This window comes from Heterodontus francisci, chromosome 20 (genome assembly GCF_036365525.1).
Source record: "Heterodontus francisci isolate sHetFra1 chromosome 20, sHetFra1.hap1, whole genome shotgun sequence".
Classification (NCBI taxonomy): domain Eukaryota; kingdom Metazoa; phylum Chordata; class Chondrichthyes; order Heterodontiformes; family Heterodontidae; genus Heterodontus; species Heterodontus francisci.
This window is the reverse complement of record NC_090390.1, coordinates 84,083,365-84,154,082: the sequence shown is the minus strand read 5'-3', so window position 1 is coordinate 84,154,082 and position 70,718 is coordinate 84,083,365. Positions and strand designations below refer to the sequence as shown.

Genomic DNA, 70,718 nt, shown 5'->3' with positions numbered 1-70,718 from the left:
GATGTCCTGAGGTGGTGGTGAAAGGTGTTATAGAAATGCAAGTTCTTTTTCACAAATCAACTGCTGTAATCTCATCCACCACCAGAGACTTAAAGACGGGGATCAGCATTCAAGGAAATACAGAGTGACGATGGTACTCACCCAAAATGTGGAGCCACAATACTCATCCAGCACTGATGACATGACTCGCTGTCTCTCAACAGTGCGCTTGGAATGCCGCTTCACAGCGTGACTCTCCAAGAAAAATGTCTCAGCATCAGAAACAAGAGCAACCTAGACGGTGACTTGACAAAATCGAATGGGTGGGGTTGGGAGGGGGGGAGCAATGAAGAGGACAACAACAATAAACTTCCCACCTAAGTAGCGCTGCCCTCTGTCTGGTCAGCGGATTCCAGTCCAGTCCAAAACCACCTCTGTTAATATTTAATTCCAGCCTCTTAGTTTAATACATGTTATTTATCATTTTTTGGGAGTGTAGTTGGTGGGACGGAGAGAACAATTACATTTTAGTTTGGCTACCAACGCACAGCAAAAAAACTGGAGTGAATCGATTTCCTTTATTTCGAAATGGGTGGTCGATGGAGTTTGTGGATCCATTTCACTTTAGATTGATATCTTTTAGTTCAATGTCTATGCCAGCAGTGTTGAAAACAGCAATCTAAGGTTAATTATTAGAAGTATTATCTGTTTCTTCTCGATTTGGTTTCTCTGATGTAATCTGCCATGATTTGCACTTTCAACTGGACTTTAAAACAGTCAGTCAGAGTTGCAACATCTGACCAGGTAAACTTTCTGCCTTATAACCCAATTCGCAATTTAGCTTTCAACCTCCTCCTTAACCTTTAGGAGAAGGTGGTGTTTAGCATCTTGTTACCTTTCGTGAAGTCTGCATGGAGTTAGATGAAGAAAGGTGGGAGGCTTGTGTGACAGGCAGAGGTCTGGGACAGGGTTACCTGCTCTGATTCTACATAGTGTAAACAGCAGACAGGCAGAAGAGAGGAAGCAAAAATAGTGAGATCAATGGAGCAGAAAAATAAACCAACTGGAAAATGAAGAGTAAAATGTGATTCAGAAACATTGATTGAGCATGCACATTTCGTTTCCTGCATTTTACTGTAAGACAAGGGTGCCAAACTGCAGTTCATGGGTCATAAGCAAGACCTAATCCCTGGCATGCCCCAACATGCTCAGGAAAAAGAAATACAAACAGATTCTGAAAATCTTCACTCACTGAGTTGCCTTATTTTGAATTGTAAGTGGTCCTTGGAGGATTGGGAAGGGCATTTGTCTCATTTGTGGATAGATTCTAGCTGAGAACACCAGGGTGGGTTACCTCCGGGTGCTCCGGTTTCCTCCCACAGCCAAAAAAGACTTGCAGGTTAATAGGTAAATTGGCCATTATAAATTGCCCCTAGTATAGGTAGGTGGAAGGGGAATATAAAGACAGGTGAGGATGTGGTAGGAATATAGGATTAGTATAATTAGAATGTAGGATTAGTATAAATGGGTGGTTAATAGTCGGCACAGACTCAGTGGGCCGAAGGGCCTGTTTCAGTGCTGTATCTCTAAATCTAAAAAAAAATCTAAAACTCTGCTCGGGTCCTTGCTGGACAGATTGAAGAGAACAAAGCACAGATTCCATCCGGATCCATGATAGAGGATCCGTCATCGGCCAGCGGCTCGACGAGCTGTTTATGGACCCCCCGCCATTTTTCCAGCGAGTAGAAGAAGGGTGAGGCGCGGTCCAAATCTTCCAGGATCTGGATCCACGTCCTCACGTACGCACCTCGGGACCCTATGAGTTGCAGGTCCATCAGCACGCCCTTCTTCTCTTTGTACGCCTGCCACAGGGCCGGGTCCGCGACGGCATGACCGAGGCGGGAATCCAAGTCAAGCACCTCCCTCTCTAGGGACCCGATCTCGGCTTCCCACCTCTTGGTCGACCCCTTCGCGTACTCCTGACAGAAGACACGGATGTGAGTCTTGCCCACATCCCACCATAGACTCAAAGAGGGGAAGCCCCCCTGCTTCCTTCTCCAGTCGGCCCAGAATCGACGGAACGAGTCCCGGAATCGCACGTCCTCCAACAGCCAGTTGTTGAAGTGCCTGTAAGCGGAACCCGCCTGTGTGGTGATCCGAGCACCATCAGGTGGTGGTCCAAGCACGGCACCAGCCGCATGGAGGCTGCCGAGACGCAAGGAGACGTACGCCTGCGAAATGTAGAGGCGGTCAATTCGGAACCCTCCTCCTCCAGACCTCCACGTGAAGGCGCTGGAGTTGGGATGGAGATTCCGCCAGACGTCCACCCAGTTGAAGGAGCTGATCAGTTCCCTCAACTTCTCCACCGATGTGGCCTAGCACGGGCTCCTTGGCCCCCAAGATTTCCGGCTGAAAAGTCGGGGCCAACAAGATAGCCACTCCACTAGAAATAGGGGTGAGGTGACTCATGTAGACCCCAACCTGCCACTCCAGGAGCCAGGTGGCTTCGTCTCCCGGAACGGTGTAGGTTTCCTGCAGAAAGCTCATCGCGTATCTCCCTTCCCTGAGGACTGAGAGATTGTGAAATCTGCGGAGAGACCCCCTGCTGCCGTTGATGCTGAAGCTGGCTATGGTTATCTCCATGTCAAATGTACTTAAAATCCAACACCAACACCTCACTGTGAGGAGGGAGCGGAAGCGCACCTCGACTTCCACTCCCCCAGCAACCCATTGAAGAACGCGTTAAATCGCCGCCTCTCAACCAGTTTCACGCCCGCACCCTTCCTCACTTTCTTGAGGGTGGCACAGACGGATCAGGTGATCAGCGCCAGAGTCGACCAATGGCCGAGGGCCAGCTGAACATTATTGCGGCAACCCCTGCATGCCGCAAGGAAGTCCCAGTGTTCCGCTGTGGGGATGAGAGGATACTTGGTGCAAGGCACGAGGGACTCCACCACCTCACTGGCGATGGAATCAAGATTGTCCTCCGTGCCCCACACCGGGTCCCCATCCTGCTCCAGGACGTCACCGCCAGGGGTCGACACTCCCACCACACACTGTGGGGCAGACATCCCGGCTGCGCCAGCTGGTCCCGCCTCCATCACGATCCCACCCCCAGGATCGATGGCGGAGGAGTCCTCTCAGGGTTCTCCTGTGGAACTGGAGCCTGTGGGCGCCAGCAGTTCAGGACCCCCCTCCACCTCCATCCCCAGGCCAATGAGTGGTCCAGGCGAGACAAAAATTCCCGACTCTGGAAATTCAACCAGAACCGAGACCGGAGGCGGAGAGGAGGCCATCTCCCGCCCCACCAGTGCCCACAGGCCCAACTGACGGGGCAGCATTTTCTGTTATAACTGGGTCGGGTACATCCTGGTCCAGAGTGGATTTTAGCTGGGAGGGCCGACCCTTTAGGGCCTCGGTCTCCCCTCCACTCAGGGCACCCTACCTAGTGGCAGACTGGGATGCTTCTTCAGGAGCGTCCCCAGACTCCCCCACCACAAGCAGGGCTCCACTTGCTTCCCCAGGAGGGGCCACATGTACAGGGGTCTCCCCCTCCCCTCCATCCTGAGGGGTAGGGAGCTCCTGCAAAGGCTTTACAGACGCGATAGTGGTGGTGGCAGGGGACCCGAAACAGGAGACAGCTCCCTTCCAACAGATGGGCCCTGCATCTCAGGGCCCTGTGTTACCTCTATGGAGGGGTGCCTTCTCCTCTTTTTCCCGCTAGGGCGTGGAGGCTCTGAGACCTCCATGTCATCAGAGGCCTCTGCCTCCGGACCCTCCTTTTTTTTTAGTTACTCTGGGCATGAGCCCAGCCCTGGAGCAGGTGTGTTCCCTGGGAGCGGACCTTGGGCTGAGCTCAGGCTCGGGTTGTGTCATGGTGTCCAGGGGACGCGCCTCTCAGTTTTTATTTTTGCTCCACGCCTTCCTTCCACTCAGACGGGCACTCCCCTCCCCGCTGGAGGCCGTGAAAACCACAGCCTCCGGAACTGACTGAGCGGCGTCTGTAGGTGTAGGGAGAGAGAGAGGAGATGCAGTGGCGCCACCCTGGGCTGCCAATGTGGAGTTGGCAGCCAGGAAGTTGGGGGAGTTCTTATGAACATGCCCCACCCCCTTGCAGACATGGCACCGTGCCCCATTCGAGGTCCAGAAGACATGGTAGGCCATCCCCTGGAACTCAACATTATAATTGGCCCTCCGGGACCGCCTCCCTCACTAGCTGCATAAATAGCTGGCGGCGGAAGGAGTACACATGCCGGAGGCTGTGATCCCGAAGACCGAGCGTGACTGGGGTGATCCCCCACCTCAACTCCCCCAGATGGTGCAGGAGGGGGAGGAGGAGCTCACTGCGAATGAAGGGCGGGACGTTAGACAACATTATCCGCTGCACAGTGGCCCCCAGAAGGTCCACCGGCAGGAAGGTCCCCCCCACAGTGAACCCCTTACTCAGGGCCAGGGACACCGCCCGTTCGGTCTTCAGGAAGAACACAGCCTTCCCATACATCTTTGAGGCTGCAACAATGGCCAAGGGGCCGACAACCTCGGCCATCGCCTTTACGCAAGCCTCAATGGACATGTTGGGGTGGGGATAGCTCTTCATCCCATGACTAGAAGTGATCAGCTTGAATGGTGACGGGGCCGCAGAGGCTGCTGCCACATAGGTGTTAGAAGGCCCCGGCACAGATGGACTTGCCATGGGTCAAGAGCTAAACCCCACCCCAATTGTAGGCCGACAGATTTCAAATAAAGCAAGCAAATTAGTAAATAAATATATAATAAGTTAGGGGAGAGGCAGAGGGATACTGAAGAGGAAAAGGGAGGTTGGTGGTGATGACTTGCTTCACCGAGGTGATATGACGGACAACAGTTCAGTCAAGCAGTCCTTCACAAGCTAGATTAGATTAGATTAGAGATACAGCACTGAAACAGGCCCTTCGGCCCACCGAGTCTGTGCCGAACATCAACCACCCATTTATACTAATCCTACACTAATCCCATATTCCTACCAAACATCCCCACCTGTTTTTATATTTCCCTACCACCTACCTATACTAGTGACAATTTATAATGGCCAATTTACCTATCAACCTGCAAGTCTTTTGGCTTGTGGGAGGAAACCAGAGCACCCTGCGGAAACCCACGCAGACACAGGGAGAACTTGCAAACTCCACACAGGCAGTACCCGGAATTGAACCCGGGTCCCTGGAGCTGTGAGGCTGCAGTGCTAACCACTGCGCCACTGTGCTGCCCTTCTGGTCTTCCGGTTGGGGAGAGGTGTCTTCACCTGGGTCAGCTGAAAGTTGCCTCAGCACCATCTGTCTTCTGCTTTCTTCTTAGCCAGGCAGCTTCAGCTGACCCAGGCTGGGCAATTGGGGTGGGGAGGGAGCTTCCTTGTATATTTAGTGCCACTGCACAGCTCCCTGCAGAATTGTGCAGCCCCCACCCCTTGTTCTTCCGGTCTCTCCCACCTCTCCAAACAGTCCAAATTAATACAAGTCTGGTGCTCGTCACCCACCTCGAAATACAGCCTTATTCCAGTCTTTTCCTCCTCTGCAGTAAAATTGTTCAAAAGTCCTGCAACTCTCTCTTCAGCTCTCCCTCTCCAGCAGCACCTCGTTGACGCACTCAGGGTTCACAATCAGAGAGCAGCCAACCCCCGGTTTTTTTTCTTTTTAGTGTAGAGGGAGCTTTACTCTGTATCTAACCCTGTTTTCTTTTTAAGGTGGCCTTTACACCCCAGGCCCATTTTATATTCTTCATGTGGAGGGGGCCTTTATTGCTCAGGCCCCCTTTATATACATACCTATATTTTTAAAATAACTTTATTAAAAACAGAAATAAACAAAAAACTCAAATTAAAATGCCATTCTCGGCGTCGACAATGCACTCCAGTCCCTGCGGTGCCCACTGGTCACGGAAGGCCTCAAGCGCACCGGCGGACACCGCATGCTCCTTCTCCAGGGACACCCGGGCACGAACGTAACCGCGGAAGAGGGGCAGGTAATCGGGGAGGACAGACCCCCCGATGGCCCGCAACCTGGACCTGTGAATTGCCACCTTGGCCAGGCCCAGGAGCAGACCGACGAGGAGATCCTCATCCCGGCCCATGCCCCTCCGCTACGGGTGCCCAAAGATCAGGAGCGTGGGACTGAAGTGCAGCCAGAATTTGAGGAGCAGCCCCTTCAGATACTCAAATAGGGGCTGCAACCTCACACACTCCGTATAAATGTGGAACATGGACTCGTCCAGGCCGCAGAAAGTACAGGCGGCCTGGGAGTCCGTGAACCTACTTAAAAGCCCACTACAGCACCCTCCACCCCAGGTCCCGATGTAAAGGGGGAAGACTCCCGCGTAGAGAGACCTCCATCGGGGTTTCCTCTCACCGCCAGATGGCAACGTGGACCGCCAGGGCGTGTCCGGCCGGCTGTCGAGGCCGAGGAAGCGGAGAGTGTGCAGGAGCAGCCCGTACAGGAAACCCCTCCGCGCCAATTAGAATGGCACGGAGGGCATTTCCAAGAAGCGGCTCGGGTTGTGCGGGACCGGCTCCTGAGGAGGGTTTCGGGGCCTAGTTCTGATGAGCAGCTCCGGCCGAGCGGGAGTCAGCTCAGCCGGGATTGCACCGCACTCCCGAGCCCCCTCGCCACCCGCAGTGAGGGGCGTCCCGGGGGTTTCGGCTACTCCTCCGCCCGCCGGACCGTCCCCGGAGTCGGCCGCCCGGACAGCTGAGGCGCTCTCCTCCGCCGGCGGGGGAGCGCCCTGACTGGAGGCGACCATGTTCCAGACTCGGAATAGATCCTGGTAGAAGACAGGCAACTCCCTCAGAGAGGCGCGGCTAACGGACTCCACCGGGAGCTGTGTGTCGTCTTGAAGGCAGTGACACTGGCGGAAAAAGTACGTCGCCAGCGCACACCATCTGGGAGGACGCTCGACGTACAGGTATCTCTGCAGGGTCCGAAGGCGGAGAGTCGCAGCCTGGGTGCAGATGCACACCAGCGACTGGCCGCCCTCCTCAATCGGGAGACTCAGGACCGCGGCAGAGACCCAGTGTTTCCTCTTGCCCCAGAAGAAATCGACGAGTTTCTTCTGGATCTTGGTGGCAAATACAGGGGGCGGGCCCAAAGTGACCAACCGGTACCACAGCATGGAGGCCACCAGTTGGTTTATGACCAGCGCTCGGCCCCTGTAGGAAAGCACTCGAAGCAGTCCTGTCCAGCGCCCCAGCCGAGCGGTGACTTTCGCCTCCAACTCCTGCCAGTTTGCCGGCCAGGCTTCCTCAGCGGGGCTAAGGTGGACTCCCAGATAGAGGAGGTGCGTGGTGCTCCACGCAAAAGGTGTCATCTCCTCCGGCAGGGAGTCCACCCGCCACTGACCCACCAGGAGTCCGGAACATTTCTCCCAATTGATCCTCGCGGAGGACGCGGCAGAAAAGGTCTGCTGGCAGTCGCGCATCCTCCGCAAGTCAACGGGATCTGTGATTGCGAGGTGCACGTCGTCGGCGTAAGCCGAGAGGACGACCCGCATGGCCGGCTCGCGCAGAGCCAATCCCGTCAACCTCCTGCGAAGCAGGCACAAGAAGGGCTCCACGCAGATGGTATGCAATTGGCCGGACATGGGGCATCCCTGACGCACTCCTCTCCCAAAGCGAAGGGGTGCCGTCAAGGACCCATTAACTTTGACTAGACACTCTGCGGCGGCGTATAAAAGTCGGACCCGGGCCACGAAATGCGGCCCAAGTCCGAAAGCGCGCAGAGTCCCGAAAAGATATTCGTGATCCACCCTGTCGAACGCCTTCTCCTGATCGAGGGAGAGAAAGGTGACCGACTGACCAGTCCTCTGGGAAAGATGGACCAGGTCCCGGACCAGGTGGATGTTGTCCTGGATGGACCGGCCTGGGACCGTGTAGGACTAGTCGGGGTGGATCATGTGGGCCAGCACGGAGCCCAGGCGGGAAGACATAGCCCGGGCAAAGATCTTATAATCCGTGCTGAGGAGGGAGACCGGACGCCAGTTTTTAAGCAGGCAGAGATCGCCCCTCTTCGGCAGCAGGACGATGACCGCCCTGCGCCACGAGAGGGGCATCTCCCCGGTCGCCAGGCTTTCCCCCAGGACCTGCGCGTAATCGTCCCCCAGGACGTCCCAGAACGGCCTGAGGAACTCCACGGTCAACCCATCCAGCCCTGGGGATTTGCCCCTTGAGAGCTGGTGGAGGGCGCCAGTCAGACATGGCACTGCGCCCCGTCCGAGGTCCAGAAGACGCGGTAGGCCGTCCCCTGGAACTGCACATCAAACTGGCCTTCCGAGTCCTCCTCCCGCGCCAGCTGCATAAATAACTGGCGGCGGAAGGAGTAGACATGTTGGAGACTGTGCTCCCGAGGACCAAGCCGGACTGGGGTGATCCCCGACCTCACCTCCCCCATGTGGTGCAGGTGGGGAAGGAGGAGCTCACTGGGAATAAAGGGCGGGACGTTTGATAACATTATCCGCTGCGCAGTGGCCCCTAGAGGGTCCACCGGCAGGAAAGTCCCACCCACAGTGAGCCCTTTATTCAGGGCCAGGGACACGGCCCGCTCGGTCTTCAGGAAGAACACAGACTTCCTGTACATTTTTGAGGCAGCCACAATGGCCGAGGGGCCGACAACCTCGCCCATTGCCTTTACACAGGCTTCTATAGACATATTGGGGTGGGGATAGCTCTTTACCCCATGGCTTGAAGTAATTAATTTAAAAGGTGACGGGGTCACACGGGCGGCCACAGAGGCTACAGCCGCATAGGTATGAGAAGGCCCCACCACCGGTGATGATGGGCATGCCATGGCTCAAGAGCCAAACCCACCCCCAAATTGCAGGCAAGCAAACAAAGAAACCAACTAGGAGGTTTGGGGAGAGGCTGAGGGTATACAGGAAATGGGAAAGACAGGCTGCAAGCGATGACTTTGCTTTTGTTTTCCTCCTTAAAGGGTGGTACTCTGAGCACTGTAAATACTCCTGGTCTTCTGGTTGGGGGAGGCGTCTTCACCCGGGTCAGCTGAAGCTGCCCAGGCACTATTTATCCCCTTCTGTATATTAGCCAGGCAGCTTCAGCTGACTCAGGCTGGGCACTTGGGGTGGGGAGGGACCTTTCCTGCAACTTTAGTGCAACTGCACAGCTCCCTGCAGAATTGTATAGTCCCCACCCCTTGTTCTTCTGGCCTCTTCCACCTCCCACAACAGTCCAAATAAAGTAAGAGTCTGGTGCTCAACACCCACCTCGAAATACAGGCTTAATCCAAAAGTCTTTCCTCCTCTGCAGCAAAAGCTGTTGAAAAGTTTTTGCAGTGTCTCCTCAGCACACCTTCTCCAGCAACTGACTGCAGCACTGTCAGCTGCACCTCGTTGAGGCACTCAGTATCCCCAATCACAGAGGAGCCAATCCCCGTTTTTTTTTCTTTTGTCGAGGGGGCCTTTATTCCTCAGGCCCCCTTTATACATTTTTTATGTCGAGGGGGCCTTTATTCCTCAGGCCCCTTTTATATACACACTTATATTTTTAAAATAACTTTATTAAAACCAGATAAATAAACAAAAAACTCAAATTAAAATGCCATTCTCGGCGTCGACGATGCACTCCAGTCCCTGCGGTGCCCACCGGTCGCGGAAGGCCTCAAGCGTACCGGCAGACACCGCATGCTCCTTTTCCAGGGACACCCGGGCGTGAACGTAACCGCGGAAGAGGGGCAGGCAATCGGGGAGGACGGACCCCCCGACGGCCCGCAACCTGGACCTGTGAATTGCCACCTTGGCCAGGCCCAGGAGCAGACCGACGAGGAGATCCTCCTCCCGGCCCGAGCCCCTCCGCACCGGGTGCCCAAAGATCAGGAGCGTGGGACTGAAGTGCAGCCAGAATTTGAGGAGCAGCCCCTTCAGATACTCAAATAGGGGCTGCAACCTCGCACACTCCATATAAATGTGGAACACGGACTCGTCCAGGCCGCAGAAAGTACAGCTGGCCTGGGAGTCCGTGAACCTACTTAAAAGCCTATTGCACGGGACTGCTCTGTGCAGCACCCTCCACCCCAGGTCCCCGATGTAAAGGGGGAAGACTCCCGCGTAGAGAGACCTCCATCGGGGTTTCCCCTCGCCGCCAGATGGCAACGCGGACCGCCAGGGCGTGTCCGGCCGGCTGACGAGGGCGAGCAAGTGGAGAGTGTGCAGGAACAGCCCGTACAGGAAACCCCTCCGCGCCGATTGGAATGGCACGGAGGGCATTTCCGAGAGGCGGCTCGGGTTGTGCGGGACCGGCTCCCGAGGAGGGTTTCGGGGCCTGGGTCCGATGAGCAGTTCCGGCCGAGCGGGGGTCAGCTCGGCCGGGATCGCTCCGCACTCCCGAGCCCCCTCGAACCCGCAGTGAGGGGCGTCCCGGGGGTTTCGGCTACTCCTCCGCCCGCCGGACCGTCCCCGGAGTCGGCCGCCCGGACAGCCGAGGCGCTCTCCTCCGCCGGCGGGGGAGCGCCCTGACTGGAGGCGACCATGTTCCAGACTCGGAAAAGATCCCGGTAAAAGACAGGCAACTCCCTCAGAGAGGCGCGGCTAACGGACTCCACCGGGAGCTGCGTGTCGTCTTGAAGGCAGTGACACTGGCGGAAAAAATACGTCGCCAGCGCACACCATCTGGGAGGACGCTCGACGTACAGGTATCTCTGCAGGGTCCGAAGGCGGAGAGTCGCAGCCTGGGTGCGGACGCACACCAGCGACTGACCGCCCTCCTCGATCGGAAGACTCAGGACCGCGGCAGAGACCCAGTGTTTCCTCTTGCCCCAGAAGAAATCGACGAGTTTCTTCTGGATCTTGGTGGCAAATACAGGGGGCGGGGCCAAAGTGACCAACCGGTACCACAGCATGGAGGCCACCAGTTGGTTTATGACCAACGCTCGGCCCCTGTAGGAAAGCACTCGGAGCAGTCCTGTCCAGCGCCCCAGCCGAGCGGTGACTTTCGCCTCCAACTCCTGCCAGTTTGCCGGCCAGGCTTCCTCAGCGGGGCTAAGGTGGACTCCCAGATAGAGGAGGTGCGTGGTGCTCCACGCAAAAGGTGTCATCTCCTCCGGCAGGGAGTCCACCCGCCACTGACCCACCAGGAGTCCGGAACATTTCTCCCAATTGATCCTCGCGGAGGACGCGGCAGAAAAGGTCTGCTGGCAGTCGCGCATCCTCCGCGAGTCAACGGGATCTGTGATTGCGAGGAGCACGTCGTCGGCGTAAGCCGAGAGGACGACCCGCATGGCCGGCTCGCGCAGAGCCAATCCCGTCAACCTCCTGCGAAGCAGGCACAGCAAGGGCTCCACGCAGATGGTATACAATTGGCCGGACATGGGGCACCCCTGACGCACTCCTCTCCCAAATCGAAGGGGCGCCGTCAAGGACCCGTTAACTTTGACTAGACACTCTGCGGCGGCGTATAAAAGTCGGACCCGGGCCACGAAATGCGGCCCGAGTCCGAAAGCGCGCAGAGTCCCGAAAAGGTAATCGTGATCCACCCTGTCGAACGCCTTCTCCTGATCGAGGGAGAGAAAGGCGACCGACTGACCAGTCCTCTGGGAAAGATGGATCAGGTCCCGGACCAGGTGGATGTTGTCCTGGATGGACCGGCCCGGGACCGTGTAGGACTGGTCGGGGTGGATCATGTGGGCCAGCACGGAGCCCAGGCGGGTAGACATAGCCCGGGCAAAGATCTTATAATCCGTGCTGAGGAGGGAGACCGGACGCCAGTTTTTAAGCAGGCGGAGATCGCCCCTCTTCGGCAGCAGGACGATGACCGCCCTGCGCCACGAGAGGGGCATCTCCCCGGTCGCCAGGCTTTCCCCCAGGACCCGCGCGTAATCGTCCCCCAGGACGTCCCAGAACGCCCTGAGGAACTCCACGGTCAACCCATCCAGCCCTGGGGATTTGCCCCTCGAGAGCTGGTGGAGGGCGCCAGTCAGCTCCGCCAACGTGAGCGGAGCCTCCAATCCTTCGGCGCCCTCCGGGCTGACCTGCGGCAGGTCCTCCCACAAAACTCTGCGCGCATCCTCGCTGGACGGATCCGGAGAGAACAACGCACTGTAATAAGTCCGGACCAGGAGGCCCATTCCCTCCGAATCCGTGATGGAGGATCCGTCGTCGGCCAGCAGCTCGACGAGCTGCTTACGGACCCCCCGCCATTTTTCCAGCGAGTAGAAGAAGGGAGAGGCACGGTCCAAATCTTCCAGGATCTGGATCCGCGACCTCACGTACGCGCCTCGGGACGCTATGAGCTGCAGGTCCCTCAGCGCGCCCTTCTTCTCTTTGTACGCCTGCCACAGAGCCGGGTCCGCGACGGCATGACCGAGGCGGGATTCCAAGTCGAGCACCTCCCTCTCAAGGCGCCCGATCTCGGCTTCCCGCCTCTTGGTCGACCCCTTCGCGTACCCCTGACAGAAGACGCGGATGTGAGTCTTGCCCACATCCCACCATAGCCTCAAGGAGGGGAAGCCCCCCTGCTTCCTTCTCCAGTCGGCCCAGAATCGACAGAACGTGTCCCGAAATCGCACGTCCTCCAGCAGCCGGTTGTTAAAGTGCCAGTACGCGGACCCCGCCCGCGTGCGGAGCGGAGTGAACTCCGCCCACACCAGGCGGTGGTCCGAGCACGGCACCAGCCGCATGGAGGCCGCCGAAACGCGGGAGACGTACGCCTGCGAAATGTAGAGGCGGTCGATTCGCGACCCTCCTCCTCCAGACCTCCACGTGAAGGCGCTGGAGTCGGGATGGAGATTCCGCCAGACGTCCACCAAGTTAAGGGAGCTGATCAGTCCCCTCAACTTCTCCACCGACGCTTGGCCGCGCTGGGGACCGGAGCGATCCCCCACCTCGAGGGTGCAGTGAAAATCCCCCCCGAGGATGATACACTCGCCACTATCGATGGAGCTCAAGAGAGCGGACACTTCTTCAAAGAAGCGCGCTTGCAACGCGCCGGGCCTGGGCGCGTACACGTTCACAAAGTGGAGCGGCACACTACCCAGGCGAACGGCGAGGTGGAGCAAGCGGCCCGGCACTAGCTCCTTGACCCCCAAGATCTCCGGCTGAAAAGTCGGGGCCAACAAGATAGCCACCCCACTAGAAATAGGGGTGAGGTGACTCATGTAGACCCCACCCTGCCACTCCAGGAGCCAGGTGGCTTCGTCTCCCGGAACGGTGTGGGTTTCCTGCAGAAAGCTCACCGCGTATCTCCCTTCCCTCAGGACTGAGAGATTGTGAAATCTGCGGTGAGCCCCTCTGCTGCCGTTGATGTTGAGGCTGGCTATGGTTATCTTCATGTCAAAGGTACTTAAAACCCGTCACCAACAGCTCACTGTGAGGAGGGAGTGGAAGTGCACCTGGCCCTCCACTCCCCCAGCAACCCATTGAGGAACACATTAAAACGGCGCCTCTCAACCAGTTTCACGTCCGCGCGCTTGCCCGCTATCTTAAGGGCGGCACGGACGGACTGGATGATCAGCGCCAGATTCGACCAACGGTCGAGGGCCAGCTGAACTTTATTGCGGCAACCTCTGCAAGCCGCGAGGAAATCCCGGAGTTCCGCCGTGGGGATGAGAGGAGATTCGGTGGGAGGCACGAGGGACTCCACCACCTCACTGGCGATGGAATCAAGATCATCCTCCGTGCCCCGCACCGAATCCCCATCCTCCTCCGGGTCGTCACCGCCAGCGGCCTACACATCCACCACACACTGTGGGGCGGACGCCCCGGCCGCGCCAGCTGGTCCCGCCTCCGTCACGATCCCACCCCCAGGATCGATGGCGGAGGAGTCCTCTCTGGGTTCTATTGTGAAACTGGAGCCTGTAGGCACCAGCGGTTCAGGACCCCCCTCCACCTCCATCCCCAGGCCAATGACTGGTCCAGGGGAGACAGAAGTTCCGGACTCCGGGAAACCAGCCGGAGCCGAGACTGGAGGCGGTGAGAGGAGGCCATCTCCCGCTCCGCCAGCACCCACAGGCCCAGCAGATGGGGCAGCATTCTCAGTTATAACTGGGTCGGGTGTCTCCTGGTTGGTGGTGGACTCCGGCTGGGAGGCCCGACCCTCTGGGGCCTCGCCCTCCCCTTCATTCAGGGCACCCGACCCAGTAGCAGTGGCGGAATGGGCGGTTTCCCCAGGCTCCCCCACCACAAGCAGGGCCCCACTTACTCCTTCAGGAGGGGCCTCATGTACCGGGGCCATCCCCTCCCCTCTATCCTGAGGAATAGAATGCTCCTGCCCGGACTTTGCAGCCTTGGTGGTGGCGGTAGGGGGAACCTGAGGACCAGAAACAGGAGGCAGCTCCCCTCCAACAGATGGGCCCTGCACCTCAGGGCCCTGTGTTATTTCTGTGGAGGGGTGCCTTCTCCTCTTTTTCGAACTTGGGCGCGGAGACTCAGAGACCTCCATGTCATCAGAGGCCTCCGCCTCCGCACCCTTTTTTCCCTTTTTAGTCACCCTGGGCCTGAGCCCAGCCCTGGGACAGGTGGATTCCATGGGAATGGGCTTTGGGCTGAGCTCAGGCTCGGGTTGAGTCAAAGTGTCCAGGGGACGCGCCTCATGATGTTTCTTTTTTCCCCGCGTCTTCCTTCCGCTCGGACGGACGCTCCCCTCCCCACCAGAGGCTGTGAAAACCACAGCCTCCGGAACCGACTGAGCGGTGTCTGTTTGATCTGCGGGGGGAGTGGGAGGAGGTGCTGTGGAACCACTCTGGGCCGCCGAGGTGGAGCTGGCGGCCGGGAGGTTGGGGCAGTTCTTACGAACATGCCCCACCCCCTTGCAGACGTGGCACCGCGCTCCATCCGAGGTCCAGAAGACGCGGTAGGCCGTCCCCTGAAACTCTATACTGAAGTGGCCCTCCAAGACCTCCTCCCGCGCCAGCTGCATGAATAGCTGGCGGCGGAAGGAGTAGACATGTCGGAGGCTGTGCTCCCGAAGACCAAGCGGGACTGGGGTGATCCCTGACCTCACCTCCCCCAGATGGTGTAGATGGGGGAGGAGGAGCTCATCAGGAATGAAGGGTGGGACGTTCGACAAGGTTACCCGATGTGCAGTGGCCCCCAGAGGGTCCACTGGCAGGAAAATCCCACCCACTGTGAGCCCCGTACTTAGGGCGAGGGACACAGCCCGCTCGGTCTTCAGGAAGAACACAGCCTTCCCATACATCTTTGAGGCTGCAACAATGGCCGAGGGGCCGACAACCACGGCCATTGCCTTAACACAAGCCTCAATAGTCATATTAGGATGGGTGTAACTCTTCACCCCATGCTTTGATGTTAAGATTTTAAATGGTGACGGGGCCACAGGAGCAGCTGTCGCAGCTGCTGCAGCATAGGAGGGCCCCGCCACCGGAGAGGACTGAGAAGTCATGGGGTGGAAGAGTTACAGGCACTTTGCTGAGAGAAAAAAAAAGAAAAGAGCAAATACAATAAATCAAAAATGTAACACTTAAAGGATGTAGCACAGGGGAAGAGGCTGAGGGAGAGGAAGGCCAAGAGGAATCAGTCTTTGTTAGTATTGCACAAGTCTTGTAGCTGGTCTTCCAGTTGGGAGGGTGGGGTGGGGTGATGTCTTCACCTGGGTCAGCTGTAAGCTGCCCAGGCACACGCCTCCTTCGATGTTCAGATAATAAGTCTCTTCACCTGGGCAGCTCCAGCTGTCCCAGGCTTAATAGTTGGGGTGGGGAGGGAGCTCCCTATCCAAAGATGTTAAACACAGGAGCTCCCTATTGAACAATACAGCCCCACCCAAGGTCTTCAGGTCTCTTCTTTCCCCACCCCCAACAATCAATGAAAAAGACTTTCAGTACCAAGCAAACTCACAAAAAGAGCTTCCAGTTCACTGCCTTCCTTCCTTTGTTGAAAATGTGGAAAAACCCTTCTTTCAGTCTGTCTCTCCCTCTTGCAGCAGTCACACAGCCTGCAGCCTCCAACCTCTGCACACAGCCACAGTCAGCTGCACCTCGTTGATGCACTCAGGCTCCCAAATCAGAGAGCAGCCAATCCCAGTGCTGTACCTGTCCTGGGAGTGTTTGATAGGGGCAGTGTAGAGGGAGCTTTACTCTGTATCTAACCTGTACTGTCCCTGTCCTGGGAGTGTTTAATGGGACAGTGTAGAGGGAGCTTTACTCCCTATCTAACCTGTACTGTCCCTGTCCTGGGAGTGTTTAATGGGACAGTGCAGAGGGAGCTTTACTCCCTATCTAACCTGTACTGTCCCTGTCCTGGGAGTGTTTAATGGGACAGTGTAGAGGGAGCTTTACTCCGTATCTAACCTGTACTGTCCCTGTCCTGGGAGTGTTTAATGGGACAGTGTCGAGGGAGCTTTACTCCCTATCTAACCTGTACTGTCCCTGTCCTGGGAGTGTTTAATGGGACAGTATAGAGGGAGCTTTACTCCGTATCTAACCCGTACTGTACCTGTCCTGGGAGTGTTTGATGGGGACAGTGTAGAGGGAGCTTTACTCCGTATCTAACCCGTACTGTATCTGTCCTGGGAGTGTTTGATGGGGACAGTGTAGAGGGAGCTTTACTCCGTATCTAACCTGTACTGTACCTGTCCTGGGAGTGTTTGATGGGGACAGTGTAGAGGGAGCTTTACTCCGTATCTAACCTGTCCTGGGAGTGTTTGATGGAACATTGGGTGAAAGAAGTAGGAACAATGTTCCACTCCTCAGCACTAATTTCCTTCACTTAGATGAACTAAAAACACCCAACCCTCCCTCACAATTGTATTTAAACCTTTTATGTCACTCATATCTCTCAAGAGGCAAGAAAGAACCAATGCAAAAATCTGCTTAGCAGAGGATGTAGAAAGAAAAGTGCCAGAGCAAATGGAGGATGTTGAATCCTTCTTTCACAAGTGGTTTGCGAAGCCAGTCGTGAATTTGGTTCCAATGCTCCCTATGAATATAGATTTGAACAGCTGGACCCATTTCCACTTGGCAACTGTACCTTGGATGTTGGTCCCCCCAACATCTCGCATTTCGGTCAATCCTCTCCCTTCCTGAAGCTGTTGACTCCTGGCGGGTACAGTTCCACAGTTTTACACAAGTTTGCATTCTTTAACTGACAGCCATAGAACTACAACTTAAATTTATATAGCACCCTTAACATAGCTAAACATTCCAGGTGCTTCACAGGAGTGTTATCAAACAAAATTTAATACCAAGCCACATAAGGAGATATTAGGACAGGTAACGAAAAGCTTGTTCTTAAAGTGGGCGAGGTGTGGAGAGTCAGAAAGGTTTAGGAAGGGAATTCTTGATTTGGGGGCTCCAGCAGCTGAAGGCACGGCTACCATTTGTGGACTGATTAAAACTGAGGATTCACAAGAGACCAGAATTGGAGGAGCATAGAGATCTCAGAGGGTTGTAAGGCTGGAGGAGATTACAGAGATAGCGGGAGGTGCAGACATGGAGGGAAATGAAAATAAGGATGTGAAAAGATGACAGAAGCAGATTCAATAATAACATTCAATACAAAATTGGATAAATACACAAATGGAGAAAAAGTTACAGGGTTATGGGGAAACAGCAGTGAAGGGATGCAATTGGTTTACCAAAGAGCTGACACAGGCGCGATGGGCTGAACGGCCTCCTATGTGCTGCATGATACTATACATCTACATAGATATATAAAGAACCTTGACTGCTAAATATCTTTGCTCATTTACAACCCCTCCCCCCCAACCATTTCTTTGTTTCGATTGTATTCCTATTTGTCATTCCTACATCCAAAGTGGGCTGAAATTTATGTTGCCGCCTCCGTGATTGGCAGCGTGCAGAGCCGCCGCGATATTAAACATGGCAGCTCATTTAAATGGCTGGGGTGGATCCACCCCCTCCCCACCCCACCCCCGATGACATGGAGAGGGCAGGCTGTCCGTCCCCAGCAATGGCGTCAGGCACCATTGTGCAGGTGCCGACGACATTTTTAAAGGGCTTCGAGTCCTACATTGAAATTTAAATTTTTAAAGAGATATTGAATTAAAATTGATCAAAAACAATTAAATAAATGTTTCTAGCCCCTCTCCCATCCCCCAATAACCATAAAATTAATTCCTTGCCCTGTCCCCCTCCCCAGAATACTTACTTTGTGTACCTGACCTTCCCCTTCCAAAGTTCATAAACTTTTAACTTCACCCCTTCCCACCATCCCCTACACCAATCAGATTAGTTTGACCCCGCTCCCCCCTCCCCACCATTGTCCAGCAGCGGATCTCCGAACAGGGATCCGAAGGCGCGGGAGTGACGGCCACCAGCAGCGATATCGCTGCGGAACAGACGGCGGGAGCATCTAAGTACTTAACTCATTTATTTTAATAAATTAACATATTTAGATTTAGCTCCACGAGGCCTCGCTGCCGCCGGCAATTTCGCACCAGCCTTCCTGGCATCCTCCCCTCCCCGCCACAACCCCCGACGTTGGTGTGAGGAGGGGGGGGGGGCTGTAAAATCTACCCCAGAGTAACAGCTTATATTAAGCAGCATTTTACCAACTCACTTGATCCATCCACATTCTTTTGTGACTACTGTTCTCAGCAATTTACTGTACCTCCTACTGGTTCCATTACCCTGTGTGGAGCCACTCATTAGGGAGGGGCTGCCTGCACTATCAGGAGCTAGCACAGGTAATCACAGAGCTTAATAAATGGCTTGCAAGGTCTCACAATTCTCTTTCAGACTGAGTCGCAATAAAGACCCCATTTTATAGACACAATCTCAACATCTGGGCAGAAAAATAAATGTTTAAGTATGAATAGTTGTCTCTTAACTTCTTTCAACTTTTGTTTGGAATATATTTGTTTAAATAATGATGAATGATTAACAACAAAGGCTTGCTACAATAACAATGAACCCCTGGTCAGCGAGTTTAGTGTTGAGTAACGGAGTCACACGGGACATGAAAGCCCCACATTTGGTCTACACTGAGTTTGCTGATAGTAACTGGGGCAGCAGATGACAGTGGCCCCAGGGTTGAGAGAGGCAACTGGTCAAGGTTTCCCACTCCTGACCATTATTCAGTGACCTAGACTGCTAAGTCCAGGATGTTTAGGTGCCAGGTGAGGGTAGAATTGAGCACTGGAGGGATACGCCCAATATGGGCCAACACTCGATGTCTAGGCTCACATCAGTAAAGAATGGACACTTGAGTCAGATACCAGCGGGTGACCATGGAAATGCACACAAGCAAGGGGTCAAACATTGAGGAGGGAGGAGGAGAGGAGAACAGTGGTAGCGAAGAAAGGAACTGGGGCATCTAATCAACAATTTTTAATTGTTATAAAAGTAAGCTGTGATCACTGGCAGTCGATCACGACCCTTGTGTTTTGAGTGCGTAAATAGAACACCGTCTTCACACGACCAGATGCTGAAAATGAGGCTTCGGTTACACAGCTTTGAAAACAGAGCTGATCATTTGTGATGTGCAAAAGTGATGTAAAAAGGCTCCTCGACCAAAGACTCCCCCTTTAACGAATTCTGCTCGATCCAAACCTCTTGTTTGTTCCTCCTAGTTAGTAAGCACTCACAGTTTTTGAACTCATTAGACCCTCATTTGATTAGGTAAATGCTCCAGTGTATCTTCCATGTGGCAGTATTTATTCCCTGGTTTTCCTAGTTGTAAGATTCTCAGTATTTATACAGTGCCCTTGGCAATAGCGATTATTGTTCTTATCTTGCAGATGTCTGCCACTTTCACACTGTACTCTGGCGGAGAGAGAGACGCTCCCATGGAAACAGAGCAGTTTCTAATGAGAAAAGGAGAAGCATACACATATCATCCCATCTCAGCTCTGAGTGTTAGAATATTGATCATTACTAGTTCACCATTTTCCCATCGGACCAGGTCTGTGTTTGACATATAAGCTGAACTTACAAGTTTTGTTTAGGAACAAGCTATGAGAACTAGAAGCTTAGAGAATATAAGGCCAGTAGACTCCGGCTTTTTGGTAGGACTAGTGGTCAGTGATTGTTAGAGCTTTAAGCATAGCCTTATAATGGAGGTCGAGCCTAATCAAATTAAAGTCCGTGAGGAAACCAGGATGCATTAATTATAACACCTTCCCTCTTACTTCCTTTCTCCTTACCATCCAAGGCCCCAAACACTCCTGCCAGGTGAAGGAGTGATTTACTTCCAACTTAGTATACTGTATTTGCTGCTCATAATGCGGTCTTCTCCACAATGGGGAGACCAAACGCAGATTGGGTGACTGCTTTGTGAAACACCTCCACTCAATCTGCAAGCATGGCCATGAGCTTCCGGTTGTTTGCCATCTTAATTCATCACGCTGCTCTCACACCCACGTTTCTGTCCTTGGCCTGCTGCAGTGTTCCAGTGAAGCTCAACGCAAGCTCGAGGAAACAGCACCTCATCTTCCGATTAGGCACTTTACAGCCTTCTAGACTCAACATTGAGTTCAACAGCTTCAGACCATGACTGCCATTTTTTACCATGTGCCAATCTTAACCTTGTTTTTCATGTTTTTGAGGACAGGGCTGTTCATTATTCTGCCATTAACACACTCTCTGGACAAATACTTTGTCCTTTACTACGGATATTACTATTACCTTTGCCTTTTATTCCATGACATTTTTGTCATTTAATCTCTCCTGCCCTCCGCCCTATCACAGACCTTCCCTTTTGTCGCTCTTTCCCCGCATCCCCCCTTTTACTTGCTCGAAGCTTATTTCCAGCATCCACAGTATTTTGCTCTTATTATGTATTAATTGCTATCATTTAATGCAATACTGTAGTACAGTTGTACAAGAGCAATTCTGTTACTAGTCAATGCATTAAAAATTACTGTTTAAAATGATCCAGATCTGAATCATATGGAATTATTGTTGTCGGACTAATACCCTTACATTGCAACAGTTACTATGGGAAAAAATCCACCAACACTAAACATTTGTAACAGGCTGATGGAGAGGATCTTCCCTCCCCCCACCGTCCCAAGTCAATCATTCCATTTGACCTACCTAAATTTCATTGAAGAGTCTCGAGAGGATCGGGCAGAGCAGTGAAACTCCTGAGCTCCAGAACCCTCCAGAATCCGCTGCACATTTCTCTCCGTTATTCCACCCCCTAAGCAACACACAAAAATAAAAGATGTACATCTTGTTAAAAAGAAATTTGCATTTATATAGTGCCTTTGACAAACTCCATCCCAAAGCGCTTTACAGCCAATGAAGTACCTTTGAAGTGTAGTCACTGCCGTAATGTAGGAAGTGCGACAGCCAGTTTGCACATAGCAATCTCCCACAAACAGCAATGTGATAATGACCAGATCATCTGTTTTAGTGGTGATAATTGAAGGATAAATAACAGCCAGGATACGAAGGAGAACGCCATTGCTCTTCTTTGAAACAGTGCCATGGGATCTTTAATGGCCATCTGAGAGAGCAGATAGAACCTTTACCTTTGAACCCATGGCCTTCTGATGCAGAAGTGGGAATGCTACCCACTGAGTTACAGTTGACTATTATCAATTAAAAGTCTTTCATTATCTACCACATCGGGAGGCACTCTGCTGGCTACTGGAAAAAGATGAATAATCGAGATCCCAGATATTGGTTTTATGCATGAGGAACAGCAATATTATCAGCACAGAAATGAAGACAACAACTAAGGTGCCACAAAAAAGGTTATCATGCAAGTTAAGGGCTCATGGAGTTGGGGGTAATATATTCGCAAGGACGTAGGATTGGTTAATGGGTAGGAAGCAGAGGTAGGGATAAAAAGGGGTATTATCAGGTTGGCAGGCTATAACTAGTGGCGTGATGCAAGGATCAGTGCTGGGGCCTCAGTCGTTTACAATCTATATTATTGACTTAGGTGAAGAGACCAAGAGTAAGTATCCAAGTTTGCTGATGATACAAAGTTAGATGGGAATGTAAGCTGTGAGCAGAACACAAAAAGGCTGCAAAGAGATATAGACAGGCTAAGTGAGCAGCCAACAAGGTGGCAGATGGAGTATAATGTAGGGAAGTGTGAGGTTATTCACTTTGGTAGTAAGAATAGAAAAGCAGAATATTTTTTAAAGGATTGAAATTTTTAAATGTTGATGTTCAGGGAGACTTGGGTATACTGGTACAAGGAACACAGAAAGTTAGAATTCCGGTACAGCAGGCAATTAGTAAGGCAAATGGCATGTTGGCCTTTATTGCAAGGTGACTGGAGTATAAGAATAAGGAAATCTTGCTAAAATTGTACAGGGTTTTTGTGAGACCACACCTGGAATACTCTGCACAGCTTTGATCTCCCTATCTAAGGAAGGATATATTTGCCTTGGAGACAGTACAGTGAAGGTTCCCTAGGTTAGTTCCTGGGATGAGAGGGTTGCCTATGATGAGAGTAATTTGGGTCTACACTCTCCGGAGTTTAGAAGAATGAGAGGTGATCTCATTGAAACATGCAAAATTCTGAAGGGTCCGGACAGGGTAGACACTGAGATTGTTTATCCTAGCTGAGGAATTGAGAACATGGGGACACAGTCTCAGGATAAGGGGTCGATCGTGTAGGACTGAAATGAACAGAAACTTCTTCACTCAGAGGATTATGAATCTTTGGAATTTTCTACCCTCGAGGGTTGTGGATATTCCATTGTTGAGTACATTCAGGACTGAGATAGATTTTTAATCTCTCAGGGAAGCAGGCAGGAAAAAAGAGTTCAGGCAGTAGGTTATATGAAAAGGAAGAATGTGCAGTGTTATGGGGAGAAGGCAGGGGAATGGGACTGAGGAAATTGCTCTTTGAGAGAGCCAGTGTGATTATGAAGATCAGCCATAATCTTGTTGAATAGCGGAGGAGGCTCAAGGGGCTGTATGGTCCACTCCTGCTCCTACTTCTTACATTCTTATGTTCTTAAACAATATTTTTTTCCCTGGACTGTGAAGTTTATTGATGGGCTGTGCAAAAATATTATACGGAACACTGTAGGAGCAACTATCAATCAGCTGCTGCCTCATATGCTGTTCCTTTGTTTGGCAAAGGTCAATTCTGATGAAAGTTCTCCTCTGTACTCTCTCCAGAGCAATTTTGTCCTTTCTGTAATGTGGTGACCAGAACTGTACGCAATACTCCAGCTGTGGCCTAACCAGCATTTTATACAGTTCCAGCATTACATCCCTGCTTTTGTATTCTATACCTCGGCCAATAAAGGAAAGCATTCCATATGCCTTCTTTACCACTCCATCTACCTGTCCTGCCACCTTTAGGGACCTCTGGCCATGCACTCCAAGATCTGTCACTTCTTCTACCCCTCTCAATATGCTCCCATTTATTGTGTATTCCCTCGCTTTATTTGCCCCTCCCAAATGCATTACCTCACACGTATCTGGACTGAATTCCATTTGCCACTTTTCCATCCACTCAACCAAACCATTGATATCATTCTGGAGTCTACAGCTATCCTCTTCACTATCAACTACACAGCCAATTTTTGTGTCATCAGCAAATTTCTCAATCATGCCTCCCACATTTAAGTCCAAATCATTAATATATACCACAAACAGCAAGGGACTCTGCTTCTCTCTCCACAGATGCTGCCAGACCTTCTGAGTATTTCCAGCACTTTCTGTTTTTATTTCAGATTTCCAGCATCTGCAGTATTTTGCTTCTATTTCATGGCGCTGCTGTTAAAATTTATATCATTGCCCTCTCCTTCCTCTCAGTCTTCCTCCAATGCTGCACCTGACCTGGTAGTATGCATTTGAGTCCTGTTCACCCAACACCCCCTCTGCTCATTGTCCTACATTGGTCTAGGCTTAAAGAGCAACAAAGGAACAGCATGCGTGTAATATGAGGCAGGAGACAATTGATTGTTAATCCAACAGTTCTACACAATACTTTTTTCATGGCCCAACAAGAAACTTTGCAGGAGATGGTGCCATAGCAGTAATGTCACTGAACGAGTAACCCAGAGGCCTAGGCTAATTCCCTGGGGTCCCGGGTTCAAATCCCAACGCGGCAGCTGCAGGAATTTAAATTCAATTAATTAATAAAAATCTGGAATTAAAAGTTAGTCTCAGTAATGGTGTCATGAAGCGTTCATCAATTGTAATAAAAACCCATCTGGTTCACTCATGTCCTTCAGGGAAGGAAATCTACCGTGGTCTGGCCTACATGTGACTCCAGATCCACAGCAATGTGACTGACTCTTAACTGCACTCTGAAATTGACTCGCATGTCACTTAGTTGTCAAGGGCAATTAGGGATGAGCAATAAATGCTGGCCTTCCCAAGAAACAATAAAATAAAAGAATCAAAACAAGCCATGCCATCTTCTGTGAGTGATCCCGGTTTTTAACCCTGCGCGTACCATGACAAAAAGAAAAGGTCAAAAAATGAAACATCCTATTCAAAAATGCTCCATTTTTGGAATAATTCTTTTCTATACCAATTTGTATTACACCCTTCCAGATTCTACTGTCCAGTACTGCACAGTAATGAACAAAGTTTGAATTCACAAAATAACTGAAAACATGACAGGAAACTGTATTACCTGGTACGACAATAATCCTTTGTTTTGCCTGAATAATTTAAATGGAAAAAAAAGGCCAATATTAGAGGCTAAAAGGAGAGCATTACTGCAGAACCTTCTTACTATACATACACAAGATTAAATGCAAGAGATTCAGAACAGAGGACAGGAGAAACTTCTTCATGCATAGAATTGTGAGGTTTTGGAATTCACTTAGAGGCTGTGGTTGAACCAGTAACGATGTTAACATTAAAGATTATGTTGGTTAGTGAATAAAAAGTACCACACACGTCCATTTAGCACGCTGTAAAGCTCTAGCACCCATATCCTAACACACACCAAGACACCCATCAACACTGTGCATACTGACTCACATTGGCTCCAGTTCCAGCAAAACCTCAATTTTAATATCCTCACCCTTGCTTTCAAATCCCTCTATTGCTTCGCTCCTCCCTATCTTTGTAACCTCCTCCATTCACCGGTTCTCTCTGCCTACTATCCCGTAGCTAATTATGTACCTGAGTTACCACCAACCCTTTAGTACCATGTGCTTCTATTTTCTGAATAAATCTGTTATGTGGTACTTTATCAAATGCCTTTTTAAAGACCATATATACATCTACTGCACTACCTTCATCAATTCTCTCTACTACTTTGTCAAATAATTCAATTTGCCTTTAACTAATCCATGCTGGTTGTCTCTTATTAGCCCGTGCTTCTCCAAGCAAGAATTAATTTTTCCTTGACAATAGACTCTAGCAGTTTTCCACCACTAACGTTAGACTTGTTGGCCTGTAATTACCAGGTTTATTCCTCTCCCCTCTTTTTAACAGTTCAGCTGTATTGAATTACATAGAAGTTACAGCACAGAAACAGACCATTCTGCCCAACAGGTTTATGCTGGTGCTTATGCTTGACACAAACTTGGCAGTTTGTAACCAGTCTTTCTCAGTGCCAATAGCTCAAATAAAAAAGGTTGTGCGCATTTTAATGAAAACACTACACGAGCCACAAACTTACTTGTTCCACCAGGCGCCTGATGGTAGGCAGTCCTTCAAGAGCCGTGCTGTCGCATCCGCTGGTGAGAACCCGCTCAAAGCCCAACGAGATTAAGCACTCCAGGGCTGTTGTTGGGTCATGAACCATATCAAACGCTGCGGGGACACAAACAACAGCTGCTGTCAGATGATCAGCGCAATCACCAGAACGAGCAAAATCAGGGAATGAAAACTTGGCACGTCAAAGCCCCCTCCTTATATAAATCATGAAAGCGACAATATCATAGATTCTAACCTTTCCCTTTCATGTTCTATAGGAAAACATTCATCAATACTGTGATGCCCAAAGGTAACTTAGCAAAACTCCAGAATATTCATCCATCTGCACAGCTTCACTATTCAATTATAGTCTGCTTACACAGAATTAAATAGAATTTACAGCACAGAAACAGGCTATTCGGCCCAACTGGTCTATGCCGATGTTTAAGCTCTGTACAGGCCACCTGCCACCCTACTTCATCTCACCCATCAGCATTCTATTCCTTTCTCTCACATATGTTTAAGTATTTAAGTTGAGGGGTGATAGATATAGGACAGATGTCAGAGGTAGTTTCTTTACTCAGAGAGTAGTAGGGGCGTGGAACGCCCTGCCTGCAACAGTAGTAGACTCGCCAACTTTAAGGGCATTTAAGTGGTCATTGGATAGACATATGGATGAAAATGGAATAGTGTAGGTCAGATGGTCTCACAGGTCGGCGCAACATCGAGGGCCGAAGGGCCTGTACTGCGCTGTAATGTTCTAATTCTAATTCTAATATGCTTATCTAGTTTCTCTTTAAATGCATCTACGCTCTTTGCATTCAACTACCCCTTGAATTCCATGTTCTCACGAAAGGCCTGCTCAGGTCAGGAAAAAAAAACCTGACCCAAACCCGACAGAACCACATCGGACCTGAGCCCAACTCGGCCCGAGTCCCTCCATTTTTTCCCGCGCCCGAACCGACCCGAGCCCAACCCAAGCCCGACTCGACCTACCCTCCGACTCCAAGGCTGCAGCATGAGCATGATGATGTCACAGAGACTCTCACTCGTGCACTCTGCAGACTCAAGAGTTTCCCTCCCTGGCGTCCTGGACTCCCGGCTCAGGTAGGCTTTTCAACTATTGACACTTATCAGCAGAGCAAAATGCAATACTTACTGTGTGTGTCCGAGCCGACCTGAGCCCGAAATCTGGACCGGGAAGAGCGACCCGACCCGAACCCGACACTTGTCATTGGGTCCCGTCGGGTTCGGGTCGGGTTGCAGGCCTTTAGTTCTCACCACTCTCTGGGTAAGGACATTTCTTCTGAATTCCCTATTTGATTTATCAATGACTATCTTATATTGATGGCTCCTAATTCTAGTTTCCCCTACAATGGAAACATCTCCATATCTACCCAATTGAACCCCTTCATAATTTTCAAGACCTCTATCAGGTCAGCCCTACATCATCTATTTTCTACAGAAAAGAGCCCCAACCTTTTCAATCTTTCCTGATGATTATAACCTTTCAGTTCTGGCATTATTCTTGTTAATCTTTTTTGTTAATCTTTGCCCCTGTATCTTTCCAGAAATTGTATATCCCCCTTCTCCCAAACCTGCCCTTGCCTCTCTTGAAGTATACGATCACCTCATGCTATTCCTATAAACCCCCCATCTTATCCCCAACAATCATTCTCTCTTTACTTAGATATACTCACCTCTGTGAAAAGTCACGGACAAAGGTCGTGATTCGGCTGCAACAGAGAAGTATTGAAACATTCTGAATAGTTATCAGTTCACTTAAAAGGAAAAACTTTTCATATAAGAACCAGAAATGACTATTCTGCTCAACAAACCTTTTTTGCTGATCTCAAGCCCACCTACCCATCGTCTCATCTCAGAAACACAAATCTAATGATCGCATTTCTACAGTGCCTTTCAAGACCTCAAGACGTCCCAAAGTGTTTTACAGCCAATGAAGTATTTTGAAGTGTCGTAATGTTGTAATGTAGGAAATGCAGCAGCCAATTTGCGCACAGCAAGCTCCCACAAACAGCAATGAGATAAGGACCAGATCATCTGTTTTTAAGTGGTATTGACTGAGGGATATGTATTGGCCAGGTCACCAGGGAGAACTCCCCTGCTCTTCTTCGAAATATTGCCAAGTGATCTTTGACATCCACTGAGAAGGCACACTGTATAAGATTTAGGTTCAGGAGTCACAGATGCCCAAAGAAGAGGGTTCAATGTCATAGGTGGTTTTTAAAGTAGTTTTTTATTAAGAAGCAGCAGTTTAAATATGATAAGAGAGAATAGACATACGACCCGTAACAGGTTGAACGGATTACCAATCCCAGATTATACAGTGGGGCAGAATGATGTTGGCAGTGTCCCTGACGGATGAGGCAGACGAGGGCTGGAATTTTACCCTTGGTGGATGGGAGCCATCCACTGACTGAAAAGTCGGTGGCGAACCCTTCGCCTGGCGTGGGGAACCGATCCACATTTTGCGGTCCCCAAGACTTTAATTGATCTGAGGCGGGACTTCCACCTCAGTGAGGCAGGATGTCCCACCTAATGGAGCTGCAGGCCAATCAGAGGGCCACTGCTGAGACTGCAACCCAGCCATCGCAAAGAAGATGTCAGGAAGCCCCGGAACCAAGTTAAGTTTTTGGTGCCTCGCCAGGGGTGATCAGTTGGGCCCCGCCGAGGCAAGGGTGGTCGATTGGGGGAACGGGGGGACTGTTGGGTGTTGGGGGTGGTTGGGGCAGCGGGGCCAGTCCTCCGTTGGGTACAGGGTGCCTGATCATGATGGTCCCCCCCCCAGCCCCCAACCCCAGGCCATCAGAGAGCTGCCTGCTTTTATCACGTGGCTTCTCTCGGGCCTGGGCCGCCCAATCGGCCACAGGTAAAATCCCCGTGGCGGCAGGCGGAGGACCTTAAGTGGCGTTAAGTGGCCACTTAAGGACCGTGATTAGCCTGGGGCGGGCGGGCCGTTTTCGATGCCAGCACCCTGCGTAAAGCAGAGGCGGAGGCGGGAGGGGGTCAGGAAGGGCCCGCCGACCCTGCAGCTCTATTTTACGCACCCCCGCCCACCACCCCCCACAGCACCTTCCCCCTCTTTGGAGGGGCATAGAATTCCAGCCAAGGTGTTGGTGGTCTCTTCGGTCCTCAGTCTTCTTCAGCTAACCAAAGTGTTAGGCCAAAGCCCAACAGTCAGCCGAAGCTGAGCTTTAGGAAGCTCCCCTTCTGTCCACAGAAGACTGACTTTCCCTCCCGAGCACCCGTTTATGTGCTTAAATTTCAGGGGCTTTGAGTGTCCCAAGTCAACTACTTGCCCAATTCCAAACGCCCAATCATCAATGGACAGGTCTCAAAGTAAACCCCACCCTGCCCATCACTTTACACCCCTAAAGTCACGTTGCAGCTTATCGCTTGCTAGGTACCATTTGTAAACTTCTGTCAAACACTTGACTGGAGAGGGTACGAGGCTCCATCTTACCAGCTTTAGGAATGTCTTATTTAAGAGCCTAAGCTAGACTCCTCCTCAGCATAGATAACAGGCCTACACTACCCTAGCAGCCTGCTATAGTATATTTCTTAATAAGAAAGAGTGAGAAAGAGCTATTTCTCTAAGATGCAATTAATTTCTTAAGGTTATTCAACAGCCATTTCTTACAACAGGCATCAGTTTAATGTCTCATCTGAAAGAAGGCACCTCCGACAGTGCAGCATCCCGTCAGTACTGCACAGGGAGTGTCAGTATAGATTTTCTTTCTAGATTATGCGCTCAAGTGTCTAGAGTGGGACTTGAACTCACAACTTACTGACTCAGAGGCAGAAGTGCTACCTACTAAGCCACAGCTGAGACACTAAGAGGCAATTAGGAGACAGGTCAGAGAAGAGAGGAAGAGGCAGCAGCAACTGAGTAAATTAGAGTGGTGGGAGAAGGTGCAGCTGTACATCGGGAGCACTGGATCTAAGAATTTGGCACATCAGAGCCCATCACACACAGGGGATCTTCACATTAACCTTTGCTAGAACAGAAACTTGATGCTGAATCAGAACTAGTGGAGCAACACACCATAGAATTATAGAATCACAGAAAGTGTAAGGCACAGAAAGAGGCCACTTGGCCCACTGCATCTGTGCTGGCCAGAAAACGATCCACCTATTCTAATCCCACCTTCCAGCATTTGGTCCGTAGCCCTGCAGATTACGGCACTTGAGGTGCATATCCAGACTCCTTTTGAATGAGTTGAGGGTTTCTGCCTCAACTAACCTTTCAGGCAGTGAGTTCCAGATCCCCACCACCCTCTGGGTGAAAAAGTTTTTCCTCATCTGCCCTCTAGTTTTTTTTTTCTACCAATCACTTTAAATCTATGCCCCATAGTCACTGACCTCTCTGCTAAGGTGAATAGACCCTTCACCTTCACTCTATCCAGGCTCCTCAAAATTTTGTACATTTCGCTCAGATATCCCCTCAGCCTTCTCTGTTCCAAGAAGAACAACCCCAGCCTATCCAATCTTTCCTCATAGTTGAATTTTTCCAGTCCTGGCAACATCCTCGTAAATCTCCTCTGTACCCTCTCTAGTGCAATTACATCCTTTCTGTAATGAGGTGACCAGAACTGCACACAGTACTCAAGTTGTGACCTAACCAATGAGTTATACAATTCCAGCATAACCTCCCTGCTCTTATATTCTATACCTCAGCTAATAAAGGAAAGGATTCCATATGCTTTCTTAACCACCTTATCGACCTGTCCTGCTACCTTCAGGGATCTGTGGACATTCACTCCAAGGTCCCTCACTTCCTCTACACTTCTCAGTATTTTCCCATGAATCATGTATTCCTTTGCCTTGTTTGACCTCCCCAAATGCATCACCTCACACTTCTCTGGGTTGAATTCCATTTGCCACTTTTCTGCCCATCTGACCAGACCATCAATATCTTCCTGCAGCCTACAACTATCCTCCTCACTATCTACCACAAGGCCAATTTTTGTCATCTGCAAACTTCTTGATCATGCCCCCTACATTTACGTCCAAATCGTTAATATAGACTACGAAAAAGCAGAGGACCCAGTACTGAGCCCTGCGGAATGTCACTGGAAACAGCCCTCCAGTCGCTAAAACACCCATCAACAATTACCCTTTGTTTCCTGCCACTGAGCCAATTTTGTATCCACCTTGCTGCATTTCCCTGGATCCCATGGGATTTTATTTTTTTTAACCAGTCTGCCACATGGGACCTTGGCAAAAGCCTCGCTAAAATCCATGTAGACTACATCAACTGCGCTACCCTCATCTATCCTCCTTGTTACTTCTTCAAAAAATTCGATCAAGTTGGTCAAACAAGATCTTCCCACTACTGAGGTTCGACTTACTGACCTGTAATTATTCGGTCTATTCCTCGCTCCCTTTTTACCCAGAGATACAACGTTAGCAGTTCTCCAATCCTCTGGCACCACACCTGTATCCAATGAGGACTGGAAAATGATTGTCTGACCCTCTGCTATTTCCTGTCTTGCTTCTTTTAACAGCTAAATCACTCCTCAGTTTCGTAAAATTGGCCTTACCCCAACTAAGAACTCTAACTCCTGTTCGATCTCTGTGCTTTTCCATAATTATGTTAAAACTGACTGAATTATGATCACTACCACCAAAATGCTCTCCCACTGCCACTCCTTCCACCTGCCCATCTTCATTTCCTAAAACTAAGTCTAAAACTGCACCCTCTCTTGTTGGACTTGCTACACACTGGGCAAAATAGTTCTCCTGAATGCACCTCAAGAATTCTGCTCCCTCAATTCCTTTCACACTAAAACTATCCCAGTTAATATTGGGGTAGTTAAAATCCCCCAGTATTACTGCCCTATTGTTCTTGCACTTCTCAGAGATTTGCCTACATATCTGCTCTGCTATCTCCTTCTGACTGTTTGTGGGTCTATAGTACACTCCCAGCAGTGTGATTGTCCCTTTTTTGTTCCTTAGCTCAATCCATATGGCCTCATTTGATGAACCTTCCAACATATCATCCCTCCTCACAGCTGTAATAGTTTCTTTAACCAAAATTGCCACTCCCCCTCCTTTCTTATCCCCCTCCCTATCGCGTCTGAAAATCCTGTAACCAGGAACTTTGAGCTGCCATTCCTGTCCCTCCTTAAGCCAAGTTTCTGTAATAGCCATGATATTATACTGCCATATGTCTATCTGTGCCCTCAGCTCATCTGCTTTATTTGCTATACTCCTTGCATTGAAATAGATCCCCTTGAGCACTGCCAAACTCTTTTTTTATTTTCTAACCTTTGTTTACTCCCCAACAGCACCAGCATAATGTCCCGCAAGGAACTCAGTCCCTGCTCTGTTCAGGTGCAACTTGTCCAGCCTGTGCAGGTTCCATCTCCCCCAGAGCTGGTCCCAGTGGCCCAGGAATCTAAAGACCTCCCTCCTGCAGCATCTTTCCGGCCACGTATTCATCCGTCTTATCCTTCTATTTCTATATTCACTTGCACGTGGCACCGGGAGTAATCCAGAGATTACTACTTTTGAGGCCCCACTTGCTAATTTCTTACCTAGCTCCCTAAATTCTGACTGCAGAACCACATCCCTCTTTCTACCTATGTTGTTGGTTCCGATGTGGACCACGACTGCTGGCTGTTCACCCTCCCCCTTCAGGATGAAGCCGCTCAGTGACATCCTTCACCCTGGCACCAGGGAGGCAACGCACCATCCTGGATTCACATCTGCGGCCACAGAAAAGCCTGTCTGTTCCCCTGACTACTGAATCACCTATCATTATGGCTATTCTAGTCTTCCCTGTAGCACCCCCCCCCCCCCACCCACCCCATGCAGCTGTGCCACCTGTGGTGCCATGGACTTGGCTCTGGCTACACTCCCCAGGTGAATCATCACTTTCCTCAGTATTCAGAACTGAATACCTGTTGCAGAGTGAGATGCATTCGGGGGTCTCCTGCACTATCTGCCTGATTGAGAAGCTATAACCCAGCTATTTACACGCGCACCCGAACAGTAATATACTAACCCAGCTATTTACTGATACTCCCTAACAGCAGTTACTCACCAACCAATCACCTTGCAGCTTTCCTGTGATGTCACTGTTCACTTTGTTTTCAAACTCCAGCACGCCCGAACTCCTCTCCACTGCTCTCGCGGGAGGTAAGTGCTGTATGCCATGATCCTCGGGCTGTATTTATCGGCTCCCCACTCTGTGTTCTTCCCGCAGGTCTGCCCCTCTTTGCTGCTTTCCTGGAAGGGCTTCCAGCGGACCCACATAGAGCAGCAGCAAAATTCCATGCCTAGCCTACGCTGCATTGGCTGATCTCAGCCAGGATATCAGAAGGTTGGCCATCGATCCGGGAGGAGAAATATCAGTCAGGCTTCCTCGCTCCTGACCACAACCCAGTAACCCCCAACTGGAAAGTGCTAATATCAAGTGAGGAGATGATTAGGCACGGCTGGGTCAAAATAAGCTAGGCTTTGTGCATTAGCCGTGTCTCAGCGGGTAGCACCCTTGCTTCTGAGTCCCAAGATTCTGGGTTCAAGTCCCACTCTAGGATTTTAGCTCAAAAATCAAGGCTGATACTCCAGTGCAGTGCTGAGAGAGTGCTGCACTGTCAGAGATGCTGTCTTTTGGATGAGATGTTAAACTGAGACCTCAGGTTAAAGATCCCATGGCACTATTTTGAAGAAGAGCAGGGGAGTTCTCCTTGGTGTCCAGGACAATATTTATCCCTCAGTCAGCATCACAAAAACAGATTATCTGGTCATTATCACAATGGTGTGTGTGGGAGCTTGCTGTGCACAAATTGGCGACTGCGTTTCCTACATCACAACAGTGACTACACTTCAAAAAGTACTTCTTTGGCTGCAAAGCCCTTTGTGACATCCGGTGGTCATGAAGTGTCCTATATAAATACAAGTGTTTCTAATCTTTTCCGACTGATGACTGGTAATTCAGCTCCTCATGTCTGTTCCATCATCCAATTCGATCATGGCTGGTTTGATACGTAACAATATACAACAGACAGTCTCAAAGGTGGTTTCCAGTCAATGGGCCTCTGGGGAGCAGTATCCCAGCACAAAGTCAACGCCTTCAGGAAAGGGAGATCATTGGAAGAAAAACAACAAGGAAAATAAATGCACTATAAAGCACTCTTGAATGCCTTGCATCACCGAGGAATATACAAATAGGAGGAGGCCATTCAGCCCTTGAGCCTGTTCCACCATTTACTTAGATCATGGCTGACCTGCATCTTAATTCCACCTACCAGCCTTAGGTCCATAATCCTTAAATCTCTAGCCTAACAAAAAAAATCTACCAATCCCAGTTTTGAAATTTTCAATTGACCCCCAGCATCAATAGATTTTTGGGGGAGAAAGTTCTAGATTTTCCCTATCCTTTTGTGTGAAGAGGTGCCCCTGACATCACCTCTGAAGGACCTAGCTCTAATTTTAAGGTTATGCCCCTTTGTTCTGGACTCCCTTCACCAGATTGGGTTGCCAACTCTGGTTGGATGCATTCCTGGAGGTTTTGTCACATGACCTCCTGGCTCCAACTGCCCTGCCCCGGTTCCCACCATTGGTCACTTGACACAAACACTCTCGCAGCACCATTGGCCTTCCCATGTCAATAGTAATGCCAACAGGCTCCTCATTACCTGACTGGATGATGCTTGGCTATTAGTCAACTAGCCATTTTAATCCCATCCTCAAGACGTTTATACCAAATTAATATTGAAATAAAATGATAAAACAAAGATCACACCACGTTTTCATGCCCCTATATTTATTTTTCCTCCTGGATGGCTCGTAATAGTGTCCTGAACATTGATCTTCAATTCCTGGAGGGTTGGTAAACCCTACCACCAAAGGAATAGTTTCTCTCTCATATCTACACTATCAAATCCCTTTGATCATCTTAAACACTTCGATCAGATCTAATGTGGCATTCATACCCATCAAATCCATGCACACTTCAGTGTTGACTCTTCCATCCTCTGTCAGAACCCCAAACACAGTGCCGTCCGCACCGTTGGCTTTGGCCATCTTGATGTCGGCTTTCATAACTTCGATCTCACTGCCAGAGTACAAGAAGTCCCCTCCTCGCGGGCGTATCATGGCAAACACTGGAATCCTCACGTACTGTTTAACCACCTGCAGCAGACCTACCGCGATCAACCAGTGTCAAAAAACACACAACAAATGAGAGGAGGCCACGTTGACGCTGAATAGTAATTTTCTCCCTTGCCCCGGTCGGATCATGAAGCAAAACTCCCCCACCCATCCCCAAATCTCCACTATTCAACCCTGACCCATTGTATTCCAAAGGCGACATATTCCATACAATCATAGAATTTTACAATGCCTTTTGGCCCATCGTGTCTGTGCTGACTCTTTGAAAGAGATGTCCAATCTGGTCCCTAGCCCCAGTTTTTTCCCCCACTGCCCTGCAATTAATCCTCTTCAAGTACATGTCCAATTCCCTTTGGAAAGTTCCTACGGAAACTGATTCTACCGCACTTACAGGTAGTACATTCCAGACCTTAAGAACCCTCTGTGAGAAAAAATTCTCCTCATTTCTCACCAAATGCTTTGGCCAATTATTTTAATTTTATGGCCTCTGGTCACTGACCCACTTGCCAGAGGAAACAGTTTCTCCCTACTTGCTCGATCAAAACCCCTCATAATTTTGAATATCTTTGGGGTAAGCGATTACTTCCACACTTTGAATATTCAATTCCATTTCTAACAAAATATTTATCACAGGTCTTTTTTTGAATGAGTTAATTACATCAAACTTACAATTATATCACTTTTAATGTAGAAAAATATCCCAAGGCACATCACCAAGTAGTGAAAATTGGCATTGATTACAAGTTGGGGTGGGTGGGTGGGTGGTGAGGTGACTCAAAATATGGTTTAACAAGTTGGTTTTAAGAGGTGTTTAAAGGCAAGGAGGGTAATGTGCAGGTTCCGGGCAGACCAAAGTGCGTCTTTCACTGAGTTGATGGTCTGCCAGCGGCAGTTGATGTTTATCTCAGTGTGCATATCTGGGAACAGCATGTAGAGCACCCAGTCCTGCATGACGGAGCTGCTCGGGATGAACCTCGACAAAAACCACTGCATCTCTTTCCAGACTTGCTATGCAAAGGTACATTCCAGAAAAAGGTGGACGACAGTCTCTTTCCCACCGCAGCCACCTCCGAGGACAGCATGCGGAGGTGGTGGCGCTGCGGGAGCGCAGGAAGGATCTGAAATCTTGGTGCTTGTTTGAAAGTTCTGGTAATGAGGCATTCTGCCAAATGAATTTGACAATCTGCTCGGGGAACCATCCGAAAGGATCCACCATCTCCTTTTCCCGCAGGGTTTTGAGGACCTTACGTGTGGACCGCTGCTTGATGGACTTGTGGTTAAAACATGTTTTTCTGCACAAACTTTTCTTCGAAGGACAGGTGGTGCAAGACTGTCCAACTGAATGGTGCGTTCCGTGGCAACACGCCCAGACTCATCCTTCGCAATACCAGGGACAGATAGAACGTCAGCACATAGGGACACATAGTGTTTGTGTATCAAGGGTCTACAGACAGCTTGATGTGGCCATCATGATGAGGGCAATGTTGGGTATCTTTTTGCCCATTTATCTGGAGGTTTGAACATCATGTCCCTGTGGCCTGGTCTATTTTGATCTCCAGATAAAGCAGAAGATGGTTCGGGTGACCGTCACAGCGCAGGAGCGGGTAAGGGCCAGAGCTGCCCCACGCAGAGCAGTGCAAAGAGCTGCCAACAACCAAGTGTTGCAGACCGGCACATCCCAAGATCCAGGATTATGTGCTGACGGACGCAGTAAAGCTTGGGGCAGCCTGGCTTAAGGGGGAAAGGCCACTGTGTAAGGCCCTCCCGCCATGTATACCGAAGGGCTGGAATCTGTGTAAAACTCCTCGGGTTGTATGCACCAGAGAATATTCAATATGAAATGTAGATGTGCACTGTAATGCTGGAACTGTATAAAACGCTGGCCAGGCCACAGCTGGAGTATTGCATACAGTTCTGGTCACCACATTACAGAAAGGGCACAATTGTTCTGGAGAGAGTACAGAGGAGATTTACAAGAATGTTGCCAGGGCTCAAACCTTGCAGCTATGAGGAAAGATTGGATAGGCTAGGGTTATTTTCCTTAGAACAGAGGAGGCTGAAGGGTGACTTAATAGAGGTGTACAAAATTATGAGGGGCCTAGATAGAGTAGACAGGAAGGACCTGTTTCCCCTAGCGGAGAGGTCAATTACCAGGGGGCACAGATTTATGGTGATTGGTAGAAGGATTAGAAGGGACATGAGGAAAAACATTTTCACCCAGAGGGTGGTGGGTGTCTGGAATTCACTGCCAGGAATGGTGGTGGAGGCAGAAACTCTCAATTCTTTTAAAAGGTACCTAGACCTGCACCTGAAGTGCTGTGACCGGCAAGGCTATGGACCAGGTTGTGGAAAGTGGGATTTGATTGGGCGGCTATTTTTTTCCGCCGGCACTGACACAACGGGCTGAATGGCCTCCTTCTGTGCCGTAATTCTTCAATGGTTCTATTGTAAATATAACCTGCAATGGCAAGTGTAGTGAGGCACCCCATGTACTGTATAGAAAGAAACTGATCTGTATTGGACTTTATGTAATATCAAATTTGAACTGTTATGTAATGTATTTTTACAAATTACATGAATAAATCATATTTCTGGAAAGAAAAGCAAGGAGAGAAACAAAGTGGGTTTAAGGAGAAGGTTCCACAGGATAGGGCATGTAAACCTTCCCAGAGATTGTAGAATGAAGGGAGGGAAAATCCACAGGAAGGCAGGACGAGAAGATCAAAGATCTTGGGATAGGCATAAGCATAAAGGAGATTACATTTGCAGAGGAGGACAAGGATTTTGATATCAGTTAGTTGGGGGACAAAAGTGAATAGTCAATGTATGACAGAGAGGATTGCAGCAATGGGCAAGCAGGACATGGCTGGATCAGGATGTAGGCAGAAGAATTTTTAATGAATTAGAGAGTTGATAGAGGATGTATCTTGGGAAGCAGGCAAGGGGGGGGGGTGGTCGTTACAGAAATCAAGGAGATGACGGAAGCAAGGATTAGGGCTTTGGTTGTGGTGAGAGTGAAGTGTGTGCAGAGATGTAAAACAATATAGAGGTGAAAATAAGCTGTCTTGGTGTTAGCTAGGAAGTGGGCTTTGAAACTGAAATCTGGTTCAGGCAGGATACCAAGGTTGTGAACCGTCTGGTACAGCCTCAGTGAGTGGCTGATGTGGGAGATAACGTCAGGAAGGCCACAGTGTTTTTTTGTGGGGGTTGAAGAACAACAGCTTCAGTCTTCCTGGTGTTCAACTGGAATAATGCCAACTGTGTTTGCTGGGAATCTGTTCCACACTTCCAGTAATGTGTGGGAAATAATTATTCTGATCTCTCATCTTACTTAAGCCACATTCATTTTCTATTGTAACCTCTAGTTCTGTGCCTACAGTAAAATTATTCCATTTCTATTTTCCATGGCTCTCACTGTTTCAGAGACCTATCTATGCCACTCACCCCCCACCATCGTTACTCCAAAGAAAATAAATCCCATTCTTTTATCATAACTTAAGAGCCTTGAAGAGATGTTGGAATCAAATTAGTGAGGGTACTCCCTGCATGGCTCAAGAGGTGACTGCACCTCATTGTGTGAGACTGAACTATACAGACCAGAACAGGTCCCCCGTTTGTTGGTACACTTAATTAGATCTCGATGTCAGAAAGCTGAAAAATCAGTCAGGGTGACTATTCCAAATCTCTCTTGGCAAACCTCCAATCTTCCACCCTGCATAAACTTGAGCTCATCAAAATCCTGTTTACCCATTGCCCCTCTGTGCTCGCTGACCTACATCATTTCCCGGTCCAGCAACACCGCGATTTTAAAATGCTGACTCTTCTTTTCAAATCACTCCATGGCCTCGACCCTCCTCCAGCCCCATAATCCTCCAAAATCTCTGCACTCCTTCAATTCTGGCCTCTTGCGCATTCCCAGTTTCAATTGCTCTACCATTGGCAGCTGTGCCTTCAGCTGTCGAGGCTCTAAGCTCTGGAATTCCCTCCCTAACCCTCCCTGCCTTTGTACCTCTCACTCCCCTTTTAAGATGTTCCTCAAAGCCTACTTCTTTGACCAAGTTTTTGGTCATCTGCCCTAATATCTCCTAATGTGGCTCAGTGTCAAATTGTGTTTGATAAGGCTTCTGTGAAGTGCCTTAGGAAGTTTTATTATGTTAAAGGCTCTATATAAATACAAGTTGTTGTTGACTGCTATCCAGTGATTAGCTGAAAGGTACATTTGGGAGATTGCCAAGCAATGGCAGGACTGAGCTTGACAATCTTGCCTCCCACAATCGATCAGCTTACAAACATTTATTGTCTAGATTCATGCCAAGAAGAATGGCCACCTGTGCATGGTACCAAAGAACTCTTGGCAAATGTGGAACTGTACCCCAGCACAAACCAGTATCTTTGGGACCCTATCAGAAACTTAGGAAATAGTTTTCAAACTTCAAAGGACAGAACTCTCGAGCAAAAGAGAGTCTAGAGTCTCTCCTAGACGTTTAGCTTAATATTTTGTGTCGAGGCATGTTACTTTGTTCACAGGAGTCACAACTATCAAGCCTGCATTGCAGAAGTGGCCTCTTTTGAAATGGCATTGGACAGTTTCATTTAGCAAGCAGAGTACTTGTTGTCACTCTTGTTATTGATGCCTCAGTAGCTGCAACAGAAAACACTAGAAAATCCCCACGCAACCAGGTAACCAGTGAAGAGAGGAGAGGGAATTACATCAATCAGGATTTTCCCTGCGGGCTTCAGAACCCCACCCTCAGGTTCAAATGGGGGTCAGAAGCCCGCTAGTGGGCAACAGTTACTCAATGTGATTTTCCCCAGAGCAACCAATTAGTGGCCAAAGGGTGGGCTCGCTGCCCAACTAAACAGCAGGCGGGCTCTCGAAGCTGGAGAGCCAATCAGAGGCCTACCAGCTGAAAGCAGCAGGAGGATGCCATGGGAGGTAAGTGAGAGAAAGGGCGCTTCAAAATGGAGGCACCCTTTCTCCAACTTTTACAAAGTTTAAATCAGAAACAGTCTTTGCAGCCTAGCCACTAGTTTGGGGGTTGGGGCCCCTCTACAGGCCAGCTAGGTGGGGAAGACCTCCAAGCCTGCCTAGAGCATTGGGCCCCTATCTGGTGCCAGGAGGCCACCTCCAGGCAACTAAACTGGCCTCCGCTGCCTCTGGGAACCTGGAGGCCGACTGGAAAATCCCAGTCAGCCTCCATCAATTGGCCTTAAGTGGCCCTTACCGTGCCGGATCGACTAACTGCCGCGTATGGGTGGGAGCCCTGCCATCCTCACAGCCCGCCCCCAGGAAAATGGTCCAGAGGACCAGACAGAGCCAGGAAACCCGCACTTTGGTCGGTGGCACTATTTTTAGCGCCTGGCTGCCTCCGTTCCCGATGCAGGTGGTGACTAAAAATCTAGCTCATTGAGTCTACAGCACAGAAACAGGCCATTTCCAATTAGTTAATGCCGGTCTTTGTGCTGCACGGTAGAGATATATATGCAGAGAGAGTCACAGGATAAAAGAATGGAATACATTAATGCCTCTATAGCCAAGTGACAGATACACTTGTAGCTTTTTAAGCTCAGTTACTGGTGTGAACTGAAGTCTTAGGTCGTGACAGAAAATCTTTCAGCTAGGATTTGACCAACATTTACAGCATCTCTTAGTGACTTTGCTTTATCCTGTAATCATCGGTTAGAAACAACAGGCCCAAAAGCCACCGATGCTGCCTCTGGCACTCACCAATACTGGGGGTGATGCCTCCTTCCATTAGGCTGGAACACAGTTCAATCCGACATGCTCCTGAAAACAATCACAAAAATTAACTGGTCAAGGCAACTCGACGGCATGTAGACCAAAAGGAAGGCTGTCACTTCCAGGAAATTCTGGAAATATTCAACAAGTCGAACAATAATGGGGCTAATTTTTCCGAGAGGATGAAGGAACCCAGCTGAGATGTTAAGCTTACAAAGTGTTACATACAATCCACAGAAAAGAAACTGGCTACTCAGCCCAACAGGATGATGTTGGTATTTATGCTCCATACTTGCCTCCTCCCAACGTTCTTTATCTAACACTATCAACATAACCTTCCAACCCTTAAATAGCTTTCCCTCGAATGCATCTACAATGTTCACCACAACTACTCATCCATGCCCTGGTTACTTCTATAGACTTTACCAACACCCTCCATCTTCCTCGTGAGTTCATCCAAAACTCTACTGCCCAGATCTTAACTTACACTGAGCCCTCTTCATCCATCACCTGTGCTCCCTGACCTATTGAATCATAGGATAGTTACAACACAGAAGGCCATTCGGCCCATCGTGCCGATGCCAGCTCTCTGGAAGAGCAACTCACCTGGTCCCAATTCCCTACTTTTTCCCAGTAGCCCTGCAAATTTTTTCTCTTCAGACAATTCTCTTTTGAAAGCCACGATTGAATCTGCCTCCACCATACATTCAGGCAGTGCAATCCAGACCCTAACCACTCACTGTGTAAAAAAAGCTTTTCCTCATGTCACCATTACTTCTTTTGCCAATCACCTTAAATCAGTGTCCTCTGGTTCTCGGCTCTTCCGCCAACAGGAACAGTTTCACCCTCTACTCTGTCCAGATCACGCAATGGCACCCCCTCCAGCAAAACATCAGTTTTAGAACTCTCATCCTTGATTTCAAATGCCTCCATGGTCTTGCCAACTTCCTACCTCTTCCTGCCTTACAACCCTCTGTGCTACTCCAATTCTGGCCTTTTGCACATCTCAATCACTCCACCATTGGTGGCTGTGCCTTCAGCTGCCTAGATCCTAAGCTCTGGAAATCCCTCCCTAAACCTCCCTGCCTCTCTAACCCTTTCCCCTCCTATAAAAACCTACCGCTTCAACCATTGGTTACAAGCCTTGGGAAGTGTTATTACGTTAAAGGTGCTATATAAATGCGAAATGTTATTGTTGTGTAGGCTGTGCAAACTGTGACTGTGTGATGGCTGTCTGGGCACAGTCCAATCCCAGTTCACATCCTCAGCTGTATCAGTCACTCCAATGAAGCTGGGACCAGTTGAGCTAAAACTCAAAGTATGAAAAACGGTTCATGGTTTAGGTGACACAGCCTCAGTGTAACGGACAACACAAGTACAGTACGTACCTCCCCTCTCAGCATTGATAGCAGATTCCACTGAATCTGCACACACCTCCATTAGAACGCCTGTTTCCATCCAGCCCTATGGATCAAATAGACAGTATTGTTAAAAGGACAGACAGTGAAGTTGGAAGCACAGTTGTTGATGCATGCAAATGTTTTAGCGACTCCATAAATCCTTAATGGGCCGCTCAGAATCATCTGCGTTTCCCAAAAGGCAACTGATCAGCCTCCTAGCCAATACTGATTTTTTTTTCAGATAAAGGCTCTTAGCACTGGACATTTCCACAGGAGGAGACAAGTTAAGTCAACTATTAGTGGTTAGGTGAGGCCAAGCTTGAATTTGACCAGACTGGAGGAGGAAAGGGAAGTCTGAGTGAGGTGAAGAACGCCACATGTTTGAGGTCTGAAAGAATGAGTGACTGTAGGAGATGCTGCAATCAAGGCTTGAAAACAACACAAGTGTGATAATGGCCATAGTAGTATTATTGAATAGAAAGATCAGACAGGGAGACTGATGGACAGATACTGAGATTGACAGTAAGAAATAAGTGAGAATGATTAACCATCAGGCAACAAAATGCCAACTCCTATGGAAATAGATGGATCTACACCTGGCAGAATGTGGGCCTGGAAACATCTGTCACCAGAGCAGCTTGCGATGTGAGCAGAATTCTGAATAGATGGTCTCGAAGAGATAAAAATAGATCATTGAATTGATGGCATTTACAATTAGGAGATATCCCCTTTCCTAAATTAGAGAGATGGGGAGTAATTTGCACTGAAAGTTCTCCCTGTAGCAATTCCATCTCCTTTAAGTCTAGCTCGTAGTTTCTTCACCTTATAATCATGACCCCATTCTTTCCCCGCCCTCTCATTTTCTCCTTTCCTCAAGATATTTGAACATTGGGAGACTATAAAGCAGTGACTTCGCATTTTATCGATGTATCTACATAATATAGGATTATGCAGAAAAAGCTTCCCTTTGTGTCTCACCTCTGCCAAACTGTCCTAGGAGTGTTTAATGAGGCAGTGTAAACTAGCTGCACTCCTCGTCAAACCCATTCTATATGAGGGTCTCAATGCCAAACTCATTTTGCTCTGACAAATGTGCGTTTGGAATTGGTTCTCCATTGTAAACCACCCAGCACCGGTACCTCTGTAAGCACTACAACCCTCCTTGGTAATGAGTGCGGAATGCACCACCAGACGTAAAGCTAACCATCTCCTGCCAGTGCCATCTATTGTTTGATCAGCCAATACTTGCTCTAGCAGCAGATGCACTAATCTCTCCTGGCACTTCCCTCCTGACTAACCTGTGAAGAACCTTCCCTCTGACATCAGAAAATGGTCTGGGCAGAATGAAAAAGTTTCAAATGACACCTTGTCGTAAGTAGGTGTCTCCAAGAGCTATGCACACCCAGTATCTCAGTTATGCCCTGGATAAACCAGGCAAATACGGTTGGAACAGAAATGACTCTATATAAAATTAATGTACAGGTACCAGATTTGGAAATAGTGTTCTTTGGCATCCTTTGGCATCCCTTGACATGATAAATAAAACAAAGTTCACAGATGACACTTCAGTGTTTTTCGGATGAGACATTAAACCATCTGAACTTGTTCAAGGAAGAGCAGGTGAGTTCTTGCTGGTATCCTGGCCCAATACTTATCCCCTCAACCAAAATCACTAGAAAAAGATGATTTGGTCATTATTGCATTGCTGTTTGTGGGAGCTTGCTGTGCACAAATTGGCTGGCTACAATTCCTACACTACAATAGTGACTACACTTCAAAAATATTTCAGTGGCAATCTAGTGCTTTGGTATATCCAAAGATGGTGAAAGGGGCTATAAAAATGCACGATTTTTTATATTATAAATCCACACAAAATTTATGTAATCTCTAATCTTATAAGGGATACTTACTTAATATAATTGCATTGGAAGCAGTTCAGAGAAAGTGCCTGATACCTGAGATGGGGAGGGTTATCTTATGAGGAAAGATTGGACGGGTTGGGTCTGTATTCATTGGAGTTCAGAAGAATGAGAGGTGATCTTATTGAAACATATAAGATCCTGAGGAGAATTAACAGGGTAGATGTTGAAATGATGTTTCGCCTTGTGGGAGAGACGAGAACTAGGAGGCACAGTTTGAATATAAAGGGCCATTGAATGTTTTTAAGGCAGAGGTAGACAGATTCTTGACAAACAAGGGAGTCAAAGGGTATCGGGGGTAGGCAGGCAAGTGGAGTTGAGTCCACAAACAGATCAGCCATGATCTTACAGAATGGCAGAGCAGGCTGGAGGGGCCGAATGGCCTACTCCTGCTCTTAGTTCCTACGTACGTATGTAAAACTCTAAATGGAAAAATGTACAGGATAAGTGGTTAAGACTTATAGGAACACTCAGGGGTGGGAGGAAACAAATTAAATAACAGAAACATGATCCTGATCTGAAACCTGGGGGGTTGTTAATATTAGGAATTAATCAATGTCACTGTCAAAGAGCAAGTAGGAGTGTTAATCTAATCACCCCGCTAATCCCTTTCCCATTTGGCACAGAATGTCCTGGTGTTTAAAGTCGAGATATTGGCAGCAACAACTGTGGATTTTGCTTTGGAGCGCTGTGCTGCTTTTCTCAATAGCTCATTCAATAGGAAACACTTTGCAGATTTTTTATTTGACAGATGTGCACAGAAACAACCAATGTTGCAGTTACCCTCACACTCTAGACATGCTTCTTCCTAAATTTCTCAAGTAATGGTGCTGAAAATTAGCAGTTTGTGGGAGCTTGCTGTGTACAAATTAGCTCTGCAATTCTTCAAAAAGCCTTCTTCATTGGCTGTGAAAAGCACTCTGGGATGTCCTGCAGTTGTGAAAGCAACTGAACCAACACAGATTCCTTCTTAAATGCCTCAGCTTGGAATGAAAAGCTCTCATAGACTTGGCCAGGGCTGCTGGATTAGTTACCTGTCAGCGTACGAATTCTGCTTGGCAGTCAACTTTACTGCTCTAGCATCAAAGCCTCGGAGTGGCTCTTGTACAGCTAATAGGCGTAGGAGTTGGGCTGAAGTCAGTGTGGGTGCAGTCATTCTGATCATGTGATGAGGGATAAAAAACCACCTTCAAATTAAAGAGCAACACACAATATTGTCCAGGGGCAGGATTTTCCCTGCGGGCTTTTGATCCCCATCATCAGGCTCAAATGGGAGTTAGAGCCCGCTCTGAGGAAACAGTCACTCAATGCGGTTTTCCCCAGAACGACCAGAGGAAGGGCTCGCCGTCCAGTTAAGGGCAGCGGGCGGACTGGGTGCTGGAGGCAGACTGGGTGCCGGAGGCAGACTGAGTGCTGGAGGCGGACTGGGTGCTGGAGGGCCGATCAGAGGTCTTCCAGCTTGAAAGCAGCAGCAGAATGCCATGGATTTGGAGAGAGAGGGTACTTGAAAATGGATGCCCTCTCTCGCCAGCTTTTTCAAAGTTTAAATAAAAAATGGCCTTTGCACCCAGGCCGCCGTGTGGGTTGGTGGGGCGGCGGGATGGGGAGAAGCCCCCATTTGAGTGCGGACTGCGGCTGCTGCTGCACCCAGCCAGGCAGGGAGGACCTCTAACATCAAATCAAAATACTGCAGATGCTAGAAATCTGAAATAAAAACAAGAAATGTTGGAAATACTTAGCAGGTCTGGCAGCATCTGTGGAGAGAGAAGCAGAGTTAACGTTTCAGGTCAGGTGAGCCTTCATCACAACACCAGGACCTCTAAGCCTGCCTGGAGTGCTGGACCCCAGTCTGCGGCCAGTTGCCACCTCCTGGCCTGCACTGCCTCCGGAACCTGTTAACTGGAAAATCCCAGTCGGCTTCCTTTAATTGGCCTTAATGAGACTGATTAGCTATCTGTTGCATGCGCTGGGTAGCCCTGCCATCTGCCCCCAACTTGCCTCCGTGAAAATGGCCCGAGGGCGGGATGAAGCCGGAGAACAGGCTCTCCAGCTGGTGGGGGAATGGGTAAGGGTGGGGTGGGGGGGTTGTTATGGGGCGAGAGGAAGTAAATGGGAAAATAGCAGGAGGCACTCCTCGTTAGTCATAAATATGGGATTGTGTCATGTGACACACACCCTCCCTCAGCTGATGAACCAGTACTTCTCCATGTTGAACACCACTTGGAGGAAGCACTGAGGGCACAGAATGTACTCTGGAGGGGGATTTCAATGTCCATCACAAGAGTGACTCCGTAGGACCACTAGTGACTGAGCTGGCTGAGTCCTAAAGGACACAGCTGTTAAACTAGGCTTATGACAGGTGGTGAGCAAACCAAGAGGGAAAAATCTACTTGACCTCATCCTCACCAATCTGCTTGTCACAGATGTATCTGTCAATGACAGTATTGGTAGGAGTGGCCACTGCACGATCCTTGTCAAGACAAAGTTCCATCTTCACACTGAGGATACCGTCCATCGTGTGGTGTGACACTACCACTGTGCTGAATGGAAGAGATTCAGGACAGATCTAGCAGCTTAAAACCGGGCATCCACGAGGCACTGTGGGCCATCAGCAGCAGCAGAATTGTCTTCCACCAAAATCTGTAGCCTCATGGCTTGGCATATCCCTCACTCTACCATTATCACCAAGCCAAGGGACTGACCCTGGTTCAATGTAGCAGAGCGTGACGGGAGAAGCATCAAACGTACCTAAAAATGAGGTGCCAACCAGTTAAAGCTACAGCACAGGACCAATGCATGCTAAACATCGGATGCAGCCTCTTATAGTCAGAGCTAAGTGATCTGACAACCAACGGGTCCAATCAAAGCTCTGCAATCTTGTCACAGTGACTTGTGAATGTTGATGGACAATTAAAACACTAAAGGGAGAAGTTGGCTCAATGAACATCCCCATCCTCAATGATGGGGGAGCCAAGTACACGAGTACAAAAGATAAGGCTGAAGTGTTTGCAACCATCAGCAGCCAGAAGTGCCGAGTGGATGATCCACTTCGGCCTCCTCCTGAGGTCCCCACCATCACAGATGCCAGTCTTCAGCCAATTCGAATCACTCCACGCGATATCAGGAAATGGCTGAGTTCACTGGATACAGCAAAGGCTATGGGACCCGACAACATCCCAGCTGTAGAGCTGAAGACTTGTGCTCCAGACATCAAGACAGCATTTGATGGAGTGTGTCATCAAGGAGCCCTAGTAAAACTGTAGTCAATGGGGATCGAGGAAAACTTTCCACTGTCTGATGCCATACCTAGCACAAAGGAAGATGGTTGTGGTTGTTGCAGGCCAACCACCTGAGCCCCAGGACATCACTGCAGTAGTTCCTCAGAGTAGTGTCCTAGGCCCAGCCATCTTCAGCTGCTTCATCAATGATCTTCCCTCCATCGTAAGGAAAAAGTGGGGATGCTCGCTGATGATTGCACCTTGATCAGCACCATTCAAGACTCCTCAGATACTGATGCAACCCGTGCCCATATGCAGCATGACCCAGACAACATTCAGGCTTGGACTGCCAAGTAACATTTGCATCAAACAAATGCCAGGTAATGACCATCTCCAACAAAAGAAAGTCTCACCATTTCCCCTTGACATTCAACAGTATTACTATTGCTGAAACCCCCACCATCAACATCCTGGGAGTCACTGTTGACCAGAAACCTAACTTGACCAGGCACATAAATACTGTAGCTACAAGAGCAGGTCAGAAGCTGGGTATTCTGCAGCGAGTGAGTCACCTCCTGACTCCGCGAAACCTGTCCATCATCTACTAGGCACAGGTCCGTAATGTGATGGAATACTCTCCATACGAGGGCAACTCCAAAAGCACTCAGGAAGCTCAACACAGCACCCCATCTGCCATGTTAAACATTCACTCCCTTCACCACCGACGCACAGTGGCAGCAGTGTGTACCATCTACAAGATGCACTGCAGCAACTCACCAAGGCTCCTTCAACAGCACCTTCCAAACCCGAAACCTCTACCACCTAGAAGGACAAGGGCAGCAGATACATGGGAACACCACCACCTGCAAGTTCCCCTCCAAGTCACACACCATCCTGACTTGGAACTATATCGCCGTTCCTTCACTGTCGCTGGGTCAAAATCCTGGAACCCCCCTCCCTAACAGCACTGTGGGTGTACCTACCCCACATGGACTGCAGTGGTTCAAGAAGGCAGCTCACCACCACCTTCTCAAGGGCAATTAGGGATGGGCAATAAATGTCATTTCAGACGGATGGTGTCAGCACTCTGGGATCAGTAAAACTGACCATGAAGCTGTTGGATTGTGTAAAGACATTACCGGTTCACTGATGTCCCTTTGAGGGGAAAACCTGCCACTGTTACCCGGTCTGAGCCTATATGTGACTCCAGTCCCACACCAATAAAGTGCCCTCTGAGACGGCCTAACAAGACGCTCAGTTGTATGAAACTGGTGCCGTCTGCAGTGGTTCTGGGCAAAGGTGGCAGTGGCGTCTCCACGGCAACCCAGGATGGGCAATAAATGCCAGCCGTGCCAGTGATGCCCACACCCTGAGAATGAAATAAAATTAATCTTATTATTTCAATAATTAATCCTGTTTACAGGATGCTGATCTATGGATCAGATCTAAATCGATTCTTAACCTATTGCATTAACAGAAATGATTGGCCTCTGATACTCACTTTAGCCCCAGACAGAGCAGGCCTGCATCACGTGACCACAGCAACACCCACAATTAAAAAAAAAAGAACTAAAACTCGCAGCCGCCCAGTTTTTAGTTCTCTGAGTTATTTATTCCGCGGGTGGCGCGGTGATTATTATTTTTAAGCCGGATTTGCATTTATTTCAGGGATGTTTGTGAGTTGACCCCGGCACCCGGCAGTATGCGGGGTTATGATTGGTTGCTAAGGTTGACCTCTGACATCTGTCCCCTGACCCCCAGGGAAGATGCTCTTGTCCGGTTTGTGTGGCCGCGCTGGCCTCAGGGGGGTCGGAGTCTGGCTCCGGAGCCGGAGCGGCTGCAGCTCGGTGAGGCGGGGAGGGGAAAGGGGGAAGGTTTCACCCTCGGTGAGACATTTTGTGTGGGTCTGAGGCGGTGAACAGGCTTACATAAAATGTGTTCAGAATGGAGGGCAGGGGGAGGGGCCGGAAAATAAAGAACCTGCATTTCTATAGCACCTTTCTCGGGAGATCCCAAAGCGCTTTTCAACCAATGAAGTACTTCTTTTGGAAGGGCAATCACTGTTGTGATGTGGGAAACGCAGCAGCCAATATATGCACAGCAAGATCCCACAAACAGCAATGGGATAATGACCAGACAATCTGTTTTAGTGATGTTGCTGGAGGGATAAATATTGGTCCAGAACACTAGTGGAGGAGAGGGGGTGGTGGGGTAGAGATGGGGAGGGCATGTTGAGGTAGTAGGGGGCAGAGTTGGGGAGGGAGTAGGGGGTGTAGTGTGAGGTACAGGAGGTAGGGGATGATAGGGTAAAGAGGTGTGATGGGGTAGAAGGAGGGAGGGGGGGGGGGTGAGGTTGTATGTTTGTGGGGGGGGGGAGATGGGAGTTGGGTTGGGCAGTTAAAGGATGCAAGACAGAGACAATTCTCCAGAAGCCTGGTGCTTTGCAGCCCCAGTACGTGAGCATCGTCCTTGAATGCTTGACACACTGGTTCTTAACCTCGGTTGGGGTGTTTAAGGAAAGCTGTACATTTCCTTTCTGAAAACTCACTGCCCAGGTTATAGTCTGCTAGAATGTGTTGGTGAGTAACCAGAGGACACAGATTTAAGATAACTGTCAGCAGAACTAGAGAGTTTGATGAAATTTTTTTTATGCAGAGAGTTGTGATCTGGAATGCACAGCCTGACCGGGTAATAGAAGCAGATTAAGTAGAACTTTCAAAAGAGAATTGCGATCAATATTTGAAGGAGCGAAAATGTGCAGAGCTTTGGGAAAAGAGCGAGGGGGGAGAAGTGGGACTAATTGGATAGCTCTTTTGAAGAGCTGGCACAGGCACAATGGGCTGAATGGCCTCCTGTGCTGAGAGATCTTCTGACTGCTGTGATCTTAATTTGGTCCTGTAGGAGAGGGATAGTCATACTGTTTTTTTTTCTCCTCAGCTAAGTCATCCGTGGAAACAATGGGCAGCAAGAAAGGGACAAAGTACAGTTTTTAGAAATGTCTCAGCACAGTCCGGGGCAGCCTCTGTACCCAATGCCACCACTGACCGAATCGTGGGGAAATGGATGATGGTGTGCAGTGGGATGGTTGTGGGGGCTGTGGTCCTTGGTGGAGTAACCAGGTGAGTGAAAGACATCGTTGGTTAAAAGCATTCAGCCCCACCATGGAGTAATGTTTGCTTTTTCATTTACTCATAGCACGTGAGAGTTGCTGGCAAGGTCAGCATTTGTTGCCTATCCCTAATTGCCCTTGAGAAGGTGGTGGTGAGCTGCCTTCTTGAACTGCTGCAGTTCATCTGGTGTAGGTACACCCACAATACTGTTAGGGAGGACGTTCCAGGATTTTGATGAAAGAATGGCTGAAATATTTGCAAGTCATTTTGGTGTGTATCTGGAGGGGAACTTGCAGGTGGTGTTGTTCCCATGCATCTACTGCCCTTGTCCTTCCAGATGGTAGAGGTCGTGGGTTTGTAAAGTGCTGTCGAAGGAGGCTTGGTGAGCTACAGTGCATCTTGTAGATGATACACATTGTTGCCACTGTGTGTCGGTGGTGGAAGGAGGAAATGTTTAACATGGTGGATGGGGTAACAATCAAGTGGATCGAGCTCTGGGATTTAATTTTTGTTTTTAACATTTTTTTTATTTGCTAGTGTATTTCCCGTGGTGCCACTTATGGGGTCTTGTGGTGTTTAGCTACTAGCTTGGCTTGCCCTGTCTTAAGGCCACTACTTAGTTGGATAAATACTTGAAGTAAAATTTTCAGGGCAATGGGGAAAGATCCAGAAGTTGGACTAATTGAATAACTTTCAAAGAGCCAGCACAGGCACAATGGGCTGAACAATCTCTGCTGTATGATTCTGTACTTACTTCCTCTGAGAATCAATGTAGCTGAGTACAAATTGTAGGAGATGGGCCAGCAAGTTACTTGTAAAGTCCAGGCTTCAGATCAATGACTGATTGGCTTTCTCTCTGTCAAGATAGTTTTGTATCTGCAACCAGCTGTGACGTGTAAAAACGTGAGCTACACACGAGACTTTAATGGTTGTGGGGACTGAGAGATGACCTACTCCCAAGTGTATATCTGGGCAAACTCTACAATTCACAGTTGGTGAGCTAAGTGATCATTCAAAGTTCTTCCTATCCACCACCAAAAGTTTGGAAGCATTTACCCTCTCTGGGGTTTGCCAGTGACAGTGCCACAGTATTGGTATCTTGTAACTGGGGGAAAAGAAACTGCCCTTGTGCTGCTCTATTTTAACCACATTCCTTCATTGTCCACTCCTCTCCTCAAGACACGTTCTCATCCCAAAACCTTATGCTAGTGGCCATTTTAGATTAGATTAGAGATACAGCACTGAAAAAGGCCCTTCGGCCCACCGAGTCTGTGCCGAACATCAACCACCCATTTATACTAATCCTACACTAATCCCATATTCCTACCAAACATCCCCACCTGTCCCTATATTTCCCTACCACCTACCTATACTAGTGACAATTTATAATGGCCAATTTACCTATCAACCTGCAAGTCTTTTGGCTTGTGGGAGGAAACCGGAGCACCCGGAGAAAACCCACGCAGACACAGGGAGAACTTGCAAACTCCACACAGGCAGTACCCGGAATCGAACCCGGGTCACTGGAGCTGTGAGGCTGCGGTGCTAACCGCTGCGCCACTGTGCATGCAAGAGCCAAAAGTGCATGTTTGACTGTGGGAACATCGCAGCGAGGCTAATGGTAGTGCACTGAATGTTACCTCAGCTTAAGATGAGTTAATTCAGCACAGGTCAGGGATGGACTCTGGACTCTCCCTGGCTCAGTATTAATCTGGGCCCTACATTCCCTCATTGAGCCAGTGAAACAGAAGATTACTGCAATAAAAACAGAAAGTACTGGAAATAAACAGCAGGTCAAGCAGCATCTGTGGAGAGAGAAGCAGAGTTAACTTTTCAGGCCTGTGACCTTTCTTCAGAACTGCAGTTCTCTGTTTTGTTGCTTTTCCTAACCTAACTATTCTGGAAAGCTATTATTGCTCATTTGCCAGTTGTGCTGTTGGTCATGAACAATGACAGACAGGAAAGACCACTCTGGTCTGTCCAGCCTATCCCACACAATTATGATGCCTTGTCACAATATATATGCACCCCACCTCACCCAAAACCTTGTGATCTCCTGGGAGAGGTGACTAACCAAATTTAAAAACCCACACCAATTTAGGGAAACAAAATTTAGGATGATTGTATCTGACTACTCCCACTTTTGAGGTGATAGAAACTATTAGAGGAAATCACTCAGTCACCTATCTCTGCTCTCATCTAAAAGAAATTGGGAGCAGGGAGGTGGGTGATGGTGATAGGGAGGGAAGGAAATTGAAGCCCTGACATAGAAGCAGTAAGGTGTCCTTTCTATTTTACCTTTCCAGTTAAACCTTTGATTTCCAGCAGCTTTTAATGTTTCTCAACAATGATTTATTGCATCCCACTATTTGCGAAAATTCAGTACAGTAAATGTTCAGCTGGTGAAGCAAGACAAGCACTTGAATAGCTGGGTATCTGACCAGCTTTATATATTATTAATGGCCAAGGGGTATCCTTGGTGGCAAATCTTTCAAATGGCTGATTTCAGTAGAGTGCACACTCTTGTGAATGCGGGAAACACCAACAGTTCAACTGTAAATTCAGCCCTTCTATACTGGGACTATGTCTTTGGCAAGCATTTTAAGTGATATAACACAGGTGAAGTACTGCTGGATACATTGGAAGTAATTTGACGCGATGAGTTGAAGATCATTACATGGCAAAGTCTATTGATTTTTAAGTGCAGTTGTTTTCCAATTCTCTGCTAATTAAAGCTAGTACCAGTGCTATCTAAGGAGGGTGAGGTGATTGTATGTTTGCTGAGCACTGAGAATACTGTCAGGGCTTTCCTTCCTTTCCACAGGCTGACTGAGTCTGGCTTGTCGATGGTGGACTGGCACCTGGTCAAGGAGATGAAACCCCCAAGCACTCAGGAAGAGTGGGAGGCCGAGTTTCAGAAGTACCAGCAGTTCCCAGAATTTAAAATGTAAGTTACTGTGCCAACATCTCCTGACTGTCAACCTATTTGTCTGCAATGCTGTTTGGATCAGTACAACAATCCCCTCCTCTTTAACCACAGTCTCCTGTCTGACACCTCCTCTCTGAGCCAGAAGCTTGTAAATTCAGTCGCAAATCCAGAAATTTGAGCACATAATCCAGGCTGACAGTCCCACTGCAGTACTGAGGGAATGCTGCACTGTTGGAAGTGCTGTCTTTCAAATGAGACGTTAAACCGAGGCCCCCTCTGCCCCCTCAAATGGATGTAAAAGATTCATGGCACTATTTTTAAGAAGTGCTTTCCCTGCTATCCAGGCCATCATTTACCCCTCAAACAACATCACTAAGATAAATTATCTGCTCATTATCACATTGCTGTTGGTGGGAACTTGCTGTGTGCAAATTGGTTGCCATATTTCCTACATTGTGACAGTTATCACACTTCAAAAAGTAGTTAATTGACTGTAAAGGATGTGAAAGGTGCTATAAAAATGCAAGTCTTATTACGAGCGTGGCAGATGACCTCTGCAGCAGCCATACTTGAGGCCTCTCTGGGAATGTGGGTAGTTCCTGTTGCTGTGGCATCATTGCCTGCTCAGATCTGAGTTGAGACGGTACAACATTGATTCAACACAGGGCTCCTTGCATGTCCGACACAGGTGAAACTTTTGCCTCATCAGCCTTGGCTGGATATGAGTGACGGTCACTGTAATGTCAATACCTAGCTCTCAGCTTGAGGAAACCCTCTATTGTTCCATATACATAGAAGCTGTGTCTTTGGCAAGCATTTTAAGTGATATAACGCTGAGGTGTAGTACTGCTGGATACAGTGGGAGTAATTTGAGGTGATGAGTTGAACATGGCAAAGTCTATTGATTTTTAAGTGCAGTCGTTTTCCAATTTTGTGCTAATTAAAGCTAGTACCAGTGCTATCTAAGGAAGGTGAGGTGATTGTATGTTTGCTGAGCACTGAGAATACTGTAACTCTGGTTCCATACCACAGCGTTTTATTCATCTATCCGTTGCAGTGCTTAGAGGTTCTGTTGCATGACAGTAAAAGTACAAGCCTGTGTTTTTGTTGGAAGTGCATTGGAGCATCAGTGAACTCTGCCATAGTGATCAGGGATGCAGATTTAAATCTCCTCAGTGAAGAGTCCAATTTTCACTACAATTAGTAGGCCATTCAGCCCCTCAAGGCTGCTCCGCCATACAATTAAATCATGGCTGATCTGATTCTGGCCTCAACTCCATTTGCTGCCTATAACCCTGGACTCCCTTGTCGATCAAAAATCTGTTTGTCAGCCTTGAATATATTCAATGACCCAGCTTCCACTGCTCTTTGGGGAAGAGAATTCCACAGACTAATCACTGCCCCATCCCCTTCCCCCTGCCTTGTACTTGACCAAGTTCAACGCAGTGGTTGGGATTTTAAGTTTGGGACTGTTCATTGTCCAGTAAGTCCCATTATGGGGAGGGGGGTATGTCATCGTAACAATAGGTTGGATAATGGAGGCTCCACTATTTTCTTCAGTATCCCCCACTGCACCCCCATCACTTTTCAACATGACGTTTTTTATGGAGCTTCACCTTTTCCTTTTTCTTAATAACAAAAAAAGTTTCTACAAGGCTTACAAAATAAAAAGGTGGGATGGGTTACGGCATTCTCTCTGGGTTCTGTTAATAAATGGTAATTATTATTACTGGTTCTAGCTATGGTGTGCGAGCACTGGTCTATGGTCTACCTTAACCAGGTCTGTGTTCCTCCCCTCAGATTAAATCATGACATGACTTTGAACGAATTCAAGTTCATCTGGCACATGGAGTATTCTCACCGGATGTGGGGACGGGCAGTAGGGCTGGTCTACATCCTGCCCGCCATCTACTTCTGGAGGAAGGGCTGGTTCTCCAGGAGCTTGAAGCTGCGGGTGGCAGGCCTATGCGGATTTGTGTGCTTCCAGGTGGGTGAAGGACTGGACCATGTCTGACTGGGAGACCAGCTACCATCGCAAGTGATGGAAAAGGACAGCTTGGTAAATGCTGGAATCATCAAGTGACAGATAAAAACTGACAGTGTTGGAAACACTCAGCAGATCAGGCAGCATCTGTGCAGAGAGGAACAAAGTTAACGTTTTAGGACAATGACCTTGCATCAAAACTCTGGTGATAGGTCACCGACGTGAAGCATTAATTCTGTTTCTCTCTCCACAGATGTTGCCTAACCCGTATTTCCGGAATTAATTTTTATTTCAGATTTCCAGCATCCACAGTATTTTCCTTTTGTGTTCTCAGGTGGTTGTTTAGGTTGTGACGTTTCCGCCTCAAACTTTAACTCTGCGGTGGTCTTAACCAGGGAGTCAGCCTGGTTGCAGAATGGTTCAATTCCCTTTTTACACCCTTAGGCTGCTCCCAATGATTTGTGTTTTTTGGAGCACGCAGCACAGGAACGTCTAAGGTCCGCTTGTGCAGCCTGTGCTGCGATAGGTGATCAGGAGTGGGGCTGGGATGTTGCTGCTACTGGTACGGGCAATAGACTAGTTAGGAAAAGGAAAATTTCAACTGGGTGATGATTTCCCCCACCACCATACAGTCCCCTCACTAGAAATGTGTGCTCTGGATCAAGGGGGCCTTGTGTTAAAAGAAAACTACTAATTCCACGGAGTAATTGAAACAGTTGAGTTGGTGAGGCTAACCCTCTGGATGTGGAAACTGGGAGCTATGAGCTCCTGCTGCTTCAACTAATCAGTTGCTTTTAAATCCTCGTTTCAGTGATGGCTGGAACTGTACCACCCAGCATGGTTTGAAGGAGAGCAGGGAATTCTCCATTGTCCTGACCAACATTCTTCCTCAGGAAACAGTATTAAAACAGCTGAACTGGCCATTTATTTTATTGCTGTTTGTGGGTTATTACTGGTGATGAATGCTGTTAATTTTGCATTTCAAAATTAACATGCCTTGAAAGAAATTACTGCATTTCAGCGACATGATAAATCACTAGAAATAAAAGTGGTTTTGGGTAGGATTGTCAAAATGTTCTGACAGCAGGACAGTGGTGGCATGGAGAGAATAGCTAAAAGTGGAAAGTGAGAAGCTGTGGTTTGAGTTGAGCTGGTTGAAAGTTTATTGGGAACTTTAAGAACATAGTGAGATAGAACTGGGGAGGAAATTGGTTTATTTTCAAGAAAGAATGTTGTGTCCTGACTACATTTCAGAAACTTGGGGAGTGCAAAAAAAAAAACTGTCCCGTCCAAACAGAATCAATGTGAACTAGAGGAGAAATGGATTTGTTTAACTTATGAATAAGCCTGGACACAGTGCAGACACAACAAGTAAAGCTGTTAGAAATCTGAAATGAGAGTAGAAAACTACACTGCAGGTCGCTCAGAATCCGAACACAAAATACACATGTAAACAGAGTTCTGTTCTCCACCTGGAACATTACCGTCTCTCTCATTCCAAGCTACTGACAGACCTGCTGTTCATCTCCAGCATCTTCCTGTTTCTAATCCTAGAAAAATGATTTCACTTTCACAGTCCTGTGATGTCTCAGGGTCTAATTGCCTGATCTTGTTTCTCCTCAGGGTTTGCTAGGCTGGTACATGGTGAAGAGCGGTTTGGAGGAGAAGAAAGATTCACACGACATCCCCCGGGTCAGCCAGTATCGCCTGGCTGCTCATCTTGGATCTGCATTGGTACTGTACTGTGCCAGCCTGTGGACTGGCTTGTCCCTTCTCCTGCCCCCGAACAAGGTACCGTATCCCCAAGCAACCCCCAATTTAACTTCTTTTAAAGTTACAATTTTTAAAGAAAAAAGTTTTGGTATTTTAGAGTAGACGAGGAGGGCCAGCATTTGTTGCCAATTCCTAATTGCCCCTTGAGAAGATGGTGGTCAGCTGCCTTCTTGAACTGCTGCAGTCTGTGGGTTGCAGCTACACCGAGTGCTGTTAGAGAGGGAGTTCCAGGATTTATGACCCAGCAACTGTGAAGGAATGGCCAATGCATTTCTGAGTCGGGATGTGTGTGAGATGTTCCCATGCCCCTCCTGTCTTTGTCCTTCTAGGTGGTAGAAGTCAGGGGTTTGGGAGGTGCTGTCGAGGAAACATTGGCATGTTGCTGCAGTGCATCTTGTAGATGCTGCGCACTGCTGCCACTGTACTCCAGTGGTGAAGGAAGGGAATGTTTAAGGTAGTAGATGGGGTGCAATCAAGCAGGCTGCATTGTCCTGGATGGTGTCGCACTTCTTGTGTTGTTGGCAGTGAGCCCAAACACTCGGGGTATGGACAGAACAGGGTTAGATACAGAGTAAAGCGCTCTCTACACTGGCCCCATCAAACGCTCCCAGGGCACGAACACCACGGGTTAGATACAGAGTACCACTCCTTCTGCACTGTCCCATCAATGTGTGTTTGCCCCAATCTCGAGGGGCCTGTGCTTCACCAGTGTGACATTTCTACTTCCCGTGCAGTAGTTATAGCCTCTCTGAGTAAGACTGTCAGTCAGAACTGAATGACAGGATGTATTTAGATGTCTGGATTTAGCCTAAACATGTTCAGGTTTTTTTTTGTTGTTCATTCATGGGATGTGGGTGTCGCTGGCTAGACCAGCATTTATTGCCCATTCCTAATTGCCCTTGAGAAGGTGGTGGTGAGCTGCCTTCTTGAACCGCTGCAGTCCATGTGGGGTAGGTACACCCACAGTGCTGTTAGGAAGGGAGTTCCAGGAATTTGACCCAGCGACAGTGAAGGAATGGCGATATAGTTCCAAATCAGGATGGTGTGTGACTTGGAGGGAAACTTGCAGGTGGTGGTGTTCCCATGTATTTGCTGCCCTTGTCCTTCTAGTTGGTAGAGGCCGTGGGTTTGGAAGGTGCTGTCTAAGGAGCCTAGGTATGTTACTGCAGTGCATCTTGGAGATGATGCACACTGCTGCCACTGTGCGTCGGGTTGAAGCGAGTGAATGTTTGTGGATGGTGTGCCAATCAAGTGGGCTACTTTGTCTTGGATGGTGTCGAGCTTCCTGAGTGTTGATGGAGCTGCACCCATCCAGGCAAGTGGAGAGTATTCCATCACACTCCTGACTTGTGCCTTGTAGATGGCGGACAGGCTTTGGGGAGTCAGGAGGTGAGTTACTCGCCGCAGGATTCCTAGCCTCTGACCTGCACTTGTCGACATGGTATTTCTATGGCTACTCCAGTTCAGTTTCTGGTCAATGGTAACCTTCACCCCCCCCCCCCCCCCCCCAGGATGTTGATAGTGGGGGATTCAGTGATGGTAATGCCATTGAATGTCATGGGGAGATGGTTAGATTCTCTCTTGTTGGAGATGGTCATTTCTGGCACTTGTGTGGCACGAATGTGCATTAATGTTCTTTTTTTAATATAGATGCCCAGTACTGGTCAGATGATGCTGTTGAGGAGATTTGCTCATGGAACTGGGGGCTTGGTGTTCGTTACTGCGCTCTCAGGTAAAGTGCTCTTTTTTTCAGGCAGCTGGTCAAGCTGGTCGATGTAAAGAAAGATTCAGTAGGTTTGGTGTTCTGGTAGTATGGGATCAAATGCACCGAAGGGTCTCCTTCAGTGGAATCTGTGACTGACTCGAAGTGGAGGGTGAGCGGACTGAGCTAGAGAGTCTGGGAATGCCAATGGTGAGCCAACTGATAGGTTTAAAATTGCGGATGTGACCATATTCAAAGGGCTCATCTCAGTCTGGTGCGGTGAGGTGAGGGTGACAGGTTGCAGGAAATCATTGGTAGGAGCAAGGGAGAGGAAAAGAGCTCCAAACTAGAAGGGAATTACTGGGCTATAACTTGGGGAATCGGGGAGACAGTTTCAGTCAGATGTGTTCGACCCATAACAGTGCTGATTGAAATACCTTCTTCAGCAGAGCCTGAAAATCACTCCCTTCCTGATAGATACCCAGTGATTGATGTCCCCCCCCAACACACACGCACCAGCTGGGAAAATGCGGGTGCGTGGATATGCAATGGCCCCAAACTGGGATTTAGGGTGTCTGCTAATACTAAATACAGCCATGCATAAAAAAAGCACCACAGTGGTAAAGTTTCACATGGAGGTATAGGGTAGACAAATAAACTATTTCTGCTGGTTGGGGAGTCCAGTGACAATGTTGAAAATGCTGGTCCCTTTAATTCACCAGGACTTACATCAGAGTTAAAAGAGAGCAGGTGATGCCCATTGCAGCTTGTATTTAAGGGCTGGGGTTTTCCCCAGTCGTGGAAGTCACTTCTGGACAGGGAGTGAGTCTAGAAGGGAAGAGTGTAAACTGGAATTTGTACTGAACTGTGGATTGAGAATAAACCAGTTATGGATCACAGACTGTCTCCTGCTTCCTGGTTTTGGTGAATGGACATCGGCCAATTGATCGTGGTAGGAGAGAATTAACTTCGACCTCTCCAGGTGGGAAGATCTTTCGCATAAAGTAGGTTCCTGGGTGGTGTACCGGCCAGAAGGGTCAGATAACTGGAGGGAGGCTACGATAGTTGGACGAGCAGGGAAGTCTGCAGGCAAATACAAAAATTGGTTAAATTTCCAAGAAGAAGGATGAGAAGTGAAGACAGGGAGTTCAAAAATGGGGAACAAGAAAATGTAATTCAGGCGATAGGTCTAGGAGGAAGAAAAGATCATGTACAGTGGAAAGGACCTCCTATTAGACATTCTGATTGGAGTAGTCCAGAGAGACCTCAACAAGAGAGAGGAGGCCGCAGCCTCACAAGGCGACGATGTAACATGGAGAATGCAGAGCCTTTTCGGAAAAAAGACAGAAGCAGAAGTCCCTGTGATCGAGAGGTGTTCATAGCCGCTAATAGATTAGAAGATAGAGTTAGAAAGTTGGAATGAATTTGGGGTATATTCAGAGGTTGCAGATAGAGGCCAACCTGCTCTATCAGACAGATGGATCTGCACAGAAAAGGTCCTCCCAGATGGGACCGATGAGTCCAAGGCTAGGTTGGTGGCCAGGGGTTTTGAGGAGTACTTGGGGGATAAAGACCCTCCCACAACGGGAAAGGTGATTTTGAGAGTCTTTTTGGCCATTTTAGCAACCTATTCTTGGAGGTGCAAGTCTATAGGTATCAAAGCAGCTTTCCTTCAATGTGACCTGCTTCAGAGGGAAGTGTTTCTCCAGTCTCCAAAGGAGAAGCATCAGACATAGAAGGGAAGCTCTGGAAGTTGAATAAATGTGTTTGTGTTAAGTGACACTTCCCAGGTATGGTACTTTTCGGTGAGGGCAGTTCTGCCAGAGTTATGGTGTTCACAACTGAGAGCGGGCCCTGCAGTTTTTTATTGGCACTATAATGGAAAACCTCTGGGCATCTTTGTGATGCATGTGGACGATTTCTTGTGGGGTGGTACTAATGAGTTTGAAAAGCATGTTATTCATCGAAATAGGAAAGAATTTAAAATTGGCAGTCAACCTCCTGCGGCTTTTAAATATGTGGGTTTGGCGATAAAGCAGAGTCAGTCAGATGTAATTTTGCATCAACATTCTTACTTGAAAAATGTCAATCCCATCGCAATTAGTCACACCAGATGGGGACAGAAAGATGCAGCTGCTTCCAAGGATGAAATGGAACAGCTGAGGAATCTTGTCGGACAGCTCGATTGGTTAGCCACGCAGGCGAGACCGTTTGTAAGTTTTGATGCGCTAGAGCTTAGTCTTATGATGAAAAATCCAAAGGTTGAGGACATCTCGAGGGCGATCAAAACTTCCAAAAAAAAAATTAAAAATAGTGAAGTGTACGCTGAAGTTCCCAGCTTTGGGTGATCCCAAAAATATGAAATGAATCATTTTTTAGTGATGACTCACATACAAACATTGGTGATGGATTTTCCAGTGCAGGCGGGTTCGTGATATTCCTTGTGGGAGAGGATGGGAAAAGTTGCTCTTTGGCATGGGAAGCCAAGAGATAAGAAGAGTGGCAAAGAGTACACTAGCCGCTGAAACTCTTTCACTTATTGATGCTGTTGATATGGCATTGTATTTGTCCAAGATCTTGGAAGAAATGTTATATTTTTTTTTTAAAAGACCAAAAGGACAATATCAATAGAATGTTACATAGATAATTGATCCCTGTGGGAGAGTGTACATTCTACAAAAAGCGTAAATGAAAAAAAGGCTGAGGATAGACATAGCCAGTTTAAAGCACATGTTGGAGAGGGAAAAAACCTCTAAGCTAAGATGGGTAAATACTAGTCAACTATCAAACTCTTTCACTAAAAGGAATGCTTCTCCTGAAAAGTTGTTGAATGTTCTAGAAGGAGGACACCTCGCTATGTAATATTTGGGAATCTGGAGTTTTTATATATCGTCTGTTAATATGGTTATTTTTTTTCTTAAGAAAGGGAATCTGACAATGTTGAAAATGCTGGTCCCTTTAATTAACCAGGACTTACTTCAGAGTTAGTAGAGAGCAGGTGATGCCCATTGCAGCTTGGATTTAAGGGCTGGGTTTTCCCCCAGTCGGGGGAGTTACTTCTGGACAGGGAGTGTAAACTGGAATTTGTACTGAACTGTGGATTGAGAATAAACCAGTTATGAATCACAGACTGTCTCCTGTTTCTTGGTTTTGCTGAATGAATATCAGCCAATTGATTATCTAGGACTAGGGGGCAGAGTATAAAAATTAGAGCCAGACCTTTCAGCAGTGAAATTTGGAAACACTTCACACAAGGATGGTAGAAGTTTGGAACTCTGTTCTGTAAATGGCAATTGATGCTGCGTCAATTGTTAATTTTAAATCTGAGAATGACAGATTTCTATTAACCAAGGGTATTAAGGGATATGGAGCAAAGGAAGGTATATGGAGTTAGATCACAGATCAGCGTGGTCTTGTTGAAGGATGGAACAGGCTCAATGGGCTGAATGGCCTCCTGTTCCTATAGCCTGGCTAGAATTAGTGCCTTCTGGAGAGAACTTCAGAAAATTTGTGGATTTTTCCTACTGAATGACGGTTAAGTTAGGGGGAGGGGTTCTATTATTGGGCTGAAGTCAAACTGATTACACTGCTTGCACTGATGTTTATTAAAATGACTAATGACATTGCAGTAATAAAGCACTGATACATAAAACATTGCAACTTTTGAAGATATTCACTTGCATATCAGTGGGATCAAGAACTGCAAAGGCGGATTTCATGTGGTTTATACCCACCCATCTGTCCACTTTCGCTCACTCCCTCCCTTCTCTCCCCTCTCTCCCCTCTCCCGTCTCCCCGCTGAAAGTGCTGAATCTCACCAGGGTAATAGTTCCAAACTGCCCTGGGACCTGACTCGTGCACGTTAGGGTTAGGCCCACGAGTGAGCAGCTGTCCAGGAGAAAGGAGTGTGACGAGCCACTCCCCAAACTCGAGCCTTGTAGATGATGGAGAGGCTTTGAGGGAATCAGGTGGCTCATTGGAATATCCAATCTCTGACCTGCACTTGTGTAGACAGTGTTGAGAAGACCATTCCAGTTAAACTTTTGATCAACGCTGACCTTCACCTTATTGATGATTGCAGACTCATCAATGGTTCATTCAGTGGAATGAATATTCTTGCCATTTGTCAGTCCAGACCTTGATGTCCTGCTGTGGGCTGCTCCGTTATCAAAGCAGTTAGGAATGGCGCAATACACGACAATTGTCAGCAAATAGTTTATGATGGAGAGGAGATCATTGATGGAGATAGTTGGGCTGAGGACACCGCCCTGAGGAATTCCTACAATGATATCCTGGGACTACAACCATTGGCCTTCGAACAACCATCATCATTTTCCTCTGTGCCACAGCCATGGGTGGGGTTTCCCTTTCACCCCCACTCACCTCAGATTTGCAAGGCTCCTTGGTGCCATCCATACAGAGTGGTAGTATAGTGCTTATGTTATTGCACTAGTAATCCAGAGGCCCGAGCTAATCCAGCGACATGCGTTCACATTCCACCAAGCCAGCTGCAGAATTTAAATTCAACTAACTAAATCTGGTATCAGTGATTGTGAAGATTGTTGTAAAAACCCATCTGGTTCACTAATGTCCTTTTGAGGGGAGGAAATCTACCAGACCATGTAAGGATGGCCTCCATGTAACTCCAGACCCACGGCAATATGGTTGGCTCTTAGCTACGCTCTGAAATGGCTTGTCAAGCCACAAGCTGTCAAGGAGGCGGCCTTTGCCAGCAACACCCTCCTCGCGTCCTGTTTTAATACAGTTAATTTTGTTCAATTAACCTTGTTAATTTTTACTTTGAAAATAGTGCCAAGGGAATGAAACCAGGGGTTGGTAACCTGTCCGTATATGGGCACCAGTGTCTGGTGTAAGATTTTGAGGTCCTGGGGGGTGTTGGAAGAGAGATGGGCACAGGGAGTGGATAGTGATTGACACAGGGAGAGAAAGAGATCAATCAAGATCAGTCCTGACAGATGGACATCTATCTGGATTCTCTGCATCACTACATCAAGTGTGCGGCAGACATTGACCATTTGTAGAAGCAAAGTCAGTGCCAGGTATCTCACTAATTAGGGAGAAATGTGTTTTAAATCAGACTGTTTTGATGGCATTATATTGGCTATACACTTTATATACAGATTAATTGCCCCCCCATGTCCGTGGCTGAGTCAGTAATTTTGTCAGATGTCCGTGGTGCCACATGTTGGTGCCTATCCCTGAATGAAACCCTGAGTATAGTGGAAGCTTGTCTTCTGAAACCATATAGCAGGATGTGATTTACCGTAGCCTGATTAGTTGTGTTTTCTCTTCACTCTTTTTGCAGGTGCTTTTGTTGCTGGTCTCGATGCTGGGCTTGTCTATAACTCTTTCCCCAAGATGGGAGAGCGTTGGGTGCCCGACGACCTTTTGGCCTTTTCCCCAGCGCTCCGAAACTTCTTTGAGAACCCAACCACTGTCCAGTTCGACCACAGAATCCTGGTAACTATTTTCAAACCAGTGTAAGCTTGGCGCCAAATTCTTCCATTTCTGATTCGCTCCCACACTTGAACTGTGGAATTATTGCATGCAAATTAGGTCCTAGTTGGGCAGCATGGGCCGACGTCTTCTATAATCACCCAATGTCCAAATCTGCAGGTGCCCAATGGTTTGCCAACCTTTTCCTGGTCCGAGCTGAGTAAGCTGCTCTCATCTAAGCTGCTGGAGGAGACACTACAATTGGCTTCAGTGGCAGAGAGATGCGCCCTCTTGTGGACAAGATCGGTTCACTAACGCTCTCCACGGGTTTCAACCGAAAGGAGATTTCATAAAATAAAAGTTGCATTTCTGACTTGCACTTTCTTGCCAGTACACAAGTGCCTTCTGCTACTGCTCTGTAATGTGACTTGTAATATATACGGGTTGGATGCGGACGATGGGAGCCTCAACTCCGCAATATAGAAGGTGCACTCCAGGGAGAATGTTCAAAGGAGTTGCAACAGTAATGAACTGCAATTATTTTTTTAAAAAACACAATAAACAAGTATTTTGTCACTGGCAGACATCAATGAAGTGGTGCCAATTAATGCTTTTTAGCACTGCTAACTGCTGCAGGTTGTAGGGTAAGGTGTGATTCACACCACAGACTTTAGCGACTGAGACCCATCCTGCTTTCCTCTCTTTTTCCAGCTTCAGGGATCTTGCATAGAAGTGTGCTTTGTTTTGTGTTGGAATGCTATAACCTGACCTCCACACATGTAGTTTCCAGAACAGTTACAAGGAGCAGGAACCCTTGTTGACTTTCTCGCCTTCTGATCGGTTCACGCCCTCCACCTCCTCTCCTAGAGTCCAAACCCCCTGACCCCAAGCTTCTCTTCCACCCCAACTCTGCAACCCCTTCACCTCCAACTCCTCTTCCACCCCTGCTCTCATTTGCACTCCTGCTGTGTGTTTGCATTTCAGTTTCCCACTTTGGCTCTGAAATAATTTGCTGGGGATTATTCATTTGAATCTGTCACTAGGGCTGTAGAGAGGCAGTTCTTCCACTTCTGGTTCTGCCCCTTTTCTAATTCTGAAATTTCTGATGTGTTTTGTCAGGGTGTTGCCTCGATGACAGCAGTGACCATTCTCTACGCACTTTCTCGCAGGGTGCCTATGCCCCGGAGGACTAAGGTGGCGATATCATCTCTGCTAGCCATGGTTTACATGCAGGTAAGGGGGAACAGTGGCAATCTTCAGGATTAACATTTTTTTAAATTAATTCTCGGGACATGTTTGATGTAACTCAGTGTCTTGCAAGAGTTCAGAAGGTTGAGGCAGATCTGTACATTCTAGCATGTGAGGCTTAAAGCAAGTCCTCATGTCGGCACCAAGCAGTTTCCTGCAGTAACAGCAAAGGAATTGCTGACTAGTACACGTGAAATATGATTAAAAATTGGAATTTCTGGATAGTGTCATGGAATTGAGCTATTGGGATTTCAGGTTCCATCTTTGGTCTTTGCTATTGGCTGATTTCCCCTAGAGCAATGACTCAGGGCTCCAGTTGGCCTTAACACCCGTGGGTTTGAAGAGGGATTGGTGAGAATTTCCACTGCTCGTTATTCAGAGAGTTGCAGCTTGGATACTGAACGGGTGTGAGCTATCATGGACTTCAGGCAGAACTCACCAGGTACAGAAGGAAAGGGGAGGGAAGGGGTGAAAATCAAGAGGCAATGTAACTGATGGCATGTGTGGCTTTGCATTCTGAATTTGCACTGCGCTGATGTGAAAACTGTCTCCTTCTGGTGCTGTTTTAGGCTGGACTAGGAATCTGCACCCTGCTGCTCTACGTGCCCACTCCTCTGGCGGCCACACACCAGTCAGGATCCCTGGTACTGCTCAGCCTGGCACTCTGGTTGATCCATGAGCTCCGCAGGCTCCCAAAGTGATACGAGAAACGAGCTGAACCTGTTTCCTTCCAGCACATGAGATTCCGAGTCAGGATCTGATGGAAATTCCTAATGCACTTTCATTTCTACAAAGTTTGTTTTCGATGCCAACAGCAATGATTCATTGAACAATTTACTCTGCACTTGAATATTGGAGAGAGGATTTGGTATATGAGATCTTTATATACACACAGCATTGGTCTGATTGTGGGGCTGGTCACTGCTCTGCTTTCTCCCAGGTGGATGTCACTGCATTATTCCTTCAGTTGGCCCTGCCTTTTGGGTGTGGGGAAGAGAGAGAGAGAGGAAGTATTTAATGCTGTTATGTTCTTTTCTGTTTCAAACTGTTGACCGACACCTGCGTGTGAACCACATGATCAGATCAGAAATGCTATGGGTCTTTAGTTTTGACCCAGGTAATGTTACAGTTACTGTCTGTTGATCGCTGGGTTTTATGCAGTGTATTGCACCAGTACACTACAAGCCTTATATGAGTTAACATGGATGCTTTCAATCCATTCCTTTGAATTGCTTCCCCTGCCCTCACTACCAATGAGGGCCCTGTGCCCACCAGCACCACACCTTTACATTATACAACTAGAAACCCGCTCCAGATAAAAGCCAAATTTTAGTACTGTTGGGTGATGTTTGCTTACTGTTGGGTGTTCTGCACAGTCAAGAGGAAAGAATCACACTGTTTTACTAAAACCAAACAATTAAGGGATTAATCAACTGGAAAGTGAACAGAGACCAATTATGCCAGTGCTACTTTTAGATATTTCTTGTATATTGTGAAGTATCTAACATTTCAAAAGCAATATTTGTTTTTTAAATTAAACCTTTTCTCTCCAATATGTTCTCACAGAAAAAATATTTATTTATTTTAGAGATACAGCACTGAAGCAGGCCCTTCGGCCCACCGAGTCTGTGCCGACCAACAACCACCCATTTATACTAATCCTACATTAATCCCATATTCCTACCACATCCCCACCATTCTCCTACCACCTACCTATACTAGGGGCAATTTACAATGGCCAATTTACCTATCAACCTGCAAGTCTTTTGGCTGTGGGAGGAAACCGGAGCACCCGGAGGAAACCCACGCAGACACAGGGAGAACTTGCAAACTCCACACAGGCAGTACCTAGAATTGAACCCGGGTCGCTGGAGCTGTGAGGCTGCGGTGCTAACCACTGCACCACTTTGCTATAAACCTATTCTGTGTCCTGTCTTTTTTCTCCTGACTAGCAGCATCAACCTGTCAGTATTTACAAAGCAAAATACTGCAGATGCTGGAAATCTGAAACAAAAATGGAAAATGCTGGTAATGCTCAGCAGGTCAGGCAGCATGTGGAGAGAGAGAGAGTTTATGTTTCAGGTCAGTACAATCTTTCATCAGAGCTTTCAGTATTCACTCTGTCCTAACCCTGTGCAATCTTGAAAACTTTGTCATCTCTTTTCCACCTTAACCTTCTCTGCGTCAGTAAGAAAAAGCCCAAACTTTTTTTGGTCGGCAGCTAACTGAGGCGGGACTTCCTCCTTCAAGCGAGTGGTCTATTCCCATCCGCATAAGCTAAAGTCCAGTTCATTGTTTCAGGTGTGTGTGGCCCTTCATCAGAATCTCAACCTAACGTACATGCGAGCCCCTCATCTCTAGGGAAATCCTTTTGCCTTTGCCTTTTATATCCTTCCTGTAATGGAGGTGCCCAAAACGCAACGCAATACTCCAACTGCACCCCTTATAAGGTCTTGTACAAGTTCAGCATTCAGCAACAAGTTTCACTGGTTTTGTATTCTGTACTTCCAGGTCCAAAGCCAAGGATTTTGTTTTGCCTGTTTTATCAACTGCCATTTTTAAAGCCATAAACCTTAGCCGAGGGGTCAGTGACTAGGGGGTTATAGATTTAAAGTGATTGGTAGAAGGATTAGAGGGGAGATGAAGAAAAATCTTTTTCACCCAGAGAGTGGTTGGGGTCTGGAACTCAACTGCCTGAAAGGGTGGTAGAGGTAGAAAACCTCATCTCGTTTAAAAGGTGCCTGGATATGCACCTGAAGTGCCGTAACCTGCAGGGCTACGGACCAAATGCCGGAAAGTGGGATTAGGCTGGGCGGCTCTTCTTTTTCGGCCAGCGCAGACACGATGGGCCAAGTGGCCTCTTTCTGTGCTGTAAACTTTCTATGTGCCTCCACATCGAGGTCCCTTAGCTCTTCCACTCTATATTTTAAACAAATTCTGACAAAACACAGTTTCTATCATATCCCATGCCTTCAATTCATTAATTTGCTGGAGTCCTTTTTCTAAAAGTAATTACTTCCATTATCAGTAGAGATTATAATGCACATTAAATTACCAGATTTATGCCATATGCTGTATTTTAAGTACCTCCAGCTTCGGAAGCTGCTATTGTCTTGCTACTCAACTTTCAGTTTTTAGCATTTCCATTTATTCTGCGGCAGTAGCAAAGGTGATCAAGGTCCCCTCTGCTCACAAGGGGAAAGATCTACTGTTCCTCACCCCACTCTTATCAGCAGCATTGCATGAGAAATAGGAGCCCGCCATACAGCCCCTCAAGCCTGCTCCACCATTCATTGAGATCCTGACTGGTCATCTACCTCAAGTCCACTTTCTCACTCTATCCCCCTATCCCTCAATTCCCTTTGTGTCCAAAAATCTATTGATCTCTGTCTTGAATATACCCAACAACTGAGCATCCACAGCTCTCTGGGGTAGAGAATTCCAAATGTTCACAACCCTTTGAGTGAACAAATTCCTCATTTCAGTCTTAAATGGCTGAACCCTTGTTCTGAAATTATGACCCTGTGTTCTAGACTCTCCAGGGAAAATATCCTAACATCTAACCTGTCAAGCCCCTTAAGACTTTTATATGTTTCAATGAGATCAACTCTCATTCTTCTAAACTCCAGAGAATAAGGCAAATATACTCTTCCTTAGGTAAGGAGACCAAAACTCTACACAGCATATTTATGCATTTTGAGAACAAAGTTCTGTTGCTTTGCTGATTTAATTGTTTTTTCCTTTCAGTAACAATTCCAGAGTTACAAATTCTCAGGCTGCACCACCTGTTCTAATTGTAATTATGCTATTTGTTTTTAAATCATGGGAGCGATAGAGTGGTTCTATACTATACAGGAGAAAGTCTGTCAGAGCAAATATGGTTGTGGAAAGGTGGAATGAAGAGGAAGAAATTAATACACAGCTGGGAGAACTCTATGTACTTGATCCTTTCAGAAATGGGAATAAAATGATATAACTAAGGCAAGCAAAGCAGTGTTCTGCATTATGAAGCTATGCTCTGCACATAGCTTTTACTCTTCTGCGTAATGTGAAATGTTTAATACAGAAGCAAAATACTGCAGTTACTGGAAATGAAAACAGAAACTGCTGGAAATAGCATATCTGGCAGGACCTGTGGAGCGTGTTATCATTTCAGGTCGATGAACTTCCATCAAAGCTGAGTTTTGAGATTTTAATTGTTTTAAAAGCAAGAACTATTAAATTAGCAGAGCAATGGGACTTCGTTCTTATAATTAAAACTAATGTTAAAAATAAATGCTGAATGGAACAAACTGATGTCTCTGTATTCTCTAAAGTTTAGAAGAATGCAAGGTGATCTCATTGAGGCATACAAAATTCTTACAGGGCTCGACAGGGTAGATGCAGGAAGAATGTTTCCCATGCCTGGCCTGGGGGTGGGATCTAGAACCAGGAGACACAGTCTCAAAATAAGAGTTAGGCCATTTAGGACTGAGATGAGGAGGAATTTCTTCACTCAGGGTGTTCAGTCTTTGGAATTCTCTATCCAGAGGCCTTTGGAGACTCGGTTATTGAATATATTCAAGACAGAGATCGATAGATTTCTAGATAGTAAAGATATCAAGGGATCTGGGGATAGTGTGGAAAAATGGCTTTGAGGTAGATCATCAGCTATGACCTAGTTGAATGGTGGATCAGGCTTGAGGGGCCAAATGGCCTACTCCTGCTTGTATTTCCTATGTTCTTGAAAGTTGTCTGATTTACCTTTTGGTAGTCTTTGGCGTTCCAAAGTTTATCACTCTACGCTATATTAAGTAAACTGTGTGAGTGAGAAAGTGGAATGACATTGCAGTCAGGCACTGTAAATGCTCGAGTGCCAGCTCAGGATAAAGTTGCTAGTGGATGCTGAACTCAACATGTTCAGTTACTGGAGTGGAACAATTAAGAAATAAAATAGTAATGAGTCAGAGGGTTTTACGTTGTATCCTGGACGGATCGCACCTTGAATACAGCATCTGTTTCTGATCAATAAGATAAAAGCTTTCGTGATCTGGAGCAGGTACAGCAAAGAGTGCTTTGCGGATCATTACTGTCAGATGATTGAGTTATGGGAAAGATTGAAGCAAGCTGGGTTATATGGCGCCTTTAATACATCCTTTAATGAATACATCCCAAGATGCTTCCCAGGAGCAATAAATAGCAAAATTTGACACCGAGCCACATAAGCTGGTATCGGGGCAGATGGCCAGAAGTTGATCACAGGTAGGTTTTGAGCATCTTGAAGGAGGATGATCAGAGGGGTTTATTGAGGGAATTCCAGAGGAAATGTCTACTTATCCAGTACTGGATGTTGGAGAAGCAGTCAGATAATTTAGCAACAGTGGGGAAGTCAAGAGAGGTGGTGGTGAGATAGTGCCATCAGCATATATGTGAAAACTGACGCTGCATTTTCAGATAATGTCACCTTACGGCAGCAGTTAAATGAGAAATGGAAAGGGGCCAAGGATAAATCCTTGGAGGACACCAGGGGTAATGGTGCTGGAATGAGCAGAGAAGTCAATGCAGGTGATACTTTGGCTATGATTAGATAAGAATGGAACCAGGCAAATGCAGTCAGAC

The 70,718-nt window shown here is 48.0% G+C and overlaps 3 protein-coding genes and 1 long non-coding RNA gene across 6 annotated transcripts in view; 2 read left to right on the top strand and 2 right to left on the bottom strand.

The window, feature by feature from the left end:
- Positions 1-372, bottom strand: part of abcc2 (ATP-binding cassette, sub-family C (CFTR/MRP), member 2) — a 108,518-nt gene extending 108,146 nt beyond the window's left edge. For both annotated transcript variants that reach the window (XM_068053164.1, XM_068053165.1), the window contains exon 1: positions 142-372. In XM_068053164.1, coding sequence (XP_067909265.1) covers positions 142-183 — 42 coding nt within the window. In that variant the 5' untranslated portion in view covers positions 184-372. The remainder of the gene's footprint in view (positions 1-141) is intronic.
- An 18,866-nt stretch (positions 373-19,238) lies between these two features.
- cutc (cutC copper transporter homolog (E. coli)) lies at positions 19,239-48,602 on the bottom strand. Of its 2 annotated transcripts, none has more exons than XM_068053163.1 (9): positions 48,419-48,602; positions 41,769-41,844; positions 40,369-40,428; positions 34,463-34,672; positions 27,200-27,235; positions 25,483-25,616; positions 24,484-24,511; positions 20,961-21,066; positions 19,239-19,729 (listed from the first exon to the last, which is right to left on the bottom strand). In XM_068053163.1, the coding sequence occupies exons 2-9, from the start codon at positions 41,836-41,838 to the stop codon at positions 19,618-19,620; spliced, it is 756 nt and encodes a 251-aa protein (XP_067909264.1). In that variant the 5' UTR covers positions 41,839-41,844; positions 48,419-48,602; the 3' UTR covers positions 19,239-19,617. The 2 variants fall into 2 exon arrangements, with proteins under 2 accessions (XP_067909264.1, XP_067909262.1); XM_068053161.1 differs by lacking the exon at positions 48,419-48,602 and adding an exon at positions 43,267-43,446.
- Positions 19,667-20,797, top strand: LOC137380799 (uncharacterized). The gene is made up of 2 exons (XR_010977079.1): positions 19,667-19,827; positions 20,310-20,797. It is a non-coding gene; the product is annotated as an uncharacterized lncRNA (long non-coding RNA).
- Positions 48,603-48,654: 52 nt separating the features above from the next.
- cox15 (cytochrome c oxidase assembly homolog 15 (yeast)) lies at positions 48,655-66,673 on the top strand. The gene is made up of 9 exons (XM_068053160.1): positions 48,655-48,764; positions 49,855-50,036; positions 52,852-52,974; positions 54,757-54,943; positions 56,564-56,731; positions 58,364-58,445; positions 63,742-63,896; positions 64,992-65,105; positions 65,690-66,673. The coding sequence occupies exons 1-9, from the start codon at positions 48,684-48,686 to the stop codon at positions 65,819-65,821; spliced, it is 1,224 nt and encodes a 407-aa protein (XP_067909261.1). The 5' UTR covers positions 48,655-48,683; the 3' UTR covers positions 65,822-66,673.
- Positions 66,674-70,718: the final 4,045 nt, after the last annotated feature.

Excerpts from the sequence above, each read along its gene's own strand:
- cutc (XM_068053161.1), bottom strand. The coding sequence starts at position 43,368 with ATGTCTCATCCGAAAAACACTGAAGTGTCATCTGTGAACTTTGTTTTA. Across the intron at positions 25,617-27,199 it reads GTCCGTGACTTTTCACAGAG|CGTTTGATATGGTTCATGAC; the intron begins GTGAGTATATCT and ends GTGTCCCCGCAG. Across the intron at positions 24,512-25,482 it reads TCAGGCGCCTGGTGGAACAA|GCAAAACAAAGGATTATTGT; the intron begins GTAAGTTTGTGG and ends TAAATTATTCAG.
- cox15 (XM_068053160.1), top strand. The coding sequence starts at position 48,684 with ATGCTCTTGTCCGGTTTGTGTGGCCGCGCTGGCCTCAGGGGGGTCGGA. Across the intron at positions 56,732-58,363 it reads TTCTCCTGCCCCCGAACAAG|ATGCCCAGTACTGGTCAGAT; the intron begins GTACCGTATCCC and ends TTTTTAATATAG. Across the intron at positions 65,106-65,689 it reads TAGCCATGGTTTACATGCAG|GCTGGACTAGGAATCTGCAC; the intron begins GTAAGGGGGAAC and ends GTGCTGTTTTAG.